General features: G+C 45.7%; 1 protein-coding gene across 1 annotated transcript; it reads left to right on the forward strand.

The window, feature by feature from the left end:
* Positions 1 to 21,677: 21,677 nt before the first annotated feature.
* On the forward strand, positions 21,678 to 53,818 carry LOC119186039 (lysosomal alpha-glucosidase). Its single transcript, XM_075869958.1, has 21 exons — positions 21,678 to 21,785; positions 24,590 to 24,713; positions 26,171 to 26,470; positions 29,299 to 29,605; positions 30,226 to 30,469; positions 31,445 to 31,587; positions 32,287 to 32,452; positions 33,366 to 33,462; positions 34,459 to 34,829; positions 36,750 to 36,860; positions 38,133 to 38,249; positions 38,955 to 39,157; positions 40,356 to 40,489; positions 41,701 to 41,852; positions 44,681 to 44,829; positions 45,687 to 45,771; positions 48,368 to 48,549; positions 49,653 to 49,741; positions 51,993 to 52,042; positions 52,804 to 52,950; positions 53,682 to 53,818. Exons 1-21 carry the CDS (start codon positions 21,678 to 21,680, stop codon positions 53,745 to 53,747), a joined length of 3,345 nt encoding a protein of 1,114 aa, XP_075726073.1. The 3' UTR covers positions 53,748 to 53,818.
* The last annotated feature ends 671 nt before the right edge of the window (positions 53,819 to 54,489 follow it).

Genomic DNA, 54,489 nt, shown 5'->3' on the forward strand with positions numbered 1-54,489 from the left:
CTGTCTGTCTGTCCTAACAGTACTTCAAACGGCAGCAAGCGATTTCCCGAAGGGCCAACCACATCTGCAGCGCCCACAATATTGGTCAAGTTTCATTTTTCATACTTGTGCGATTGTCAATCAAAAAGCAATTATTGCACATATTGGAGGCACCATAAGAACACGTCGATATTTTGTATGTGTGGCTTTACACTAGAGAAGGCATGCATAAGTAATTCTAAGGATCATAGCGTTTATCACGTTGCGCAGACAATGCAACACGATACTCAAAAAAGCAAGTGTTTCCAACGCTTTGCTAAGATGACACGGTGGTGGTACCTGCCCGTCGCTTAGCGTTCTACACCTTATAGCCTCCAAGATGGGTGCGCACGCCTTTCTTCGTTTCTGAAGATAGCTGTCCGATAGCACTCGTGTCTAACGTGCCTCAATGCGCTCATTCTCCTTCGCTGCATGGATCGAGACTGTCTAACGCAGCGCTTTCAGGATAAAATTCACAGATTTTCTCGTGCAGAACATCAAATATACGTTTTGTTCACTTTCTCTTTTGCAGTGAAACATGGAGTCTCATTGGCAGTGAAGTCTCATTTGCAGTGAAACATGGAGATACGGGGCCAATTTTTTTCTTACTCGAAGACTTTCTTATTTTAGTATTTTGGTAACTTTCGAAAAAACACCCGTGCCTCTGTCTTGGCACGTGTATACAGTAAGTCTCAAAAGTTCAAAAATTATGACGTACAACAAACAGCGAAATTGGCCGTCGCTTCGGCTGGCAGGCTAACTTATTTTCAGGCTGTTCTATAGAGGGCAAACATGTACTTGCTCGACAGTTAAGCTGAATGCAGTCTTGAATTACTAAGAAACGCAACGTTTTGTCGGACCTAGCACTTTTGCCGCTGTATGTATGTATGTATGTATGTATGTATGTATGTATGTATGTATGTATGTATGTATGTATGTATGTATGTATGTATGTATGTATGTATGTATGTATGTATGTATGTATGTATGTATGTATGTATGTATGTATGTATGTATGTATGTATGTATGTATGTACGTTTCTATGTATGTATGTATGTATGTATGTATGTATGTATGTATGTATGTATGTATGTATGTATGTATGTATGTATGTATGTATGTATGTATGTATGTATGTATGTATGTATGTATGTATGTATGTATCTGCTCACCTGTGCGTCATCTGGGCCAGCATGTACGGGTAGGCATTTCTGAGGTCCGCGAACGTGGACAGGTGCAGCCGTGCACTCCCACGTATTTGGCCAGCTGTTGTGGCACCTTGTGCAGGCGCATCTAGCATGGCAGGTCCAGAAATCTTGCACCGTGGTTTCTCCAACAGCTGTCCATAGATAGATAGATAGATAGATAGATAGATAGATAGATAGATAGATAGATAGATAGATAGATAGATAGATAGATAGATAGATAGATAGATAGATAGATAGATCTCCTGTAAAGGGTGCACCGCCACATACATACTACTGTAGCGGCGAAGAAGCCCTTGAATGTTGTAGAAAACTGAAACCGAAGTTATGCTTCGCGCGATATAAATGTAACGTATCGACAAGTGATAAATAAATAAATAAATAAATAAATAAATATATCAATAGATGAACAAAAGGGGGGACTACTCATTATTCATCAGATAAACTGAGTGTCTTAAAAGCTGCTTGATGCATAGATAGATAGACAGACAGACAGATAGATAGATAGATAGATAGATAGATAGATAGATAGATAGATAGATAGATAGATAGATAGATAGATAGATAGATAGATAGATAGATAGATAGACAGACAGACAGACAGACAGACAGACAGACAGACAGACAGACAGATAGATAGATAGATAGATAGATAGATAGATAGATAGATAGATAGATAGATAGATAGATAGATAGATAGATAGATAGATGGATAGATCTCCTGTAAAGGATGCACCGCCACATACATACTACTGTAGCGGCGAAGAAGCCCTTGAATGTTGTAGAAAACTGAAACCGAAGTTATGCTTCGCGCGATATAAATGTAACGTATCGACAAGTGATAAATAAATAAATAAATAAATATATCAATAAATGAACAAAAGGGGGGACTACTCATTATTCATCAGATAAACTGAGTGTCTTAAATGCTGCTTGATGCATAGATAGATAGACAGACAGATAGATAGATAGATAGATATATAGATAGATAGATAGATAGATAGATAGATAGATAGATAGATAGATAGATAGATAGATAGATAGATAGATAGATAGATAGATAGACAGACAGACAGACAGACAGATAGATAGATAGATAGATAGATAGATAGATAGATAGATAGATATATAGATAGATAGATAGATAGATAGATAGATAGATAGATAGATAGATAGATAGATAGACAGACAGACAGACAGACAGACAGATAGATAGATAGATAGATAGATAGATAGATAGATAGATAGATAGATAGATAGATAGATAGATATATAGATAGATAGATAGATAGATAGATAGATAGATAGATAGATAGATAGATAGATAGATAGATAGATAGATAGATAGATAGATAGATAGATAGATAGATAGATAGATAGATAGATAGATAGATAGATAGATAGATCATAAAACAACCTTTAAAAGGGAAGGTCGAGATCACACAGCAGATACCCTTCATTTTCCTGTGTAATCGCGCTTGTGTACGTAACAGAACTTATATTAGAGCAAGGGACTGACCAAGTAATCAACGGTTGTGTTCAGGACTTCCGATAAATTGGACTGTTGCAGCATCACATCCCAATGCTGCTGGGCCATCGGATGTGTGAAGTCCACGAAATAGAAGACCTTGTTGGACTTATCCTGGGAGATAAAGAAATAGTTTTATCATTTAATCTGAGGACTCTTTGCCTTAAACGTTCACACTTACAGTGAGGTGATCATTAGGACAAAAACGGTAGTACCTAATTGAGTGTCCGGCAAGGAAGAATTTCAATGTGCTCGATGAATAAGACGTGAATTAATTCAGAAGATGTCATGTCTACCTAATTTTGACTCGAACAATCAAGTTGAAGCGGACATTACAGTTCCATATGACAACAGTTTAGAGCAGAGATGGATTGACACAGGATTTTTATTAAAACAGTCGGCTTTCGGGAGAAGCTGGTGTGCTCTTGTTAGGATAGAGATTTATAAAAATAAAAAAAGCAAGGGGGAGGATGCAGTCAAAATATCCGGACCATCTTTCTGATTTTGACAGTTATTTTACATAAATTGATTGGAAAATACACATACTCAAGCACCGTACGTGCGGAAACCATCAAACCGAACGTCCCAATGTTGAACTACACGATCAAAAATGGCAGTGACTTAGCTCAGCTATGCCAGGATATACGTAGCGTTAGCAAAAGTTTCGCTGATTATTATTAGATTTCCAGATATCATGCTTACATCTGTTCCAATGACACACACACCGTATACGTATTATACGGCACATGTATATTTATTTTGCTGGGCAACTACTTCGAGATCCGATGAGCTAAGCTTCTCCGCTCTACTGCACCGCTGAGCAGGATTTGCACTCTCTATCTCCATGGCTATACCACAGTGGCAAACGCCAGTCAGAGGCGCTATCAAGCGGCTCCAGTGCAGTTTCAGATGGCGACTGCACAGGGAAGGCGCGCGCGTCGGCGTCCACATGTCTACCAAAGCTATGACGGCACACTTCTGGAAAGCGCACACCGGCGGCGGCGAGTCGCGCGCGGCCGCGGCCGCGTGCGAGGGAGGCGCCGGCTCCAGTGCGTGACACCACTAATCGTCTGCGCAGCGCATCGAATTGCGCGCACACCAGCGGCGAGCCGCGCGCGGCAGTGGCAGAGTATCATTACGCATGCGCAGACCAGTGTCACGCGAAATTGGCTCAGCTTGGCCAGTGTAGCTAACTCTCCAAAACAAAGTGCAAACAACATGCATGCTCCCACGCAATCGGTCTGTTTGCCGAAAAACGACGACACGTACGAGCTGTCTGTCGAGCATGTAATTATTGTCGCAATGTGACAAACAAAGCAATGTTGACCACATAAGCACAGGCATGCGAGATTTTCAGCCTCGATGCAGCTGTGAAGGTCGTACTACAAACTAGCACATGGCACGATAACTCTCTCGTTCTGCCATGACACGAAATAATTTTCCCTGACGAGGGCCGAGCTTGCCGCATGTATGCCGCTTTTCATCAGTCGCCAGGAAATCTAGATGTTTAGGCTAGTTTCCTGCAAACTCATTTTTTATTTCAGTTGCGGAATTAACTTAATCTGAGGAACACTGCACACGAAAATATGCCGGGATTGTTCTTTCAAAGAGTCGCAAGATGTTGATACGAACACTCGGTGTGAACACACAAGGAGTGAGCTTAGCTTTCAACATAGTGAGAGTGCACACTGCAGCCGCTAGATGGCAGCACATTTTGTATAAAGGCCTGACCACATGTACTCGTCGCAGCGCGTAAGCACGTGGCCTTTTGCCGAGGCGCCGCGCTCTGTTTCCTTGGAGAGAGAGGGCATGCAGCTTCGCATAGTTATCTGCCGTCTCTCTCCGCAGGGAGGGGGCGCGGCGCCGCGTCAAAGAAGCTATGCGCTGACGCGCTGCGACGGGTACATGTGATCAGGGACGCGGCGTCGTGTCCTCTTCCAATGGAGAGAGTGAGCACGCAGCTTCGTGTAGCCATGTGCCCTCTCTCTATAGAGAGAGGGCGCGTCGCCACGTCAGAAAACTACGCGCTGGCGCACTGCAACGGGTACATGTGGTCAGGCCTTAAGGTCTACGGATGAATCAGTGTCACATGCCAGTCCCTATGCTAGCAATTTTGACGCCGTGTTTGGATTCGGGAGGACTGCAAACGCGCTTGTGACACCATCTTTGGCGTGAACGTCATACTTCTGACGTGTCAGAAGGGAGTGTGAAGGTTCTGACGATTCCGTAAAGTATTCGTTAGAGCTCATTTAAATTTGTCGCGTATCGTTTTAGACAACTTAGGAAAAAAATAAAGTTGAAAATGTGGGATCTCACGTAGCACTGGTATGGTTGCTTGCCCGTGCTATCCCGGATCACAACCTCATGCGTGATGTTGATTGTCAAGTTTCTCTGGATCTTGTACAGGCCCAGTCGATTCACTGCGCGCTGCGAAAGAAGAGACGCAAGGTCAGGCAACCCTGTGTAGCACCTCGCTAGCTGCTCTAAGCATTCGATGGGTGACTCATGCACGCCCTCTTGTTGGTATCACAAACTCTCATTCAACAGAGTCACCAATTATTAATGAAAATGTCGAATGGGTACATTTTTTTCGGCCTGTATATACTCTTCGTCGATAGTTTCTAACCCCCGTTGACGTCGTATACCCGTAAAAAGGAAGGCTTGGAAAGAGAAGTGTGACTAATATCAAAATACTGCTAGTGTGAAAGTTAACAGACACCCAGCGTGAGATATACGCCAACGTTCCCCGCCTCCACGCTTGGGCGAAGAAACGACGGACTAACGTCGAACACCGGGGACGAAGCTGCGCGTTGGCGTGACATCTGAAGCGGCGGTTTCTCGGCACTTATGCGCCTTACTTGTTCAAAACAGACACTCTGACTTGTTTTCTCCTTCAGTCACCGACTGCTCCGGCAAGTGGTGGCACATTCGGCGTGGACGCGCTTTCTCTGATTCGCACAATGAGTACACAGTGCTGCAATTACGAGTCAGGGCAGGTAAGCGAATCAGCCTAATGTACCACAACGTGGATGGACGCTACAGCAAAGTCTAGCAGACAGCATGTTCGGAACACTTGAGAAACACTGCGTCACTCTCTTCCTCCCTCGCTCCTCTACTCGTCGCTCACCGCTAGGTGTGCACTGGTGACGACGTTGGCTAGCTTCATGGGTCCGTCGGAGGGCATCGGGTTCTGCAGTGTGTGCACCGAGGGCATGCTGGGTCGACCGACGAGTCCCTGGTACTGCTCCAGGACAGACTGGGGCGTTGGTCCACAGAACAGGAAGAAGTCGAAGTGGCCGCCGTTGACGCGGAACGTGAGGCTTCCTTGAGAGGACGTCACTAATTCTAGGGCGGGCCAAAAACCGAAAAAAGGTAGACAGCACCATAATTTCATAGCTATCAAATGCATCTATGGTTGCTGTTACATCAGCGGGCGGCCAGCATTCAGGTGGCAAGAGCCATATCCAACGTTACGGGTGGCGAGCATTAGGCAGTGTTGGTATAATGTGAGTAAGTGCGTTATTAGAATTCGGTCAGTGATTTTTCGTTACAACAGGTAGGTGAAAAAGAGCAAGAACATCATTCTTTATTATGTTCTGTATAGACAAAAGACGTCGCGCTGAGTTTGAAAGATCGCCCGAAATCAAAACGGCACGTACGCCACAAGGGATGGGTGTTCTAGTTTAGCTACCGAGTGTTATAGACGGTTTCAAGGTTGCAAGCGTTGTACCCCCAACAAACTTCCGGTCACCTCATGTACAAGCTCCTAACGTCGAAATGGAAAGCACATTTTCAAGTTCTTTTCAAGTGTAAGGAAAGTCTCTCTTTCGTTTCTTCACATAAAAGGAACATGCGTGAAGTACAAAAACGTTTCTTTATCATTTTCATGTAGCTCAAAAGATGGTTTATTTGAATATATTTTGTCAATTAAGGGAAGGAAACTGCGCGAAATAGGCGCGTTATATTCAAAAGCTCTTGTTGTCCACCGATGCTATTGAGGCACATCGGTGGACAGAACCGGGTGTCATGAGGGGCCTGTGTTTGTAAACAGTGAAAGGATCCATACGACTGACTTTCTCAGCAAATCCTCTTCTCAAAACTCTCTTTGTGCATTCTATCCATTCAAAACACAACACGCTCACCGCGAGCTGCGCTTCCTACTTCTTGCATGTGCCGCCGGTAAACGCACAGCTAGTGGAGCAAGATATCAAGCGGCACTTTATTCAGACCGGAAACCAATGCGAAATTACACTTCCCCAATAAAGCGCACTAACCTACGCCGAAAAACACCAATGTATAATAATTGTCCCAGGTGAAACAACCGTATACCTCTGAGGCGCGTCGGACATCACCACCGCACCCACGAAAATCATTGCTCATGTCGCTGTTGGCACTTCTGCTACTAACAAACAAACACTAGTTAGAACACAGTTTTCGCCCACCTATTTCATTTCCGTTGTGCAGGTACAGGCCGTGCGCCGGTCCATCAGAGGGGGGTGCCAGAAGCAGGAACGGATGGTCGGCCAAGTATGCGTAACCTCGGCCCTGCGTGAATCATAGTTTCTTAATATACACTAGAGGGAACTCTGGCGCTATAGTGTCTACGGGAGCTGCAACGCATGGCGCTTCAGCGAGCATTAGAATGATGGGTATTACACACATTTGTCTAATCTTCATACTTGTGGCCTGCTTCTGGCTCCGTGTGGGTTTATGTGGCTTGAAGTTGTTTTTTCACGAAACAAATATTAGCAAATATTCAGTGGTTGCGCTTTAGCATCCTCTTTTGTTAGACTTACCTTTCGAAATCGGGTCATGAAGTTCAAAAGGGTTGAAGGTTTCTCTCAAAACAAAACTGAAACACAGCAATAAACGAAGCCGCAAGTACGATTCGCCGTCCGCAAGTACGAAGACTAGGCAAATGTGTGTACTAGCCATCATTCCCATGTTCGCCGAATGATCGCAGTGCCAGAGTGCCCTCTAGTTAATTTTGGGAAACTCTGTGGCGTGAATGAACGCGCAGCGCTGTTATTTATAGGCGGCAACGTATATGACCTCCCCGCCCCCCAATTATTAGGGTAGGAAGTGAACGAGAGTCGTGAAGTGGGCTTGTCGGTCGAAAATCTCAGAAGTAACTGAAGCGCGAACTTGGCCGAGGGACAAAAGGAGGGACAAATAAGATGCACGCGTTGCGCGGCGTGTGTGTCCTCCTTTGTATTTTATACAGTCGGTCTAATCTTTAGCTATCGTGCGTGAGTGTCAGTTTTTAAGGGGCGACGCTCCTTTTAGTCTAACCTTGTCCTTCGTGTGGCGTAACTGAGAGAAGAAAAGACCAGAAACCGAGAGAAGACACGAGGAAAAAAGAAAGGCAGTATCTCTCGAACAGTATAATAGACAGTATTATTTCATAGAAGTACGTAGAAAACGCAGTTGAGTGAGGATATTCTAGATGACGTTGTACCACTACTCTCTGATCGGCTACTGCGTGGGTTGTGCCTAGGTGAGCGAAGAAGGAGTGCCTTCCTCAGTCTCCTGGATAGTCGCCGTACGTGGCGGATCGTTGGTGGAGCGTGGACGAAGCAGAGTGGTTGGCGCACAGAGCCGCGGTTGAGACGCTTACGCTCGGCTTCCTGGGCTCGCGTTTCGTCGGTGTTACCCGCGCGCGTTCTCAAACGCGATCGGACGCAGGGACACATGCACGGACGGACGGAGAGACGTAATGGTGGACAGACAGACAGACAGATGAACGGACGGACGCATGGGCGGATGCACGGACAGAGGCACGGACAGATGAACGGACACAAGCATGAATCATCATCATTCACTCCGTGGATATGCTGTGATTTTTTGTGTATAATTGCCCCATGACTGAACTAGGTTCCAGTTGAATTAAGACAAGTGGATGCCCGCAAAGTACATGACCACGAAGCAATTTTCGGTAACTTCGTTCCTTAATACAACGATGACAGACAAAAACGTGGCTGCTGCGCACAATAGCTAAAGTTTTGGCCCACTGTACCTGGGTTGGGTTTGTGGTGCAACCACTTGCTCTTTGGGGGGGGGGGGGATTGTGCACAGAGGGTATGGTAAGTTTAGGAAAGGTGGGAGGAGAGTATATAATGACAGTAAATAGAGGGCCTATTTTTGTGCCCGCTCTGGGAAAAAAATCGAGCTCTTTCAGACTACCACCAGACGCTTCTTCGCCTGGCCATCAAATCACGGCCACATAGCATTCGCGTCACTGGCCCGCATACTAAAAGTTTTTTTTTCTCTTCCGTAATTTCTTCTAAATGGGGGCAACGAAAGGGCAACCAGACTTTTTAGCAATGCGTGAAGTAGGAACCTCAGCATAGTGCGATTCTCGGGCGCATCATCCACGGCCCCGCCTACGGCGATTATCGGCATTACCTAGCTTCAGCTTCCTCAATGTGGAGAAAGTCATTCGGCTTAAAGCCTCTGTAGAATATAAATACAGGACCTTAACTCATGTCCGCTCACAGCGACACATAGCGGCTATATATAATTATAGATGTAACAGCTGATGGTCACTTAGGCATCAAGCGTGCATCGTTCACGTTTTCAGAAAAAACATTTCCCAGTGTAGAATGTAGGGAAACCAATTTGGCCGAAATTTTTATAGTTTCTAAAGTTTTTGGTTTCTATAGTTCTAGTAGGCAATTAAGTCTTATTCACCTTGTTTACTTCAAAAGTGCGAATACGCAATAAGGTTAGAATGCGCCAGGCAGGTCCACAGTTTATCCGCAAGCCGCATAGCCACACTTCACATGGTGGATGACTCTCGGCTATAGTGACGCAAAACTATCGGGAAACTGACTATCGTTAGTCTCGATAGATTTGTACACTTGTTCCTCACCCTCGTCTACTTGCTCCACCACATACCACACACTCGGGGAGGTTACGCTGTAATCAGCTCGCGTGGTTGACTTTATATTATCTGTGGCAACGAATTTGCTATCGATAGGGCTTCGGACAGTTTTTTCTTTACCACCGATAGGGCAATAGCGACTACTATCGATAGTAAGATACAAGAAGAGAGCAGAGGGGATTAGGAAACACACCGGGGTTAAGGATATCATAGTTGTAACCAAGAAGACAAAGTCGACATGGGCCGGGCAAGTAGCACGTAGACGGGAAAACCGCTGGTCATTCAGGGTAACTAAATATATTCCCAGAGAAGGCAAGTGGGTTAGGGAAACACAGAAGGTTAGGTGGGCAGATGAGAATAAGAAGTTTGTGGGTATAAATTGGCAGCAGCAAGCACAGGACTGAGTGGACTGGCGGAACATGGGAGAGGCCTTTGTCCTGCAGTGGACGTAGTCAGGCTGATGATGATGATGATGATGAAGAAGAAGAAGAAGAAGAAGAAGAAGAAGAAGAAGAAGAAGAAGAAGAAGAAGAAGAAGAAGAAGAAGAAGAAGAAGAAGAAGAAGAAGAAGAAGAAGAAGAAGAAGAAGAAGAAGAAGAAGATCGATAGTATCACTAGTGATATCAATAGTTATGCGTCACTACGAGTCTCTGGCCTCCTCTCTCTTGCAGACTGCCAGGTTTAAAGGGTCGTGTTAAGCACACCCCAGGTACTTAAGGAGTGCACTGAATGTGCTGTGTGTCTTATGTTGCAAGCGATGATTTCCGCTTCTGTAGAAATTCCCTCACCTTCGCCGAGACGCCTTGTCCCCGGTAGAAGAGGTGCCTCGCCGATTGCGCGCCTATGTCGAGGAACGGCCGCACCGACGGGGCGCTTCGGATCCCGTAGGCGAACCGAGCGCGGGGCCTCAGCGTGACGATCTTGTCACGTTCCGTGTAGTACAACCGGGGAAGGTCGAATTCCGAGCTGCGAAAAATTGTTCGACGAGTTCGTGGCGTACCACAGAGAGCGCTATGCATGTGCATGTGCTGTAGTTGTTCATTGTCCTCACCCGATCGTGCTTTTCAAACTTATGACTTACAATCAGTAAACCCACCAACGCAGTTGATGATGATGATGATGGTGTTGTTGTTGATGATGATGATGATGAATAAGACTTTATTTTGGTCTAGAAAAGACGCAGTTTGACCAGTTTCATTGTCGGTTAGCGTAGTAGCGCTTGGTAGTCCAACTTTCACTGACACATTAGGCCTACGCACCATGGCACAAATTCAGTGCAGCATCAAGTGCAGCGCTGGTATGCGTCAGCAGTTCAACAGGGCGTTAAATATTTTCTTGCTTGACGCGGCTTGCTGCACCTCGCGGGCGTTTTTTTACGCTTATATCGCAGCCACCAAAAACGTGTTATATAGGTCCAGACTGAACTCTTTCCGGGATCGGCCAGGCGTTGCTGGGACTGTTCTAAATATTTTACGGGGAGCTAGAATGACTAGAAATCAGAAATTGCCAATGAAGTTAAACGAGGTGAAAATGGGTACATAGTGATTAATCACAATGTACATACGTGTAATGCACAATGTCGTATGATGTAAAACGTACATACGTCGCATACATTTCTATGGAAGACTACGGAAATATTTTGGACTAAGCTATGTTGGATGACACGTAGAAGTTTCTATTTTTCACCGGATAACTATACACCTAAACGGGGACGAAGGCAGGATAAAACCTGACTAATGGCAGTTTGACTGGTCCTACCTCTCATATGCAATAGGCAGTAACATCGTAGAATATTTATAACGCCAAATTGTGGGCAAGTAAAAAAAAGAAATACAAAGGAGCAATTACACAAATGTCCCAGCTATGAATTGACGAAGAAATATAATGTTGAAGAAAAACGAAAAATCGCGCATTGTTAAAAAAAACCGATTTGCGATGACAGCTTTTTAGACACAAACCGTTTGCTTTTAAGGCGTAGTTTGTACTTATTTAGGGTTGAGAGAAAATGATAGGAGAATGTTTGGAGGCAGTGATTAGTGTGTGAGTGCGGAACTGCTTCGTGTTCAGTAAATCGATTTACGCAAGGACTCCGTTAGTTAAGTGTAAAGTTCGATACATTTCCGACATGAATAGCGCTGCTGATGATATCACTTTTGGAGGAATACTTAACTGATATTCCGACAGATTTTCTGTTAGTAAAATATTTAGTTTCGGAAATGCATCTCGCGTGTGTGCCTTTTAAAGCAAATATGGCGCACGCATATCTCGGACGCATGCCACCGTACGCTATGAGGCGCTGCAGTCAAGGACTTTGAATGCAATCGTTGCAGACCGGCGAGAGCTACGTCAACGTGATCGTGCCGCACTCACATCACTCTTCCGGTATCCTTAGCCACGACGAAGAGGACGTGGTTGGTGCTAAGCCTAGCCGTGCAAGCGGAAGTCTGCGAAGCGCCCAAAAACTCCTCTTCGATGGCCGGTACCGGAGGTACAAACTCACGCCTGGTTCTGTCCCATATCTGTGTCATGAGAGAGAGAGAGAAAGCGGCAAGTCATGCATCAGCGTGAAATCACGTTAAAATGACGCCATTGTGTATGTAAGAGCCTCGAATCATCACTGCACGATTGTAGATAAACGTTGCCGATTGTCGCGCCACCGCACATGTTGACATGACAGTAACATCTTCGTAGGCATCAATCTTATGCACCCAGAGTACGTAGCCTTGTGTCTGCTCTCGTTATCGTCATTGCCCTACGGCCACTTGGTTACGCGTATATTCTTACTTCGTTTTGATGTACTGCGTCATAAAAAAAAGGTAAAGTACCTCCTGCGCTTCCATTGTTTCTCGTGTTTTCATTCGAATGTCATCGGAACCACCACGTGGTCTATTGGTTATGGTTGCGCGCGCGCACGCACGCACGCACCCCCCTCCCCCACACGTTTGAACAAGTGGTTAAGTCATAGCCATAGAAAGGAAAAGGGCCATAGCCTGCGTTTGCGGATGACATAGGAGGGGAAGAACACACTTATGCTGAAATACCCACACGTATTCGGATCGTGTCGTACGTGACTCTGCTTATGTCCACGGTGACGGTGGCTGACTCGCCGGGCACGGGAGCCTCCATGCGGTTCAGCGTCAGCCGGGACGACACGCTCGTGACGTCACTGTCCAGGACTACGTACCGACGGTACGACGGGGGCATGAAGCACGCTGGAGTGAAAGCGAAGGAAGAGGGCGTAAGGAGGCGTGGCTAAGAGCGGCGCTGACTAAGGCTCTCGGGATCACGCAAACATATGTACTAACTAAATTGGATGCGGCAGTGATCGCAGCTGTAGCTAAATTGAAACAGCATCGGACGCGTTAACGTAAGGGTGTAGGCTGGTCCAACAACGAGAATCAATTTCCGTTTATGTCATCATTATTAAACTACCGTTAAAGCGTAGAAGTAATGTCTCAAATACCATAATAAACATCACTGTCTGTTGTTTTCATTAGGTTATTCTCATTCAGAGAAATTGGGAGAAGGAGGCCCAGGAAGATATGCCTTGCAGGACATGTGAAACGAGGACCCCTAATAGCCAACCCTCAATGACTTGCCTGGCGGCCGCCCTTCTGGGGAAATCCAGCAGCAACCACGGCGCACGCAGTCCTGCTCACTGGCACCAATGTGCGGAGGGCACTCGACTAGCGTTTTTGTCCTGCTGAGCGAAGAACACGCCGTCTCCAGGCTGGGACTGGCGTCGACGGTTTCGTTCGCCTGCGATTGTTCGATGGCAGCACAGAGATTGTTGGGAATCGTAACATTGAGAGGTGAACACATGGAGGTAACAACGTCACTTCTTTTTCGATAATACATGGCGAAGAAGGGAACCAGAGTATTGAAACACAATGGAGAGTTAGTATGGACAGTATACAGTGCCTGAGAATGGAGGGTCCACGTTTCGATAGGTGGACCTGCCTTTGCCGATGGCACGTAGTCGTCGCTGGAGTCTTAGTTCGAGGGGAAGTCGGTCGTGGATGTCAATACCCGTGGAGTCTCTGTGCGCATTAACTTGTATTCTTTGCCAGAAGAAAATAAAGCACCTTGACATTCAAAACGGCGACACTCTTCTTCTCACGTGCGTTTTTCGATAGGACATTCAATAGGCTTTGGATATAACAGTGGCAGATATAAAAAGTGTCGAAAATATTACTCAGCGCAATTTTAAAAACAATAATGGCGTTACATGAAGCATACTTAGTGCATATTGTTCCAAGTAGACTGTTGTAGCCATCACTTAATGAAGTTCCATTAATTAGGCCTAGTTTATAACTCGTCGAGCACTCACCTAATCATCAAAATGCGAATGAGGCATATCTAATAGTCCTGTTCAAATGACGTCTGAGTGTGCTGTTTTCAACAGCGTGCTAATTGGGCGCTCATATATCGCACCTGACAACGGTCGTGGATGTCAAATCCCGTAGAGTTGCTGCGCGCTTTTACTTGTCTTCTTTACCAGAAGAAAATAAAGCAACTTGACCTTTAAAGTGGCGACACCCTTCTTCGCACGTGCGCTTTTCGATAGGACATTCAATAGGCTTCGGATGGAACAGTGACAGATATAAAAAGTGTCGGAAATATCACTCAGCACGATTAAAAAAAAAGAGAAATTGGAGGCTGTGGTTAGCATGCTTCCATGTGGCAAAGAGGCTACATGGGCCATAATTGGTGTTCCGATACGTCGATGAGCGTCAACACTTGCTCTTTCTAAGTTCCTGCTTTCTGTATTCTTTGTCTCTCCTTGTTCCCTCATGAAGGGCGGCAAACCAGGCACAGCTTGATTAAACCTCCTTACCCTTCCTTCGCCTTTCTCGGCCTCTTTCTTTATCTCAACAGTATAACAGCGGAACCAACTACGTGTGACGTAATGATAACACCCAGGTTCTCGTTAAGAACCTATCTTCTCACCATGCAACAGCAACAACTGCAACAGGAACTGCAACAGGAAGGTTTGAACGGTGACCACGGAAGCCTTTCAAAACATTTCCGAGAATGTGCACCGTTCTAGAAATATAGCGCACTTTTTTAGCATAGTGGGGCGTGCATGATTTGCACGCATGTATAAATATCGGGAACAGGCCAAATTTATATGACGTCAGAATAATTAGAATGTTATTTAGCAGACAGAGCCATACTATCGTTTCAAGTCAGTTAGACGAAGCTCATGTGAGTCGCCCTATATGGTCCGCCTTGTTATAATAGGCTGAATAACTGCACTTACAGCTGAGTGACAAATATGGAACGTTAAATTCAAGCAAGGGAATGAACGGTGGTCTTATTTTCAATCGCTACATAGTTGCGATGGCGGGAACACAACAACGCGAGCATGCTGTGTACTTACTTGGGTATTTTCTTGCTTTGCCGGCGCGTCGGTGAGCAACTTCATTTCCTCCAAGAAATGGGCGTTCATGGTTTCTTGCCTCCGTTCCAGATTTCTGAAAAAAAAGCAACAAATTTACATCTCGTGAAGAAATAGTGCGGATGTAAAAAGGACGACAGAACTATAGAAGTACAAACACAAGACGACCTTTTCCTTCCGCGTTGTTTTTAGCAACTTCTGCGATAACCTACACGCCCGAATGTGCATCGTTCTAATATTTCTTGTACTTACAGGATACTGCAGGCTCAGAAATGAGCCCACGCACATGTAATACAAACGCTCTTACGAACAGCAAAATAGAAATGCACAAAACAAACACTCAATGCACACGTATGCACATATGATTATTATACCCATACATACACGCTTACATATAACAATTCATATTTAGTACGAATATATGCACATACATAACTATAAAGCGTAACGAAATGGTATATAGCCCTTCAAGTTCAGTGGGCCTTTTTTTTAGTGAGCAACTTTCATTACCACAATCACTCCTCTTGCTGTTTCCCGCTATTTTTATTGTCGTTTTTGTTGGTGGGATGTTTTTTTTTTCTCACAAAAATGTGTGATCGCAAACTCTACCAGACGGGCGCTCTTCAACAACAAACTTATGGGGTAAATTTCTCTAAGAAAACGTACGATTCGCTGCCTCCATTATATGTGACCGCAGCGGCGGCCACGTGGATAAATAGTCCACCTCGAAAGCGGAGCAGCACTGGATTCGATTTCTGGCACTCGCCATTTCGTCTTACGGGGAAGACAAGTGCTCCGACCTGGCACCTGTTGTTGTAGATGCTCGTTAACGCGATAGTGGTAAAGGGCCCACGTTTTGCGAAAATTCCGGCGTCCTTGCTTGTGAACGCAAAATCATCTTTTTGTGTGGCAAAAAATCAAGAAAGATGCAAATCAGATAAAAATAATAAAAAATTGCGGGCCTGAGAGAGTATTGAACCAAAATCGTTTGCGTGGCCAGCAGGTGCAACAATACCACGCGTGCCTGCTTGGAAATACAACGGAAGTGAAGTTCACCTGCTTAAAAATGCAGTGGAAGTAACTTTTATGCATCCGAAACACACACGCCTAGTATACATGCCTCACAACAACATGTGAGTCAATAAAACTGCGTCATAAACGCAGCCATAATGCGTGGTACAAGTGTACATTGCCATCAGGCGTCGAAGCATTGGATTAGCATAATTACTTCATAATTTCAAGCCGGCCACTCCCTACAAAAGGCAAACACTATTCCCCTAAGGCCACATAGTGGGTGCATAGCAAGTTAGAAAAGATTTCGCGCGAATAATTGCTTGTCGTTTAAAGCACGCTACCCATTACACAGAATGTATCCATATGCGAAATATTTACTGAGACAAGCAACTTCGAACGTTATCGATTATGTTGTAGTAATCCACAATTGAAACTTCGCGGGTAACATGGAGCAATAAAAATATACACAAAGTGCTTACTTGAAGTGTGCACCAAGGGCAGGATATCGCTATTGCATTCAACATTTGAGTTAAGGATCCTCCCATTTTTTCTCTGTGATGATACGGCTTTCATTTACTTGCTATATACTTTCACTTGCGTGCTACTTTGACTGCTGGGCTACTTTCGGTGCGTCAGCTTGAGGGGAAAGATTTAGCGCTTGCAGCGTTTTACTTACTTAGTGAAGATTCGCAGCGTCAGCACAGCCAGCGGTACGAGGCACACCAGGGGCAGGCAGCGACGGAACACGTGGCGTTTTCGTGCGCAAGGCAGCACTATGGACTTCCCCAGGATTGTCATGGCGCTGCTGAAGAGGGCCATTCGCTAAAAAAACTTTAAAGAGAAACGAGGTTTTTATGGTAAACCTTAGTTTTAATTATCGACGCATTTTGATGACAGTTCTGTGCTGGACGAAGGCGCATCCCCCACAATGGCTTAGAGACTTTTTGGGGGAAAAAGAGGGGGGGGGGGAGATGCCGTTTCTTTATTTGTATGTTTGTGCTTTATGTATGTTTGCACTTTAGTTTGTCGGAAAATTTTGGGGAGAGGCTGAAACTCCGCCCAACAACATGTTTGTACACTCCAAATGACGTCCCGCTTAAAGTGCTAGATATAGACAGAAAACGGGACATTTTTCGTTCAGTTTCCTGAATATAGCCCGAATTTAATAAGGACCTGATGAAGAGTATACTTTAGTTTGTCGGAAAAATTTCGGGGTGAGGCTGAAATCCCGCAACCAACTCCCTGACTAAGCGGACTGCTTCCGTACATCTCCAGCTTTCCTTTTCCTGCCGCCCCGCCGCGGTGGTCTAGTGGCTAAGGTACTCGGCTGCTGACCCGCAGGTCGCGGGTTCCAATCCCGGCCGCGGCGGCTGCATTTCCGATGGAGGCGGAAATGTTGTAGGCCCGTGTGCTCAGATTTGGGTGCACGTTAAAGAACCCCAGGTGGTCGAAATTTCCGGAGCCCTCCACTACGGCGTCTCTCATAATCATATGGTGGTTTTGAGACGTTAAACCCCACAAATCAATCAATCCTTTTCCTGCCCAGCCAGATTTTATTTCACGCTTGCGAATGTCTTATTACCGTCACCGCGACCTTTGAAACACCAATTGATGATGCCTAAAGAAAGATACAGTTCAAAACTTACAGATAGCTGGAAGGCGTCCTGCTTTCTTACCTCAGGAGGCTTCGCTCAGGTTTTTCTTCTTCTTCTGCTTCTGTCAGCGTGGCCAAAGGGAATAGTTTCTCAGTTCGCCCAAAGACGATGGCTCTTACCCACTATATATGACCAAAACGTTAGTCAGGGTAGCCTAGTAGGTCAGGTGTTGCGCTATAGAGCACAAAGACATGGGTTCGATTGCCTGCTGCGGGGCCGTTCCTCGAAAGTTAGGCGATCAAAATTTATTCGCAGTCCCCAAATACAGCCTGCCTGCCAACAGTGTTTATTTATTTATTATTTATTCATTTTCAATACTGTGAGCCTTATTGAGCTGTAACAGGGTGGGACAGTTTACATTTCGGAAGAAGTAAATGCGACCAGTATAACACAAGCAGCACAATCAAATCTTAAAAAAGCAAATATACGCAGCACGTAAAAATATATACAAAACAACAGCAGTGCATTTATACATAATAAGAATTTTGATATTACACGCCCAGTGACCGAAGTCTTTCTTCGAAACTCTCGTGCAAAATCACACCATCAAACATTTCCGCGCATAGTTTATCCCAGCCTTCAATTGTTTTGACCAAGGAAGAATGCTTGCAGTCATTAACTCTGGAGAGGTAGGGTCTAACAACGTAATGGTGGCAGGATCGATGTGATTCTCAACTTCGAGGCTGCAAGTAGAGTCCGGGATCTATGTTATCCATACCATGATACAGCTGATAAAAAGTTTTAGTCTGGTTATTTTTCTGCGTGAGACTAAACTTGCAAGGCTTGCCTTCTTTATCCATGGAATGATGGACTCAGTGCTTTTGTACTTGGAAAAAATAAAGCGTGCTGCAAGACGCTGCACTCGCTCGATCTGATTTATTACAGTTAGTCGGTACGGGACCCACACACTCCCCACGTACTCCTAGGTGGGTCGAACAAGCAATGTGTAAGCTGTGAGCTTTACATCAGGGTAGGCCTGTTTTAATATACGTGGTAGCATTCCCAGCTTTCGCTGAGCCGATCCGAAAATGTTGGCAACATGCTCACTCCAAGTAACACTTAAGTACTTCATCTTCATTGCTCGCCGAAGTTCCGTACTCCCGACTTTGTTAGTAAATTGGGATTGTGAATGCTTTGTCGTGACACTCATGCAGACTGATTTATCGAAGTTAAATTTGCGTGTCATATGCTACACATCAGTTGTAAATTTTATTTAATGGTTCATTTAACAACGGTTGTAACTTCAGCCCGTAGAACCAGTTTATTGGTCAACTGTTGAAGTAATAATGGTGGTGATGACTACAGCTGCACAACGCCACATACCAACAACCCGGGAGGGACCAGTAAGTGGCTATAGTTCCTTTGAACGCCTTGTATGATTACTAGTAAATAACAAATGAGTGATATCAAATATATATTAGAAGAAAAGGTGATCAGTTGTGCGAATATAGGTGAAACAAAGCAAAATGAGCCACAGTCTGAATTTTTCAATCTGTATATGCAAGAAAAGTTTTCTGGTTCACTGCCCCTATGCTGGGGCAATAAGAGCACAGGATATGTGCTTCGCGAATGAAATTACAGATTGGCAAGAGTTGCTAAACTAGCATGCTGGTAGTATTGCATCTAATATCTACAACGAAACGATGGACAATAGAAACGCAAAGAAGTGTCTGAGGCCTCTTTAATTTTCATATGAATTATTGTTGGCCAATATCACAGTATGTGTCAATCAGGTAGAAAAGAAATTGCTGCTCTTCATCTTTTTTATTATCTGGCTCTGTATGTGGGATAGACGTAAGAAAGACGTTTCTGCCTTGACACCCTGAGCCATAGGGGAGAGAGAGAGAGAGAGAAAGATGCAAGGAAATGCAGGGAGGTTAACCAAATGAACATCCGGTTTGCTACCCTGCACTGGGGAAGGGATAAAGGGGAGAAAATAGGTTTCAGAGAGATGAGAAGGTACACACAATCACGAGCACACTCGGGGAGCACACACAGTCTACAGGCGGTCACTCAGGTTTGTTGACTTTAGGTAAAGTAGCAGGGCTTTAGTCGATTTCTGCGCAACTGAGGCAGATGCCCAAGGTCCTAGTATATTCTGCACACAAAATAGTCTGGGGTCAAAGTTGATTCAAAACCATCCGGAGCTGGCATCGCTGTGTGTCGTAGCAAGCGCAGCTGCACAGGGCGTGTTCGATGGTCTCTTCAGCTCCGCAGTAGTCGCATGTAGGAGTGTCTGCCATACCAATGCGAAAGGAGTACACCTTTGTAAATGCAACACCCAACCAAAGGCGGCATAACAGTGTCGCATCGGAGCGGGAAAGTTGTGATGGTAGCTTTAGCTTGAGCGAAGGATCTAGTTCATAAAATTGACACCTTTGGAAGCTGGTAGACGACCAGAACGTGTGTGTGAGATCTCGAGTCAGCAGGTAAAGCTGAGCCATAGGAAATTACTGCTGAAACAGTACGTTGTCGACTTACATTCCTAATGTGTCGTGTCATCATCACATTCACAGAGATGAGGAAAATACAGGTAATTATCCTTTCTTATATTCTTTAGATCACTCAGTATATCATTTTTCTTCTTCAAATTTAATAATTCGTTTTCCCCATTATAATATTCACTGGTTTAATGGCCAATCCGTCATTCTGAGTATAAGCCAGAGCATATAGGAACAGGCAAGCAAGCTGTCCAGGCTTGCGCAAGATAACGTGTCTACAAAATATATACGTATATGTTACAAGCTGCCACTCTAGCGTCGCCAGCGCGAAGTCGGCGACGGGAATGACAGCAGGTTGGTTCGTTCCGTACGCAAGCAGAGACAGTGAAGAGATCAGAGACGTGGGAAAACAAAACAAAGTTTAGTGATATTGCAGCAACACGGGATCTAATACAACACTTCAATACAACTAACAAAATACATCGACACTTGATACAACTAAAGAAATATATAACAAACCGGCAGCGTTGTGTCCCCGACGATCGGAAGCGAGAAGTCGAAGAGAGTTCTGGCACGACTGCGATGTCGGCGGTGTTGCAACGCTGGTGGCTCCGGGAGGCTAGTGCTTGCAGGTGACTTCGAGCAGGTTGAGCTAACTCGAGGCGAAGTCCCGATGTCTACGTTGCAGACGTTAATATCGCGTCACAACTAGACGAACGGCTAAGTTTGGGTGGCCAGCCGATACAGAGCCACACTAAAAACTTCTAGAAGAGGTGCTTGTTGATCTGTTTCTACACCATGTTGGTCAGCGACTAGTCTGCCTAGCAGGGCAAAATCCTGCGCTTAAATCCCCCTCGTGTCTCCTCGCTCTCTTCCTTGGGGACAAGAGACCTCTACCTGGGTCCACTCATGCGCGTTTAACTGAGGGGAAACTCCGCCTCAAAAATATTTAGACCCCACCCCTTTTTAATTGGGAGAGGGCCCGCAACTAGGGAGAGTGACAACCTGTCGGGTTGTTGTCATACGGCTTGGCCACCAGAGCGTTTCCCACGTTTTTGCCCGTGGGAACGGTCAACAATTTAGCTCTCAGCCGGGCGTCTCGTAGTCTAATCCTTGTTCGGGATATACCGCGGCCTTCTACGACCTTGCAGACGCCGCCACAGTTACAAAAGGATTAACCGTCGGCGGCGACGTTCTAAGAAGAGCACCCCATTTTGCACTTCTCGGCTCCCTTTCATGCGCCGCCGTTTCTCACGGTCAGTCGGGGAGTACGGCGCCCGTTAACTGCCGTGACGCGGTGTCGCCGAAAATGGCCATCCGTGACAGTATAAAAATCAGATTAATGCTCTATTCTAAGAATAAATTTGTTTCTTTATTTAAATAAGTGTATGCGTTAGATCAAGCACCACACTTTCTTAAGCTATCGGTAATCTTTCAAATATATCTACATTGTTCTAAATCTGAACAATACTCTTTAAAACCATTCGATTCTTGGCCAAACCCCATAATGGGGATGCGCCACGGTCAATAGATGAACAAGAACAAGAGCAAGCTCCTCGCTGGTGCGTGGCTCGTGGTCAAAGGAAGAAGAAGCCGTTCCGCGCTCAGGCGTTCGTCGCTCGGCCTCCGCCTCGAATTGGTGAGCGTTTAGAGCGATGACTCCACCCAGGAACAGTTTGGTAGAACTTAATTCCGTTACGATGATAAGGAATGCCGACAGAAAGCCGTTGTTGAAGAAAAATTGCATAGCCGATGCAGAGCAGCGCAATCTTGGGGCAGAGCCGAGCTGGTGGCCTCTTGGCTGGTCCCAGCTTGACTAGGCGTACGCGCGGTCACATGCTGACGCACAAAGTGTTCACGGGATCACACAGTAAGGGAAGAGTATCGCCTGGGTATCGACGAGGTTCGATTGCGTATCGCAGCACCAGGTAACCTGATTAGGTTTAGCTAGTCAGAATAAATTGCCTAATTTGCTCGTACGAAGATTGGTACGAATTAGTTTGAATCCCAAGTCAACCTAATTAGACCATCTAGCCTAGCTGTGCTCAGTTTTGGTTAGTGATAATTATATAGGTTTCGCTCAGCCCACTTGTGGAGCTCGGCATGAGTAGGAGCACCAAAATATCAGCTGTGCTTAATTAGAAATAAGGAGGCTTTCACTCAATTAGCTTAATCATCTGACTTAGCTTTGACATGTTCACTAAGACCTAATTAGGCTTCGCTATGATTAACTAGGCGGAGCTATGCTGAGTGCACACAAGTAATATATATTCTCTTGTCTACATGGCGAGTGAAACAAACGGAGGGCATAGCAGCTCTGCTGTAAAGGCTTCTTAATAGAAAGGAGCACAACTCATCTTGTATGCTGCAAACCTGACGGATGCGTTTAGTCCCGTTACAGACATCAAAACGAAGCAGTAATTTGGCCTATATTGAAAGTGTAGCCTGTGGACTCTAATGATGGTCTCTAATGGTGGAGTAACCTCCGACAAAATGAAATTCGAACATTGATGGTTAAGTTTAAGACCAAAATCTATGCGTGACGTCGTGGATTTCAAAGTATTTTTTGTATTGTCGAGGTATTCACTCGACCACATGTCCTGTAATTTCGGTATGTTAAGTCTATAGCAACCTCACAGGACAATGTACTTCACTTTTACAAATTAAGAACTCGGCAGGACGTGGTAGATGCCGTCAGTACCTACGGTGTAACGTGGGGTCCAGGAATTTAAAGGTGGCGTTGAGAACCATATTGTCTTTTTGCACGTTTTCTTGCTGACCAAGCGTCTGTTAAAGAGTAACTTTCTACTGCTAAAAATATAATTTTCTTTTTTGTATCCCATGAATACATTTAAATTGCAGTAGCTACACATGCACAGTACTCTGCGAGGGTCAACTCGCAGTGGATTAGAAATGTCTTCCTCGTGTTAAAGTTGACCCACAACCATCCGACGGTCTTGCACTGGGAATTAGTCCGCCCGAGTAAAGATCGGGATATGGCGACGTATACATGCCGAAAGGTGGCATGGCAGTTGGTTATCATTGGCTGGCTAAAATGACGCAATCGTCTTTGCTGCAGTGGTTATTGGCTTTTGCATTATAGTTGAGCATTACTGCTGCACGAAAAGTGATAGCAGCAGGATACTGACCTGCGAAAGGCTGACTCCTTCAACGGCAACTTTGATATCTTGGTGAAATAATCAGTTATTATTTTAGGTTATGCTAAGGTTCACCGAACAATGGCGCACATCCTTTATCACATACTTTTAAGTCCCGTGCAGGGCACGTGGTCACCTGGTACAATAGAATCGTGCAGCCTAGAGGTTAACCCAGCACAACAACATCGGCTTGTGTTAACATTGCATTAGTTCATCAACCAAGGCTCCATTCTGCTTTGTAGCAAATTCATAAAAATTACTCCCTGAAGGGGAGAGTTTGTAATGTGCTAACACTTCGGAGGATATGACTGGCGTCGAGTGTGAATGTGCGGATAAATATTAAATTTGGTTTAATAAATTCTCAACATTTACTGGATCAGTCGTTAGCATTTTAGGTGGATACAGAAGTGCTGGTTCCTGCAGGCAGTTAATTTTGTTATGCTATGATTCCTTAATAAGTATAAGGTTATAAACACATAATAGGTGGTAAACTTCTAACAAAGTAATGTTAACATAAATATACGTTTACAGCGCCTGACAGTCACTTGTGAAAAGTGTTTTTTCTATTTTGTTCAGAAACAATAAATTTAAGGTTTTTCGAAAGTGTTACTCGAATGCAAAACGTGCTGCATCCACATAGCCACCACGCACAGATTTCGTGGTCTTGCCGCTGGGTGACGCAGCGCTTTAACGAAAGAGAAAGAGGAGACTGGGTGCAATGCTCAGCTCGTGCATTGGCTCATGAATTGCAGTTAGCCTGCCCTGCAGCGGGTCACCCCATCCGGGTGGGAAAAATACGGTTTGTAGCTTGAAATTTTGTGGCAAGACGCGACAGCGCCGAACGCAGTGAGGCGGCCTTTTCTACTTTATTCCAGCATGCGTACCAATGTGGGCTATCGGGGCACCTTAAAGTAAATTTTATCGTAGCAACGAACCACAAGACATAAAAAAACAGCTATGTATTTTCAGCAAGGTCATTTTCGGAGGCGTATGTATCACCAATTCTAGAAACAAGAGTGCTCGCATCCGTCTGTTGCCCAATTTTTGCACTTGTTTCCTCTGTATGATACAAGCCAGTTTACTTTATTCATACGAAGTGGTGTAGGTGTCCGCTTTAGCCGAGGCCATGTTGCCCGTTTAGAATGACGCGGCATCAACTATTCAAGCGGCGCGGTTCTAGGGTGGGAGGTAATGATAGGCTATTGAGCTGGCGGGATTATCATGAATTGCTTCAAAGCTAATGGCCTCGCCAGCAGTATTCATGGCGCTTCACTGACCTGCGCAGGTAGCGCAAGAGCAGATGGAGCGCAGGGCATCCCGTCGCAACGTCGAGGACGCCAACCAAGGCGACATCTTCCAGGAGGTGCGCCTGGATGACAATGGCAACATGGAGGAGGCACCCATCACCGGTAGCGTTGACGTCGTGTCCATAAGCATTCGATGCTTGGCGAGTTTTCGTCCCATACTCCAAAGCAATATTTACCTTAGATGATTTACTTACGGGAAGACAGGCACCATACTTTTCTCCCAAGGAGATCATTGACGTTCAGAGAGTCAAATATAAGAAGACCCAAAGTGGAAGATCTGTCGTTTTGTTCTTCCCAATTCCAGTAATAAGGCGAGAGCCTACGGACAGTAGCACGATGTGCTAAAGACGTTGCATAAACAGGGATAAAGTGCCAAGACAAGGTCACTCATGTCTGGAAATGTGGGCCTATCTTTGACAAAGGTGACTTGTAGTTCATGGCGCAGTTTTTTTTTGCAGGTGGGAAGTGCGACAGCTACACCACGTTATGTGCGGTACAGGGCTAACCCCCGTTAGAGCTAACAGGCTAAGGATGAGAAGAAGCTTTTGACTAGTATAGGGTGACCTATTCAAACGGTGGGTAGCTAATCTGGCGTACTTTATTATGGTTCATTTCTCCTTCCTTGGGTATACTTAAAATGAAATTCTCATGTGACTCATGCGGTGAAATATATAATGTCGAACGCGCTTCTTTGTGAGACACTAAATCACGTGACAGCATCAATACCAACGGCACGCTTAGGACCAGAGGCCTGCTATGCCTTATAGAAGGTGTAAAATGGTCCTAGATGCACCATCGCGCTCGTATAAAAAGAGGCATGCATATACGTAGGCACCTCAATCTTCATTGCATCGGCGCTAAAGATTTGATTTTTGAGTCATCCTAACGACAGTGAGGGACCCCATTGTGCTTTTGCCGAGTGACCACACTCGGAAAATATCGAGTAAATAGGGAGTCTTTTTGTCCCTCAACAATAATCGCCATCTATGTTGCGTACCTTCCCTCGCAATATTACCGCGAGACTGGCACTTCAAGATTAACATGCGCGTTATCAACGTGACATAGCTTTCTTTATAGGAGAGGGGCCATCGCCGAGTTTTCTCATAAAGGAAGTGCCGGCAAGGCGAATTATGATTATTGTTGCGGGACAAAATGACACCATTTCTACTCGATCATTATTTGGGGTGCATGCATGCCTTATTTTTCTGGGAATCCACAGTCGAGAAGATATTAGAACCATGGCGCTGCCCATCCCAGATCCGAAAGGCAGCGAAATAATTGTTGCATTTTCTCAATGTCACCGTCCTGTTTCATCGTTTGTGATGTGAAACGTGAAATAGTTAACACGTCGGCCCAGTCAGTGACTTTTTCTCCTCTTAAACCTTCCTTCTCATTCTCCCCTTCTCCAGTCCAGTGCAGAGTAGCTTACCGGAGCTCAGTCCTGGTTAACCTCCCCACATTTCTCCTTATTCTCCCTCTCCCTCTTTTCAAACATGATAAGTACAGTACAACTTAAGCCTAGCGAGCCCACTCGACTGGTGGCTCTTTCTCTGCTGCAGGTACGCTCCTTTCTGGCGACAAGTCAGTGGGCGGGGCACTGCGCATCCCGACGGCGGTGATGTACTCGTTCGGCGTCGTCATGCTGCTGTCGTCGTGCGTCGTCCTGGTGTCGCTCTTCTACATCATGTCGGCGGGCCGGCCTTTCTCCCCGCGCGACAAGCCGCTGCCCAAGCCCGAGCCGACGATGACCATCAAGCTGCGCGTGGCCGACCTGCCGGAGAGCTTCCTCGGGGCGCTGCGACAGCGGGGCGCCGCCGGACCGGGAGCGGCGAACGGATCTGCGGCCTCCGCTGCGGCAGGTAGGTACAGTTGTGGAAGACTAGTGTAGAATTAGACCCATTAGTGTATCGTGATTCCACAGGCTTGGCAGCGCAGGAGACATGAAAGGACTTGAAGGGAAGACAAACAGTGCTGCTTGCAACTGAATATTCGTGTTCAAACGCTTCACCTTATATAACTTCAAACTTACGTCGTGGTGTAGTTGCTGCGGACCTGAAGGTCATGGGTTCGATCCCGGGCCACGGCAGTCGCATTTCGATAGAGGCAAAATGGTACCGGGTGCTGTGTGATGTGAGTGCATGTTATCAAACACCAGATGGTCGAAATTTCTGGAACCCCTGCTACGGCGTTTCCCATAAGCTATCGTAGTTTTGGGACATCAAACCCCTGATATGATTGTTATCTGGTATTCAACAACAACCGTGCGCAACACAAGAAGCAATCACAACTGAACACGTGAACGATATTATTCATGTTTTCACTTTATCGGTTATATCAGTAGAACGCGTGGCGAAACGTTCTTGTTCTTTTAAGGAAACGTCATTTTCTGCTTCAATAATTTCGCGCAAGGACCGATCTGACCGTGTACTTAGCAATTATGTGGCAGTCTGAAAACAATGGTTCGTACTCTGCACATAGAGTTTCCTAAAATACACGAGAGGGAAATTTGGCGCTAGTGCCTATGGGAGCTGCAACGCACGGCGCTTCGGCGAGCATGGGAATGATTGGTAGTAGAAACATTTGTCTAATCTTCGTACTTCTGGCCTGCTTCTGTCTCCATGTGTGCTCGTGTGGCTTGGAACTTTTTTCTCATGAAACGAAAAATCAGCAAATGTTCAGCGGTTTTGTTTCACCAGTTTAATTTCTTAAAACTTACCTTTTCAAATCAGGTCACGAAGTTCAAAAGGGTTCGTTCTTTTCTCTAAATCGAAACCGTAACCAGCAGTAAACGAAGGCGCAAGTACGATTCGCCGTCCGCAAGTAGGAAGACTAGGCAAATGTGTGTACTACCCATCATTCCCATGGTCGCTGAACGATCGCAGCGCTGGAGTCCACTGTAGTTAATTTTAGGAAACTTTATGACTCTGCAGAGGGCCACGGTTCATATCTTGCCACACAGCCGCCGCGATTCGATGGGGGTCAAATGACAAGACGTCTCCGTGTGCTATCGTGAGCACTACAAGCAAGAACACGCCAGCGCACGGCGAATTATGTGGACCCACCGATTGAAACAGTGCTGTTGGAAATTGAGAGCAGAATGCGGCTCTTCTGCGGGAACTGCAGCTCTCACTCTCAACACGTACCTGTTTTAACGGCAAGTGTGCCTGATACGCGCTCTGCGCGACATGCCCGACTCATGATCGCGAACGCCCATTGGCGCGCTAGCCTTTGCTTTTTATATATCCACACTAGAGAAACGGGAGCGCCAGCAGTTAGCTGGACCACGGCGTCCTTCGCACTTTAGTTCTGATAGCGCCCGCCCTGTGTGTCACGTGCGAGGCCAATGGCCATGCGCTCTCGCGTTCCCACTCAGATCGCTCGCAACAGTATCGTTGCGTGTTGGTCGATCAGTTCTATGAGGTGGTGGCACAAGGTGGTGGCGCAGCACCATAAATAAAACTTGCACCGCATATTTTCGTAAAGAAAACTGACAGCGCGATTTGTTCACATTTCTCATATAAAAAATTTAAGTAAACAAAAAATAGTCCGACCTTAATTGTCCGGGGCTTTCACCTTGTGGAGAATGTGCCCATACCGGACGCCCAAGTCGTGAATTAGGGTCACCGATAGTTTTAAACTGTTTTAAGCATGGAGCACTTGAGGTGCCCCGGGATGTCGTACGGTGCCGTATGCTGTCATCGCTTGGCGCGACGGATATAAAAGCACGTACAGCGTAGCCTTACGTATAGCATACCGAAATCCTCTCGTGTCTTCAAGTGTTTTGATGGCGATAGTAAGCGTGGGGCGTTTTAGGAAGCCCGTTCTCTTGTATGCTGTCATCGCATACAACAAAGAGAGAAGAGGGACGGAAAAAAATCTGGAGAAGAGGAAAAGAAAGCCCGGGAGAAACAAAGAGGGCTGTCCTTCTCAGTGCTCACTTCAGCCTTAAGTAAAGTAAAGTAAAAGGCTGCGCGTGAATGAAACACGTTCGTATACCATGGTGCAGCAGTGGTTGTGGAGCTCTACTGCTTCCCCAAAGGTTGCGGGTTATCAACTCCGGCCGCAGGGTTCCCATTTCAACGGAGCCGAGGTGGCAGAAGCTCGTGTATTATGCGACGTAGAGGACGCTAAAGAACACCAAGTGGTTGAAATGTCCGGAGCGCCCTCTTGCAGCGTCCTTCGTAATCATATCGTCATTTTGGGACATCAAACTGTAGACATTCTTCTTCATTACTAGTATTTTTAAATGACAGTTTCACATGCAATCATACTGCAAAAGTACAATTACATGAACGGGTCTGTACTCTTCTATGCGAACGTGTTCTTTTTCCCACAGCTTTTTACACCTTTAACACGCTAGCCGAAGAGCGAGTGTTACTGTACACTAAACATTTAGAGTGTTTGGGTAGTGCTAAAGTGACACAACAATAACCTTCATCTACTTAATTCGAGTACTTTCCTTACGTTATCACCACGATTCCGATAGTTCGCGGTTCTGAACGGCGTGCTCGTTATCAGTCTGACATAGCTTTTTCGACAGGAAAAGTGGCCAGCGCCGGGTTTTCCAGGAAAGGAAACGCGAGCAAGTCAGATGACGGTTATTGTTGTGTAGGAGAAGTACTCCCCGAATACTCCCTTTTTTTATCTTATAGAAAGTATGTGGTGTTTGCTTTCACTCTGTGGACAGCCAGTGACCCTAGCCGTGGTCGCGGTGATGGCCGGCGCCACTCGCCAGCAGCGCCCCCGCTTCTCGCCGGCAGCGACCATCGCGCTGCGGTGCAGCGTCCGGGCGAACCCATGATGTCGGCCCAGATGTACGGCGACAGCGCCTTGGCCGAAGAAGGCTACTCGGGCATTGGGAGAGTCGGCCCGGGATCGTCCAGGGGTGACGTCAAGGAGATCGTCGTCATCCAGAGCCCCATTTGCGGCCAGGTGTGGGAGAGTCAACGCATCGACTGCCATCCCGAAGCGGCCCCGAGCCTCGAGTCGTGCCGGTAAGCCACGTACTCTTCAAGGCATTTCCGTTTCTACAGCTGTGATCTAGGTTCACATTGTAAAAAAAAAGACGCTCAAGGCACACGTTTTAGAATGGTTAAGACAAAAGAACAGTAGGCTCTTTTTCCAGCTTTCAGTGGTGACTCACTTCGTAATCACTTCGCTTTTTCATTAAGTGGCCACCCCTCCGCTAACACGTAAGGACGATATCTACTTGGCCACTACCAGATGTATATACTTTCGTACGGGTGTGCTGTGCCCAAACGTCCTTCACAGCATTTTAATAAACATCCCGAGTTTTTTTATGATTGTGCGTCACAATCTTTTCCCGCGTTATTTTACAAGTCACGCAGTATACGAAACCAGGAACGTATTTTAAATGGCTAAGTGAGACACTGTAGACGTTGTTTATTTGAGGGCGCCGTAAAGTAAGGAAGCGTCCATATAAATATTACTCGGCGAAATCTTGCCAACGAAAATGAATTTCGGGTAAACGGTAAAGTTGTACACATGTTTGGTTGTCTTATTAGTTGTCTCTAAAGAACAGTCCATCGGCCGGGCGAAATGCGATCTCTGGATCAGTGAACACCTTTGGTTTCACGGAATGGTATCGTTGCAGAGTTCGCGGCTGCTGCTTCGAACCGGTCAACGCGTCCTCTGAGAACTTGGAGCCCGGTTTCCAGCTACCGCCAGCCTGCTTCTACCCGGCCAACTACCTGGGCTACAAGGTGGACTCCATTCAGCGGTCCCCGACGAGAATAGTAGCGCGTGCCGTACGCGTCACACCATCGGGTCTTCCGGACGACCTGCGTACCATCCATGTGGAAGTGACCAATTACAACGACAACACTGCCCGCATCAGGGTACGCGCATGCGCACACGTGGATGCGGCACGTAACTCGGGGATGCAGCCACGACCAGTGCGATAGGAGACGTCAGATTGCTGGAAGTTGTCGATTTTAATTTTTGAAGTAGTAGTAGTAGTAAACATTTATTTAGAAAAAAAAAACAGACGTTGCTAGGGAGACCAGCCTCTAGTGGATCAGCCTCTCTGCAGTACTAGGTGGAGTTCCTAGTCAGGGACCCCATTGATCGTGGCCGCTGTCCTGGCACGCTGGACCATGACTCGTTGGGCCGCAAGGTCCTGGCGACCGAGCAGGGCCGCCTCCCAGTCCTCTCTTGTTCAAGGATGGTCCGTTAGACAGAGAGTACTATAACACTTACACTAAAACGCTTTCACTGATTAAGGGTAGTACAAAACTTTGCCCGTGATTTACATAAGTGATGAATGACATCGCAGAAGTGTATGCCAAGAACATTTCATTTTCGACTTTGTACGCATCCTAATCACCTTCAGCCTACGGTGCCACTAGAAGTGCATTTGCGCAATAGATATACAAAAAGAATTCACAGTAAAAATAGTTCTCACGTTTCGTCCGGCCCAAGTTACTTGCCACACTAAAAAGCTTCACTTTTGTGAAGTTTTCAGCTTTTAGCTCTCGCACTGAGTTAACTAAGACGTTGTCAGTGCAGGTCCAGGCATTCACCTTCACCTTTGTCAAGAGTGAGCCAATTTACTAGTAACGGTTACTAGTAAAAGTTGGATTATAAACGTAATGTGTTTTTCCCAGATAGTTTCCGCCAAGGATAAATTCTTCAAATGGCGCGAACTGGTCAAACACTGTGTGTCAGTGAAACCAACGCTTCGGCAAAGGAACCATCTTTAGACAAGTCGCTTCGTCGAAACGTTGGACGTGTACACACATCTGTACCCACGTTCTCTTAGACGTGAAATGTAGCGTACGTTTTCTTTTTTATTCCGCGGGACATGTTCACAGGTGTACGACCCGAGGTCTGCGCGGTACGAAGTGCCCCTGCCTAACGTGCCACAGAAGGACCACTACTTTCCTGTGATGTACGAGACCTCGGTCAACCCGGCCGGAGACCTCGAGATCATCCGGCCTGCGTCCAGGAAAGTTGTGTACGTAGCACACTTGGAGCTGTGACTCTTCGTCGATTCGAAGCCATCGCTGTACTGGCAAGCTACGTTGCTTGTGGGCAAGAGCTGGAAAACAAGGCTTGATGTAGGCTTCGTCTCTTTAACATCCTGACTTAGTGTGCTTCAAGATAGACGTCAGAAAAATATGACCTCGTGTACTTATAGTAACAAATACTGTTATCTCGTATTCGGATACTGGGTAACGCTACTTCTTTCTCACCGCTAGGTGCAACGTTCCGTAATCACACAAATTACCGTTAAAGGCAACTTGTCCGCAAAGCGTTCCGTTGTATAAAGCTAATACACATGGTAGTGTACGTTTTGTTCTAAAAAAAACTTGAGCACAAGACGGTTAATATTATTCGTTTATACCTACAGATATTCAGTTTTAAAGACTTGCTGTTCAATGTACAGGCGTTCTCGCAGTAAGCCAAATGGATCTAGAGAGTGCGCGGTAGGCTTGCGGCATCCTAAACGATCGCAGAACATTGGGACATGAAATGAGGACGGGGGTAATCTTATTGGGAAGTGCGTTGTAGAGGATGTAGCTATAACCTTTCTAGTGGTCAGCATACTGTTTTTGTCAAGCTTGAGTACAATTCCTCGAAGTGGTCGTAACTGCTCTGTATCAGAGAATGCGAGGAATATAGGCCGGAGGTGAACGCGGAAGTGGTTCTGCAGATTCCACACAAACCTGTCAACACTGGTGTTCGCGGACCAGTTTCTTCAGATGTCCACTTACATTCCGTCACGTTACGTTTACGGGGTCGGAGATATCAAGTCACCGCTGCTGCGAAGTACGGATTGGCAGAAGATCACCCTTTTCAACGCCGGGAGGTCGCCCATGGTGAGATTTTGTCGTTTTTCGCCTATGTCGCAGTGCGCTGACTGCCGTGAAGTTTAGGCCATATGATGAGACGGCACAACAGACTGCTTGAGAGATTAGTTATGGAGCGATTGTTATTGTGACTCTGAGCCAAGGTGATACGGTTGCGTGAGTTCTGACTAGTAGAGATCGAGCGTGGATACCAGTGCGGTATGTTTCCTCATTCTGAGGAGCGCAGTACCAAAAGTTCCGGTCGTCGCCTCATCCTCGAGAGTGAAGTGACGTGAGCAAAAGCGTCAGATATGACGCCATACCGACACTGTCAAACTTGAATCAAATGGAAAGGTTTTGCATGTCGTTGTACAAGTGTCACTATTTTCCCCCAATCTCAGTACTTGGTTCGTGTCACTGGGGGGGGGGGGAGGGAGTAACCCATGCCGTGCCACCTCGCTGTTCTGGCACTCTTGCCAGCATCCCTACTGTCAAACGCAGATGTCTGCAGTGACTTGCTTCTCTAGCATTGACGCGAAAAATACACTGCTATATTGGTCATTGTCATGTTGCAAAGTGAACATGAACTGGGCCGTATCGGACTAACCACTTTTCGCAAGATTTTTCTCTACGATTGCTATATTTTTTCATCAATGCAAATGATCGCCATGGTGTTCAAGTGACCAAGGCATTCGGCTGCCGACCCGCAGGTCGCGGGATTGAATCCCAGTCACGGCACCCGCATTTTCCATGGAGGCTGAATTGCTTGAGGCCGGTGTGCTTATAGATTTAGGTGCGCGTTAAAGAAGCCCAGATGGTCGAAATTTCTGGAGCGCTCCACTATGACGTCTCCCGTATAATATCGTGGGTTTGGGACGTTACTCCTGCACAATAATATAATTTAATATTACGCATGCAAATGAAAACCTCTTTGTGTTCGCAGGAGGGCAAGAACTTGTACAGCAGCCACCCGTTCATGCTGGTTCATGAGGAAACTGGTGAGAGCTGTGGCATCTTTCTGCTCAACAGCAACGCCATGGGTAAGTCACATGTTGAGTGCACGGGAAGACGCCATCGTACCATCGGCCGAATACATACTTTATTGCAAGTGAATTATCACAAATGCATTCGATCGATGTCGAACGGTCGAGTTTCATAACACGGTAATTGATTCGTGGAATAATAAATGAATTGGTTATTATAGTAAGAAGATCTTCACAATAAGTGTGCATTTGCGGTACATGCATGGCTGTTTGAAGGTACTGAGTGCTAACGTTGAAAAGTATAAGCCGGTGCTTAAGTACGCTTGCTTTTGCTCTTCGAAGCAAATGTAATGAAATGGCGTGAGTGGTCTTATTGCTTAATTGATTTTCTGCAGCTGGTAGATTTGAATTTCATTTAAGTGCACCAAATAGAGATATAAAAAGCATAGAGCTAAGCAAAATAACTTTTTCCGTTTTCTAGAACTCCTAAACCCAATTTTCAAAGTTATACTTGATGCGGCGCCCTTTTGTCAACATCATGTTCAAGCCGAGCTCCTTGGGTAATCTTTTTGGGTACACGCTGCAAAGTGATGCTTTAAGTAGGAAGAAGCCTTTCTATATAAATTGCTGAGATATAAAGCCTATTTTTATTTTGTTTTTTTCAGACGAATACTCTAAATGACAGGCCTCCTCTTAACAACAACGCAGTGTTTGCGTCTCGCAGAGGTCCCCCCTCTCACAAATTTCCTTGGAACTGTTATCGTGGTGGGTAGCAAACTCATAGCCGAATCGAGAAATAGAATGAACGTATAGAGCCGGGTGACTTAAACTTCTGTTAATGTTCATCAAACAAAACAATGCCCTGTCTGCAATACGCTGATGAAAGGAGTCTTTTCCGGCATCGTCTTTCTCCATTCCTGTCATCAACAAAATGCTGGAGCAACGTTTTAATTTTTGAGCTGACATAAGCCCCCTGTAGGACAGGAATGTTTGCATTTTCGAGCTGGGTACTGCACAAGCCGGAAGTAACTTCTCAATCTTTTCGTCTCGCAGACATCCTGCTCAAGCCGAGTCCCTCGGTCACTTTCCGCACGACCGGTGGGATTCTGGACGTGTTCGTGTTTCTGGGTCCCACGCCGTCCGAAGTTGTACAACAGTACACGGCCCTGGTGGGTCGGCCCGCAATGCCTCCGTACTGGGCACTGGGTTTCCACCTAAGCCGCTGGGGCTACGCCAACATCGACGAGGTCAAGGAGACGAGACGCCGCAACCTAAGAATTGGCATCCCCGTCGAGGCCGTGTGGTTAGACGCTGACTACATGGAGGGTCTACGACCGTTCACATACGACAAGGTCCGCTTCGCCGGGCTCCCCGAGTTTGCTCAGGACCTGCACAAGCGAGATATGAAGTTTGTCCTCACGCTGGTTAGTATCTCAAGCCCCGTTGCTGGGCGGGTTTCTCGTAGGCACTTGGAGTGATAGAAGATATATTTAGCGAGATAAGGCATTGTGTGCAGTCTAACGGGCACTATATTTTTTTACAAGACGACCATGTTTCATAGCTAAAGAACCTTAACGTGTGTCACTCAGTGTGGGCTCAAATCGGGCGGTCAACGCGCGTGAGGGAGGGTTTCACTGCCCCGCCGCGGTGGTCTAGTGGCTAAGGTACTCGGCTGCTGAATCCCGGCTGCGGCGGCTGCATTTCCGATGGAGGCGGAAATGTTGTAGGCCTGTGTGCTCAGATTTGGGTGCGCGTTAAAGAACCCCTGGTGGTCAGAATTTCCGGAGCCCTCCACTACGGCGTCTCTCATAATCATATGGTGGTTTTGGGACGTTAAACCCCACATATAAATCAATCAATCAATCAGGGAGGGTTTCACTTTTACACATACGAACCCATGGTGGTCGGAATTTCCGGAGCCTTCCACTACGGCGTCTCTCATAATCATATGGTGGTTTTGGGACGTTAAACCCCACATATAAATCAATCAATCAATCAGGGAGGGTTTCACTTTTATACATACGGTAGGAAGCGAGTTGCCTTTTATTGACGAATAGAAGCGTTTGTAAGATGACTCGAACTTGAGCATGCATCATCAAAAAATTCGTAGTAGATAGGTTCGTTTTGACCCGACTTTCTTTTCCTTTTCCATCCTCATTCCTTTCATTGCCGAGTGTTTCCATAAAGGTGCAAGAAAGCTTCGTTTTTTATTTATTACATACTGCTGACCTGTTTACTATGTCTTAAGCAGGAATGGGCATAGTGAAATGTTTACTAAAAAAACATAATTCACATCACATAGCGTACTGACAATGGTTACAATTCAACACTTATGTATTAATTTACAAAAAACTAAAGAAATACAATACAACAATGGCATAGCTTTGCTGACTGAAACGTACTAAGAAATGGAAGCATTGCGTAACACTGGGCTGCATGACTGTACAAAAAACTGTTATTGGTTATTGAGAGCATGTAGAAATGAATCAACTGTTGGACACTGTATAGCATCGGGTGATAGGCAATTCCATTCACGGGTATAGTTCTTGGAAGAAATAAATACCTGAATATGTCTGTGCGGTTTACGTAATCTAAAACTTCGTTTGAATGATGTGAGCGCACAGCATATTCCCTTATTTGCCTAATGTGCACTGTTTTGTTGATACCAATTTTGTTGTGGAAAATGAGGTAAAAAGCATCAGCCTCTCCCTTCTTCTTCTCTCCTGTAGTTTTTCGAGATCAGCTTTAATTAGTAGAAGTGAAGGGGAAGTACGCCAATTATAACAAATAAAAACAGATCGGACAGATTTTTTGGACCATTTCTAATTTTTTAATATTGGACTCAGTAAAGGGATCCCACACTGCAGCTCCATATTCTAATACTGGTCTAATGAAAGTTTGTACGCGAGAAGTTTGATGTGTGGTGTGGCATTTACAAGCCTCCTTCGCAAATAGCCAAGCTTTTTCATTGCATTTCTTTCAATACATTCATGTGTTCATTCCAATTTAAGTCTGATGTGAGTATGAGTCCCAAGTATTTGTGTTTAGTGACTTCGGATAATGCATGGCCATTAACGTGATAGGTAAACAGAAGAAAAATTTTTACCGAAAAGATACCTCAAGGACGTCATTGCGAGGACACAAACGTTAGCGTTAACGTTACGTTTACACCATGGTGTACGTTCTCACAACTGTTTGGGCACAACTTGTAGGAGGTTAGTTTATAGTGCATAATTTCTGCATTTTTGTGGCGCAATGCCTTTCATAGGAGCATGTGATAATTGGATAAATTAGCTGCGCATATTAGCAATAAAAAGAAGAAAATGCGTGTCTTTCTCTGCCAGCATCCCGGAATAGACGCGAACATGGAAAGTGGCTCGTACCTTCCCTTCGACGAGGGCCACAAGGCAGCCGTGTTCGTGAGATCGGAAGCCGGTGATTACAACTACGGCATGGTAAGCCATTAGACAAGTGATAGCACACTCCGCTAACCTGCGGTGGTTACAGCTAAATATTGTGACTAAGCTCAATATGCGCTCTACATTTGGGTGTTTCATACTAATTGGATGTTTTAGGAGTTTGATAACTATGTATTGCATGCGATCTAGCAATAACATTTTGATTTCTTGCCTCGTTATAAAGCAGCAATCTATGGGGCAGCTCCAGTGCGCTTTCGTAGCTGACATTGATGGAAGAGATCATGCAACAATGGGTAGTGCTTTCCCTTGCGGATGAGCAGCATTGAAGGCGTTGCAGAGTGGTAAAGCAGCACGCCGCGTGTTTAAGTGTCGAGGCTTAGTTCATGAATATTGAGGTGTCTCCTGGGCATACTTAACCAGCCCAGTCAGCCGCATTGTTAAATCTCCTGGGCATCTTGGGCATTGGCCCAACCAGATATATACTTTCGAAGTGCGCGATAATATGCTTAAGCAGCTTCGCAAAGTTTCTCACTGAGCCATCTGGTATTTCATATTAAGATCAACCGTACGAAACTAGTACGATGAGGAACAATAATAGAGTGACTTCCAATCAACAAATTTAAAGAACGGTAATAAGTGTGCGTTATTCGAGAAGGACAAAAAAAAAAGTTGAATAAGAACACTTGCCTTCAGCGCATATCCACTCGCTTTACTGAATCAAAATTTTATTTCATTTGCGATCAATAAATCTGATGCAGTTGGGAAGCCTGCAATTGTTGCGTCTCTTTTTGTTTGCCCTTGTAATATTTTGACGTAGCTAGTATAGTCTCGTATACAAAGTGTTTGAATAAAGAGTGTACAGAGTGTTTGGACGGTTTTTTTTTTGTAGTGATGCATGCTGAATTCTGTTATCAGCATTTATTCGTTGATTTTTATGTGTGTAGTCACTGTTGTTTGTTTCTAATGTTTAATTGTTGGTTATTCCTCTCGTATTTATATGTGCTTTTGAATTTTTCTTTTTTGTGCGAACGTTATGTAGATTGTGACACCCTCCCATTAATGACCCTAAGCACGGGGTTGACAGTATCAAATAAATAAAAAATAAATAAAATAAATATATCGTACATGAGAGTTCTCGTGCATATATGCGAAACATTTGCCTTGTCAGTGGTGACACGCACACACACACACACACACTCACAAAACGCTTTGCAGCTGTGCTTGAAGACGCTTGTACAATGTCCGAAACGCATGAAAGCACTCTCTGACCATGCTGTAAACACGAATGAAAATCTGTTGAACGCTCAGGTGGGCAATCGGAGTCGACTCGTGTATCCAGACTTCACGCATCCGGCGAGCAGCGAGTATTGGACAAAGATGCTGTCCTACTTCCACGAAGTGGTGCCGTTCGATGGACTGTGGCTGGTAAGGACTCCACGCGTTTCTCCGTTTTAACTTAACGTTTTTTAGAGAATGTTATGAAGAACGAGCTTCATCACGTGATTAAGGGTCAATTTATAGCAAACCTAAGCAGTTTAATTTAATACTCAGTGTTAACGACCCTCGACTAATGTGGAGGGTTTACTGGGTAATTGAACGCATATTGAGAAAAAGTATGATCAACTTAGTTTATACTTAGGTATAATTAAGTATAAATTATTATATGAGGTATAACTAGGTATATTGAGGTGTTAGGTAGAAGTATTGGGTATAGGTATTAGGTATGAAATTATTAGGTATATTTAGGTATTAGGTATAATTAGGTATTGGGTATAGGTATTAGGTAATTCGGTATAATTAGGTATTTGGTATAATTGAAGGAAATGTATTGCGAAGAAAAGATTATGTAACGCTACACCAGAAATACTGAGTCGGGTTGGCCTGGACTGCATTCAATTAGGTTTGGTTGGCTCGCCCTTTGCGTGAAAATGGCGCGTAGTTTTGTTGTCTACAAACGTTGAAACAGTTAGTACATCCTTCCACCCACTTTAATTGACATTGCAAGACAGTCGTAACATTGATCTTAGGGAGCATTGGAACTTAGAGAGGCTTACGCAGAAGATTGTACCTCATGTCAGGGACGTGGCTTTTGAACACCATGTGGTGTGCTCGGATATAATGCGTTTCTAGGACCTGAACGAGCCTTCAAGCCTGTACAACGGCTCCGAGCGCGGATGCCCGGCTTCGACGCTCGAAGAACCACCGTACTTACCCGGGGAGGGACACGAGGCGCTTCGCACCAAGACGCTGTGCATGACGGGTCGCCACTACCTTTCCAGCCACTACAACCTGCACAACCTGTATGGACTGATGGAGGCGCTGCGCACATACGAGTGAGCCAAGTGCTTTGGAATCACTGCGTACTTGCAGACTTTTTTGTCCACGTCATGACGTACGTCTTTGTGGTCTTGTTGAGTCATTGTCGTCGCATCGGAAATGGGGACCTATTACTATCACATTTACATGGACTGCAAATGAGTTCTGCGGAAAACCGCAAGGTGGCGGAATGTTTAAGAAAGGGAAAGAGGAGAACCACTCGTTTGTAGCACGAAGCCACAAGGAAGTCTGTGCGGATTTCTCAGAAAGAAAAAAAGCCAATTAGTTGCTGAAAAATTCGTCCTGGTCCGGGGTTCAAACCCGGGACCAACCCCGGTCTGGGGCGGTTGCTCTGCCAATTGAGCTAATCCAAAGGCTATAGCACTTGAGAGCGCGAGGGCGAATGCATCCCAACTGAGAAATCCGTACGGATTTCTCTGTGGCTTCGTGCTACGAACGGGTGGCTGCCTTTTTTTCCCTTAACATTTACATGGGCATTTCAAGGGCATATCTTTTTGCCGTCCTCGCGAGGCTTCGTATCATGGAAAAGAGTGATAACATTGTTCTTGACCCGCGCATTGTGCGGTAAAAGCCTCAGGAAAAGTGTGCGAGGAGTATTCGATGAACACGACTCCCAAGGAGAAAGATACACGTCTCGTGCGAGTCCCATGGCGAAGTGCCGGAGGTTCTGTGGGGCTTCGGCGGAGAATGCGCACTTCAATGGGTACCGAATACACGCTTGAAAGCAGTGTTCATAGTTCTACCGCATTCTTTGCGACGCGGAACAAAAAGCTATGTACGGGAGGCGCGCCGTACTGAAAACAGCTCAATAGGTGGTTACGAGAAACGCGCTAGAACTAAGGTTTCGTACTTTGAAACTTGAGACTATAAACACGTACTTGAGTGATTAAACATGTTTGATGAGTTATATAACTGCAAATAACCGTAGACGGAGAAATAAAATTGTGAGCGTGAGCGGTATCACGTTCGGTCGAAATTGTTTTCGACGCAACTTACTTTTTTAAAGGTCTTAGGTAACATTACTTGAGACACCGTGTAGATGCGACCCAATTGTACCGAAGACGACGTTGTGTCCATGACGTCTTGCGTTTGATGCATATTATAGCTTGTAAATTGGACGAGGCATATCATCTGCCGCTGCTTTTTTTTCGGTGGGCGCAGAAGAAAGTAATTTCGTTCCCGTTTATTTTTCAGCTCCTTGCGCCAGATCCTGCTGCGGAGACCGTTCTTAATCTCGCGGTCCACATTTTCGGGTCAGGGCCGGTACTCGGGCCACTGGAGCGGTGACATCGAGTCTGACTGGGATGCCATGCGATCTTCCATTGCATGTACGTGAGAAAATACTGGAATACAGCAGTGCTGCACATACTGGCTTACTTTACACATATTTACCGCTAGAGTGCGCGCCGTTAGCACGTCAAGGCATCCATGCGAATTTTATACGAGGCTAATAGTATGAAAGGAACACGTTCCCACAGGTCTTTGCTCGATGAGATCTTCACATTGGTCTATCTAATAGAGGTCCTGTCGTGCTCGTGTGTTTTTGGTGGTATTTCTAACGTTGGAGAGACACTGGTAGGCACACTAAGAGAAAACGAACGCCTACGGAGACGCAAGAACTAGTACAAGTGGTCTATATTGTGAAATGTCTAACTTCTTCGTATTAATGCACATGTGCACGCCGATAGGGGAGCACGCACGTAGGCCCAGAATAGATGTCACACATAGATAACACGTGCCGAAGTAGTTGATAATTAGCAAAAACAGAATCGTGAGTATGCGTTCGTGAGACAAACTGCATTTGTGACACTTCCACGTTTGCGGCACTTGGCATGTAAAGAGTCCTTCGACTCGTGGCTGAGATTAAGGGAGTTCTTGTTTCAGGCTGTCATTGTTGTGCACATATAGGCTATTTTACTGAAGTAATATACCGCTGGTACACTAAATAGAAAGTGCTCTAGAGCTAACTCCTGAGTTTCCTTAATAGAATAATTATGGTCAAATAATTTGAGCGCTGTTTCCGGGGTGTAGTCTTGAGTGCATACGCATTTGTGCATGCGCGCGTGAATGATGGAGTGTCAAGTTGCAACTGGTTACTTCATTACGAATATTCAGACACATCTTGAAACGCTTGTTTTTGTTACGAAGTCTTCGTTTAGCTCGATGAGAAATAGTCTAACTTACAGAATGCCAAGTGAAGTGTCATTTTATCAGTTGCAAAAAAGTTCAAGCCGTTCTAAAGGGTGTCATAGTGTGTGGTGTTTTCTTCTTGGGCTTTTAGATCGGTCGTGCGATGTGCTAAGCCAATAGAATCACGGGATGCACAACGCAAAGCTAGAAGAACAAATGGTGATTCGTATTAAAAACGTGTACGTTGTGCATGCAATGACGCGAGTACCGAAGTAAACGTCCGTGTTGTTCGTTGTGTTATGTACGTGGGTGCATACCTAAACCTGAATAAGCTCTTCTCGAGTAACGTGCGTACTTAGCGAATTACCTTGAAAATAAAGGTTGTCTTATTTTCTGGGGGCACATTCAGCGATGCTGACGTTCAACATTCTCGGCGTTCCCTTGACCGGTTCGGATATCTGCGGCTTCTGGGACAACACGACCAGCGAGCTTTGCAACCGTTGGCACGCTCTGGGCGCCTTCTATCCGTTCGCAAGGAACCACAATGCCAAAGGGAACCTCGTGAGTTCTTAACTTAACTTGGCAGACGTTCGTAACTTCTTGAACAAGTGTTTGCCGTAGAATATCGCTGTTAACCCTGTGTTCCAATCCACATCGTAGAAGGCTCGATATACACGAGGTTGGGCAGTGGCGATATTAGATCTGATTCAGTTTTCCTTTGTTTTGATGAAGCTGGCAAAATACACAGCTCAGCTAAGATAACAGAGAGGCAAAATGCAATGCAGGTTATTCAAGGAGGTTAAAAAATTACTTTGAAATCGCCCACAGCAACAAGCAACGCTACGGCGGAGGTAGTCAGAGAAATATTTGCTCTATTATATTGTAGGGCGAGTGACGCAAGCACTTTGTTTTCTAAAGGTAACTTCTCATATTGCCCTAGTAAAGATTGTGGATGTCGGGCTTGAATTTCGGTGCACAATTTCCTCTCCAGAAATTGAACACCCATGATGCTAGTTTGCTGAGGAGACAAGGTTATTTTGAGCAGAATGCTGAAAGGAACGCCGGGAAGGTCCCCTGCTCATAGGGAGATGTAGCGATTCCTTCTTGGAGACTTCATGTGAGCTACGTCGCATTTTTCACATTTCTCAGCACGGTAAAGCTGAAAACACCAGGCGCAGTCCCAGCGAAAGCTGGAGCCGTGGCCCATTGTAAACTATCTTGGAGCGACTGCTGCGATAAGTAATATTGTGAAATAGACAGGTACCCAGTATGCCATTATTAATTATTTAGAGGAGAATCGAAGTACCTGAATTGCGTCTGCGAGACATGATGTCCACTGCTCAGGATGTGGCTGATAGAGATATGGATGAGCCCTTCCGTCAGAAGCTTTAAATCACCGACTCGTTGCGCAATTCACTTTGTGTGGTAACTGTTTTTTTATTTTACTCTATTGCAGCGCATTGGTCGTGGTACTTACGAATCCTGTTTTGTACTGAACATTTTTCTTTTATTGCGTGCGATAGCTGTCACCGAAAACAACTGCGGCAGCGGCGGACTACTACGCTGCCATCGCAGCCTTCGCTGTTAAGCACTGGCAATGTATTCTTAGTTTTTGTTCGTAGACATTGGTGTGCGAACAGCGGGATGCAATGCGAGCGGCCGCCACCTTCCCGGTGTCTCCTAAGTGGGGGACCCCTTACATCGACTTTCCCCCCCCCCCCCTCTCCCGCCTCCACCCTCCCATAAAGGGTCATCCTGCGTATACGTTTATGCTTGTCGACATGCGTTTGCGTCTGATCACGCGAAAGTCCTCTAGAGCCGTCCCGTTACTCAGTACACCTCCGATGTTCTCTTCTAAGCTCTCGATGCAAGCCTCTTACGTTGCTATGTGGAATTAGAACACGTCATACACGCGAAAATTTAGGGACATTCTGGAAATATTAGCCAGCATGTCCGGACCTTGAAGAGGAGAGCTTTATTTGGCTGCAGTACACATGAACTTTCTAAGGTGTCATTGTAGTTAGGTTTACTGGAGTGCCACACATCACACGTTTGATGAAATGTTATATTTTGTGGTCTGTGTCGAATACTTCTGCAGGTCAGGGGTGCAATAAGTAAGATTCAGGTCGTAGCTGCTCAATTTAGTTTGAAGCACTGGAAACGTTTTTGTGACCTTGTTGCTCTGACAAAAAAACAACAACAAAAAAAACTTGGTCGCGGAAATGTTTACAAGCCAAGTCCCTTTGTCGAACATTTCGACTTCGGCGAGATATCTTTTCCCAATGCACTGCTAGTTCGATTTCCATGTTGCGCAGTTTCTCCATATTCATAGTGCCATGTATTACTAACAAGCTCATCACTTAGCCATCTTCGTTGCAACTTTCTTTTGAACGTTACCAAAGAATCCGCGACGAAATTGGTTAACGAATACTTTATTAACTAATATGAACGTCCGTTTGAGGGGGAGGAGCATGTCAGTTGAGCCATGCATGTATATCTTAAGCCCATAAGCCTCATCAGCTGTTCGAAAAACGTTTCTATACTTCATTTTGAAACTGAGATATTTGATGCATTGCATCACGGTAAAATGTAACCTGAGATAGAGGATGCAATTTGCACTTAGCCGAGTCAAGAGTGCGTCCGGAAGCGTGGGGACTACATGTTTCAGCTCAGACTCATCATGTTCGGTTTTTCGGTGGTTTCGTCGCAGGCGTACGTCCAAATTAGAGCTACTATTTTTTTTTCTCTCCATATTTGTTGCATACAATGTGGCGGATAAATTAATACAGCGGCAAACTCAACTAGGCACCACTATAGGAACTTGTACTCTTAAGTCAGGAAAAAAAAGTGCAAATCATTCGAACTTGCTCTTGAAATATATCTAGCGGTTTGGGTTCACTCGTACTCACTCAGCAAAATTTTCCCGAGACGTACTCATGTGGACTCACACTCGCGAATATTTTCTTCCACCTTATTCATTCACACGCAAACTGATCAAAATGTTAGGGACCAGGACTCACTCAGACTGAAACTCACCGCCGTATTCTAGAACGCCGCTTCCCTCAACGCTTCATCTTCACTTGAGAAAGTCGATGGGAGCACCGTCTCTTGGCAGACAAAATCACTGCATATCGGTAAGATTCTGCAACGATTCTTCAGAAGTACAACGTTAATTTCAGTCGAGCAGCGGCACAGTGCTCAACTCAGTCAAGTGAAGGACGAAATTCGATTCGAGGAGCGTTTGTGAATACGGGGGTGAGTCTTGAGTGAGTCCGAGTGAGTCGACTCATGCCCCGACCAATCACATTCGCTCGTTTCTGTGACATCCATGCATAAACTGAGCTTTGGCTGTTCGAAAAGGTTAACGGTTGGGCTGCTGTCGGTGGCAGGACCAAGATCCCGGAGCTCTGGGAGGGGCCGTGGCCGCCACCGCCAAGAAGACCCTGAAGATCCGCTACTGCTTCCTGCCCTACCTCTACACCTTGTTCTACCGCAGCCACGTGTTCGGAGAGACGGTTGCCCGACCTCTGTTCTTCGAGTGCGTGCCAAACATATCCTTTGGGCCATATGGGGTGGAGGTTGGCGGTAACCTGCAAACAATACCGAGGTATTGAGATTAAAAGAGCCTCCTTGGCTGAACTCGAGAAGTGTCAACATCTCTGTAAGAAAACTTCATCGATGCCCGACACAAATGTTCTTGGTCAAACATGATAGGTGTAGAAGAGATATTTATATTGTTTTTTTCTTGTTATTTAAGGAATAGCAAGCTCGAGGCAGACTTTAACCATTGTATTTCGTTATCTTCCTGTGACATACTGGCTGTTTTAACGATATTTTAAGCTGTTCAAATGACGTATCGTCGCCAAGCAGGTTCCAACGATGGCCCTGTGCTCTAGTCCAATCAATAAATTTGTCATAATACTGGTAACTTAACTTGCAACTGCAAAGTAGTTGCCGCAGCTTTTGGAAGCACCGTCCAGTAACAGGACAAAGCAGTTAGGTTGCTTTTACAGGATTCTGTGCAGGCATTTTCACAGAATGGCCCGCTCTGACGAAGTTGTGATGGTGTCACAGTCACTTTGTGCGGAAAGGTGTTTTCATGTCACACTATCATGTGCATTTGGTATAGTGCTGAAATATACGCGAACTTTCAAGGTCGAGTTATCTAGCTGTATTCAGTAGAGGTACAATGTTCGCTCCACTATGGCCAGTTTCAGATAGCGCATATCTTTAGGCCGCTGTTGTGACGCTGTTCATCATAACTTGGTGTCTCATCTTAGATCTCCGTTAAATCACGGCCTCTCTAAGGCTTGATTCAGAAAGGTTGCATAAATTTGAATTACGTGCGATGATTAGCGTCTGTTTCATCTCCACACACGTCGGTGCTGCGCGCAGGTTCCCAAAGGATGTCAACACGTATGCCGTGGACACGCAGTTCTTGTGGGGCAGCGCCCTCCTGGTCCTTCCCATCCTGGAGCCGGTTAGTGGAATCCATGAAAGATTTTTCGCGTGGTCTTTGTGTCCAAATGTGACATGAGATCAACTTTGTCTTCCCAGTCAGTCGCATCTCTGCCGTCACTTCATCTCAAAGAAAGCTTCGCGGCAGGCACCTTTGTACTTAAGACTGCATTTCATGCTACATGTTCATCTATGACCTCGAAAGCTATAGTTAAGCGTTGGACGAAAATGACTAGCACCCCTATGTACATAGTAGTGCGTCCTTCGAGACAAAACCAACATCTCTGCTCCAAAAAGAGTGCCGAAGTCACGTCAGACCATAGGCTACCCCTTACCTTCCAGTGCAGGTGACGTGTCTCGTAAGCTCGTAATATGTGCATGACTAATAAAGTTACACATACACGTCGATTCAGTTTAACGTTTACCTTAACACAGAAACATGGATGATCTCTTCGTAACAGGACTCAATATAACGCCAAATAAAACGTGTTCCTATTGAAGTAGTTAAATATTTCAGGCATATAGATATCAAAGAGCTTGCACAAAGTCCCTTGGTGTTTGACACATGTAGCGCCGTTTAACGAAAGCCGCTATACTTCGCAAAAGTTCCACCATCTGCTTTCTCTCTCGCCTTTCGCTTGCGACAGTTGCGCCCCTTGTAACACGCCACGAGCTTGCAGTATGCTTTCGAGCCGATGAGAGGAGGAAGTGGCACAGATCAAAAGAACGCTGTTCTTTTCGAGTATCACCATCTGCTCTCACTCTCGTCAACTCCTCTCCGGCGCGTTGCTTTTTTTTTCTTTCGCTTGCGACAGTGGCACCCCCTGTAACGCGCCACGAGCCAGCAGTTTACTTTCAAGCTGGTGAGATAAGGAAGCAGCGCAGATCAAAAGAATGCTGTACTTTTCAAGTACCACCATTTGCTGTCGCTCTCGGCACCTCCTCTCCAGCGCGTTGCTTCTTTTTCTTTCGCTTGCGACAGTTGCGCCCCCTGTAACGCGCCAAGAGCACACAATATGCTTTCCAGCCGGTGCGAGAAAGAAGCGGCACAGATGAAAAGAACTCTGTACTTTTCAAGTGCCGCCATCTGCTCTTCCCCTCACCGCCTCCTCTCCCGCGCGTTGCGTTTTTCTCTTTCACTTGTGACAGTGGCACTCTCTGTAACGCGCCACGAGCTTGTAGTTTGCTTTCGAGCCGGTGAAAGCAGAAAGCGGTGCAGATCAAAAGAACGCTGTACTTTTCCGAAGTTATAGGGGCTTTACGTTTAACGGGTGTGCACCAACGTTCCACATTGACGCTGGGTTGGAGATACTCGTATACCGATGACTAATGTCGATGATAAACGATTGAACAAACCTTTCTGGTCATAGGTACTCAGGTTTAATGTAGTAGTTAACGGTGACCGTGGAATAAGGCACAGCGGCCTGACAGTCAGAAGAGCATGCTTGGATGTTGAGCTTATACCAAGCTCACCTACCGGCGGCTTGTTATTGGACACCTGTGCCCGAAAAGAACGTGCGCGGTGCCTTACCTGTTGCACGAGATGGGCGTCATTGGGAACGCGGAGTTACAGCTAGGCGAAGCAGGCATGCGTCACCGAGCTATCTTTAGTATAGTTGGATGGTATAAGCGAGGCCGACATATTGAGCTTCTTTTCGACGCTTGAACTGAGGTCGCCACCTGACCGTGTGTCGAGGCATCGAAAGAGTTGCACATCTGTTGGAAACGTGCCGAATCGGACGGATGCGTTGAAACGACGTTTTGAAGGAGCTAATTGCGGATGCTCACACTCCTGATCTGTTACTTCAAGTTATCAAGAGCACTGTAAGGAAACAGTGAGAGATACAAAAGGTGCGTATGTGAAGTCTTCTGAGGGTGTTATTGGGCACTACGTCTGGCATCTGTTGTCGTGGATCGAGAGGTTGTTAGTTCGATGGAGCTGTTTTTTTTTCAATCTGATCGTGTGTATTTATTTGTCATTTACGCAACAGAAACAGGTCACTGATGGACCCCGGCATAGAGGACACTCGTGTTGAATAAAGCTGGCATATGGTGCTACTTGCTGGCAGCGTCGCGAGAAATGGACTGCCACAATAAGTGAGTTCTGTGGCAGCTTTGTTGTACGTGTAGTCCGTGCCGAACACTGACACCGGGTAGATGTAGGATGAACTGCTGCAAGGAACCAATGATTGCAGTGGTCCAGATTACAGTGGTTACAGAAGTTATGTTTATTAATGGGAGGCCTATGCAGAGTAGGCAATACTAGCATTCCTTACGTACAGTGAATTCTCGTTACAGTGACAAAGGGTTGAGCTGCCAAGGAGATAAAGTCATAGGCGGCCAAACCATCACGCCGCGCTCCGTTAGTGAAGAGTTGGGACATGCGTTCCTTCAAGGAATTCCTCGTGCTGCAGTATCCTATGTTATGTTACCTGAGCATGTTACTAGAATACACAGCAACGTGTCCAAACCAAGTAGCGATCTTTGGCTTTCAAGCAAGAGTGACAAATTTTGTAAGATACAAACTTGGTCTATAGCCTGGAAGGAAACTTGTGATCAACAGGTTCTTGACCACTGCACGTCACAGTTCTTTGACCCAACTCGTTGTGGCTTTGCAGAACTCAACGAGCGTGAAGCCTTACCTTCCCCGCGGCATCTGGTACGACGTGATGCTGGGCCTGCCCTACCACAGCGCCGGTGAAGACTTCCAGATGTCGCCACTCAACGACTCCATCTGCCTGCTCATTCGCGGTGGTCACGTGGTGCCCTCGCAGGAACCGGCGCAGACCACTGCCGCCAGGTACTTGGGAACAATGGGCTGTACAATCGGCTATAAAAGCCACCCGCCACGTCCTTGGTCATGGATGCCACCCTTTTCTCTCTTCTCCACGTCTTTAATAGCCCCATCCGATTCCCATACAGGCAACGAGTCGTGCCCCCAATCAGGGCTGCAGAAGCTGCGTCTTTTCCTTTCCTCTACCTCTTCTCGTCCTATTTTGCTCCAAGTCTCTTGTGAATCTTACTGCACGATGAAATGCTTTTTATTTGAATGAGAAAAGACCTTCAGCTGGGTGTATGTTATGGAACTAAATTACATAAAAAGTCGGAACTTTACGTGTAGCATGGGGAAGTAGAATGATCGACTAGAAAGATAAAACGCAAACTTTGTGTTGGCAAACATTGGCAACCACTTTCAACTAATTACCCAGAAATTTGCAATGGGTTTTCAGGTCATCTATTCATCCTCTTTGTTTATCTCGCTTATATTTTATTGTATCTTCGCTGAAGCGCTTTGGTGTCCTCACTGTGCCTAAAGTGTACAATTTACGCAGTGAGATTTCCTGCTGATGGAGCCAGTGAGCACCGTTGTTCGGTCGCAAGCGCTATGCATAGCCTTGACAATAATTGATATGTGGGGTTTAACGTCCCAAAACTACCATATGATTATGAGAGACACCGTAGTGGAGGGCTCCGGAAATTTCGACTACCTGGGGTTAGCCTTTACAATAAAGAGCAGTGTAACACTCATTGCAGTAAAACAAGCGTCGCAATGGTCTCGTCACTGCAACGAGGCTTTTTTGAACTTATTAGTAAAAATCTTTGTATTTTTCGCGAGCTGTGGACCTTTAACCAGCTAAGGCGAAATATACTATTATGCGCAATTTCCGCACCCATCGCAGTGCAAAAGCAGGACATGGATTTTTCGACGTAATTCTCAGCTTCACAATGCCAATGATGATATACTTATGGCTGCTACATGTCAGATACTGCAAAACCTATGGCTTTGTCAGATCTACCCGTGATATCAGAACAAATAAAAAAATCTACCATGACGAGTGTTTAGCACAACGCCAGTCTTTTTGTGTAGCCAGCCTTAATTGACCTATTCAGGCGTATTTTCAGTCGACTCAAGCCGTTCAACCTCCTCGTGGCTCAAGACCAGGACGGACTGGCGACGGGCGAGCTCTACTGGGACGACGGGGAGTATGTCGGTAAGCATGCAGTTCATTTAGCTTTCCCGTCTCTCTTTTTTACTTCTCATTGTAGAATATTTTACAGCACAACTTTTAGACACAGCACTGACCTCACAACTGAAAGTTATTTGGAAAAGAAAGGAACACATATTGTTTTTATTGAGACAATATAAGTAAGCCTGTGTGTATGTCTGTTTTGATTTGAGAAAATGTATGTGGGTATTGCCTGTATCGATATAATTAGTTTGTTTTTATCTTTTTTTTTGCTGACCGGTACATCCACTATACATATTGTATTGGACAGGTCACTAGCCACTTGTGGCTATGAGTCCAAATATTCCTTGTATTTTTATTCTTTTTCATTGAAAATAATTAAATTGTTTGTTTGTTTGTTTGATTGATTGATTGATAGGAAACCTGCTAGACAAGACTTGAATCATGTTGTGTTATGATGCTTCTGCACATGCGCAGAGTTTTCATGAACCAATGTTTTCTATATATGTCTCCTTCCTTTTCCAAATGAATTTCATTTGTGAATTCAGCACTTTGTCCCTTTGCTGTTCGTAGCTAAACGTGGTGCTATAAAATATTCTACGATGGACATCCACCAACTCGCCCGACTCGCGATTCTTTACTTCTGCCTGCCCAGTACATCGACTTCTTGGTATGAACCCCTATAGTCTGCAGAGAACTATTCCCGCAGTCTGCGCAATGACGCCGCACAGAATAATGCCGTTACCACGAATTATGACACGCAATCGGAAATGGTACGTGTCTATAGATAATGAGAACCAGGGCAAAGAATGTAGGAAGAGACAGACGAACTGAGAGGAGTCTTACCACCCAGTTGAAAATCCCACCAGAGTGTGTCTGGTGTGTTCTTTTGTGTTCTGGTGGATACACCAGAGCACACCGGTGTGTTGTGGTGTATACATTACCCTATACATTAACCAATGCTATCTGTGTATATGAGGCGGCAGTAAACGCCTATGAAAGGATCTAAGGCAAAGTACAAAACTTCTTAGTCGGAACGCCTCAAAACGTACCTGCGTACAAGGTATCTTTGACGAGGTGTCAAACAAGATCTGTTGCACTAACGTTTTCTCCTGAGGTATGTGTTGCATTCCGCAGGGATCTTGCTTTACAACTGTTCTAATGAAATAACAAACAGTGTTCTATATAAATTAAGCATCGAGTTGAATTCATCGCGCATTTTGGTACGCCCCCCGAGATGGTCCAGTGGCTAAGGTACTCGGCTGCTGACCCACAGGTCGCGGGATAAAATCCCGGCTGCGGCGGCAGCATTTCCGATGGAGGCGGAAATGTTGCCGGCCCGTGTGCTCAGACTTGGGTGCACGTTGAAGAACCCCAGGTGGTCGAAATTTCCGGAGCCCTGCACTACTGCGTCTCTCATAAACTTATAGTGGTTTTGGGACGTGAAACCCCTCATACCAATAAAATATTTATTAATTATTAAAAAACAATTATCAATTTGGTACCAGTTTTTAACTGTAGCATCGGTGACTTAATACGAAGTTTTGTGTATCACTTTGTCAACAACGCATGGCGATATTGACAAACATAAAAAACAGGCTCCTTCATAATCCTAATGTCAAGGCTGAAGGATATATTCGAGTTTGCTCATATCATGACACCTAACCCAATTCGGGACACTGGCGTGCAGCAACAAAAGCCATTTTGTTGCAAGCCTCTTGTGAATCGTACTGTATTCGCATGTGATTGTGCTGTTGACAATGAGAAGATAAAGTTTGAAGATTGCTAGTCCAATGCACTACTGTGGTTAATTCACCTAATATGATATATCTGAACCTCTTCGGCAATTGTGCGGAATCGCAGCACTAGTTGTGTGTTTACTGTATTTAAAGAGCCTGTAAACACCTCTTGCTGGTGGAAGATGCTTCATAATACACTGGTGCCTGCTCTTTTTATAACTGACATATTTCTTACGGCAGGAAGAACAAAGCAAAGGAGCTTGTTTTATCGTATCGACATGGTTAGTCAGCCAATCAGTAACTTGAACAGAAGTTGTAGAAGTGTTGGCTTGATGCAATCAATATAGATTAATTACAAAGCACAATCTCAGTGGGTCCTGAATCTTTACTTTTCTAGAAAATAAAGATATCATGAATACTATGCGATTAGTTGATGTGTCAGCGTGTTTATTATTTACTAAATAAATAAAAATAGTAGTGTCACACTTTTACTAAATTACGTATTCAAAGCTAGACAATTTCTTATTACATTACAGGTTCATACGAAAAGGGAGAGTACAGCCTCATCAAGTTCGTCGCGGTCAAGGTGAGAGCGTCGGTCTATATAGAGGCGCTCAAGAGTGTCGCAAAACTCTGTCGTCAGCGCACCGCTCATCCTGCAAAGCATGGACGGGTTCGCGGAGATTCCAAGTGTCCGCCACCCTAAGGCTCTCCCCTTCCGCTAATTACCCGTACTCGTTAGCGTGTTCGAGTCGAGGAGAGCACTTTAGTTGACGGGTTTCAGTGTTCACTGGCCTAGCTGCGTATTTTGGATTTGTTAGTATGATAATAATAAAGCTTTTAGCGCAAAATGGGCATGGGTAAGCGTGAGAGACACACGGGTACGTTCTCGTGCATATTCAGTTCTGTGATCGCACGCGTCAACCACTTTGCTTTGCATTTTTCGTTTTGACCTGCCCGTGCATTCCTTTAGTGAGTGCATTTCCGTGACGGAAATGACGTCAGTCAGTTCTTTGCTGACCCCGACACAACGGACGTTTGTCCTAAAAAGGGCGAGTGTCCGGGTTCCCACATTGGAGCATGCCAAACCTCCATTCGTTAGCACCGGCTAAGAAATGTCAAGTATCACCTTCGCTTTCGCACTCTTGAATGAACATATGTTAGTACCTTGCCGTGACCGTATCACATTAATATAACTGAGTCTAAAGTGAGAGGAGTCAAAGGGGTTGTAAGATTCATACGTAGGAGAGCTTCCATGCACTCTCTTCGCCAGCACGCGGCGTAAATTGGGCCCTCGTATGCCTTGTTAGCTTGCAACAGTAATTCTGCGTTCTCTGTCGCACGCAGAACACGGTGGTGAGCATGTGCGTGCACTGCGGCTACGACAGCATCATGCTGCTGAACGCCGTCACCGTGTACGGAGTAACGGAGAAGCCTCGGGAGGTGCACTTCAACAGGCTGCCGACCAACTTCACCTACAACCCGGCTGGACAGGTGGGCGAGCGTTGCGTTTGGAGGCAGCTGCCTACGGCGGGCACAGCTTAATGGACTCGTGTCCTCGGGATGCGCACTGCAGGCAAACCGGATGTCAGTCCATCGTGATGACTGGACGGCCCGAACTATAGCATTTGAGATTCTTCTCGTTTCATTGGACGTCCATAGATTGTACACACATACACATGTACTATCAGCGTCAAATGACACCCGAACATGGGCAAGCCTTCGCGATGCTACATATAGCGCTCGCCGTCCACTTATCGTCACTTACGGGCGCTCGCATGCTTTTCGGCAGCTCTGCGCATATCCTTGGTGCCTGTCCATGGGATCTTGGCATTGAGATCTTGGCAGATTGTAATTCCTCCACTTCAGTAATGGACTTAGCGTCGCACTCTGTGATAATTGCTGATTCTATGTTAATGGCTCTAGACCTGCGTGCTCCGAATATTCCCGAGGTAAGCATGAGTGTGCATTTATTGTGAAGAACCTCTTGTCTTTTTTGAACTTCATTTCGCTGTGAACAAGACCCCGCAGCGGGACCAAAGCATCTTTGTTAACGATCGGTCAGGGCCTAATTTTCCCGCCGTGAGCTTTCCCTATCAGGAATCTTAGCTTGGACTCTCATTAGTTGAAAATCATATGTTACGCCCCATTAATATCGAGTAAACGTATCGACTAGTCATACATTCTTCAGCACTGAAAATTTCGTTTATTCCTTTCTATTGCAGTTCATGAAGGTGTCAAGCCTACATTACCAGCTGACGAAGCCGTTTGTTCTAACGTGGAACCGATGAAGAGTCGTTTCGAGCGCCAGTGTCGGGGTTTGAATAAACTTGTGTGAAGACCCCCCGCCATGTGAAATAAATGTTTCAAGCTGTTCAGACGTAGGGAAGACATTCTCAAAGTCCCTATGTAGTGGTCATGTCAAATTACCGCGGATAGCATCCAGTTAGTCGAGAAAACGAATTATCATGACGTCATGGCACTCTTGACCAGGCTGACGCACAAAACTCGCATAACACATTTGCAGCGTTCGAGAAAAGCGCACGAACAGTGCAGGTACAGAAGACCATGTACATCTCATCTGCACCAGAACAGGGCAGGAAATATGTAACAGACCGTAACCCATGCTGTGAACGAGGGGTGCCATTACGCTTGATGTGAAGGCTGCCGGGGCGGTGTGGTGTGCTTAAATATTTCTTTCCTGTCTTGATGTTGTTACCAGTTTGCAATAAACTTCCCTGTCTCTCTCTTGATATGCGCTGGCGATGTACGTAGGGCTGTCACAAAACGAGCGCTCAAAAAGGGCGCGCCGCGAAATTCTCGCGACGAAACGCCGGAAGGATTCCTCGAGGTCAACAATAAAAAAAGAAAACAAGCATCCAAAGACTCCCCGGGCGCGCGTGCTTGTCCCCTCGGAAACGTGGGTTCGCCGACGAACCTCCTCTCATCGGCGCCTGAGCAAGCCCTAGAGAGTTCTCGAAGGAAAGGGGTGTGGTGATGCAGGGTTGCATCATCTTTCGCGGACGGTCCTCA

This window comes from Rhipicephalus microplus, chromosome 7 (assembly GCF_043290135.1).
Source record: "Rhipicephalus microplus isolate Deutch F79 chromosome 7, USDA_Rmic, whole genome shotgun sequence".
Classification (NCBI taxonomy): Eukaryota; Metazoa; Arthropoda; class Arachnida; order Ixodida; family Ixodidae; genus Rhipicephalus; species Rhipicephalus microplus.

Bases quoted from the DNA above. Each gene is read 5' to 3' on its own strand.
- LOC119186039 (XM_075869958.1), top strand. From the start codon at position 21,678: ATGAACAAGAACAAGAGCAAGCTCCTCGCTGGTGCGTGGCTCGTGGTC. The intron at 32,453-33,365 runs GTGAGATTTTGT...TTGTGTTCGCAG, and splicing joins ACGCCGGGAGGTCGCCCATG to GAGGGCAAGAACTTGTACAG. The intron at 52,951-53,681 runs GTGGGCGAGCGT...TTTCTATTGCAG, and splicing joins CCTACAACCCGGCTGGACAG to TTCATGAAGGTGTCAAGCCT.